General features: G+C 50.9%; 3 long non-coding RNA genes across 3 annotated transcripts; all 3 read right to left on the bottom strand.

Annotated features, from left to right (window-relative positions):
- Positions 1–10885: 10885 nt before the first annotated feature.
- LOC109492879 lies at positions 10886–14486 on the bottom strand. Its single transcript, XR_002146840.3, has 3 exons — positions 14043–14486; positions 12733–13005; positions 10886–11126 (listed from the first exon to the last, which is right to left on the bottom strand). It is a non-coding gene; the product is annotated as an uncharacterized LOC109492879 (long non-coding RNA).
- A 23496-nt stretch (positions 14487–37982) lies between these two features.
- Positions 37983–43190, bottom strand: LOC109492691. Its single transcript, XR_002146645.3, has 3 exons — positions 43054–43190; positions 42310–42467; positions 37983–38933 (listed from the first exon to the last, which is right to left on the bottom strand). It is a non-coding gene; the product is annotated as an uncharacterized LOC109492691 (long non-coding RNA).
- Positions 43191–43207: 17 nt separating this feature from the next.
- LOC123380913 lies at positions 43208–47601 on the bottom strand. The gene is made up of 3 exons (XR_006587311.1): positions 47357–47601; positions 46878–47088; positions 43208–43264 (listed from the first exon to the last, which is right to left on the bottom strand). It is a non-coding gene; the product is annotated as an uncharacterized LOC123380913 (long non-coding RNA).
- Between the last annotated feature and the right edge of the window lie 23297 nt (positions 47602–70898).

The following is a 70898-nucleotide window of genomic DNA, read 5'->3' on the forward strand; positions in this document are numbered from 1 at the left end:
TGGCACGGGGCTTGTTTACTACAAGTCGCACCCTGGCAGAGGCACAGCTGACCGGGAAGGGTGAATGAATCACCAGCACGTCCAGGAGACGCTGATGTGGGGGAGAGTCACAATCACGGCAGCCCAGCCCAGTCCCTCCTAACCCACTGCTCCCACCCTCAACACACACAAACAGTGCTGTCGGCTGAGTGATCACGCTTGGGCCGTGCCTGGAACAGGACAGGGAAAGACCGGCTGACACCACAAGGCCGGTGGGTGTGCGAGGCCTCGCCCACTTGCCCTTATGTGAGCACCTCTCTTTGCTGTCAGGGCTCTGACACAGCCGTCCTCCTTACAGATTACAGGGGGGGGCCTTTGTCCCTCCACCCCAAGCCAGTCCTGTAGGTCCATCCCACCCCAGTCTTCCCTGCCGGTTCCTGTCTTATTCCACCGAGGTGAAAGCCCCGGGGTTAAAATCAGACAATGCCACCCACTAGCTGTGTGGCCTTGGTGAAGTTATCCAACTTCTCTGAGCTCCAGATTCCTCAACCATAAAACGAGGATAGCAATAATGTCTACCTTATTGGGTTGTTGTGACGCTTAAATGAGACAATTTCCATCACGTACGTGGTGTAGTGAGTGGCACATTGGCAAGCATACAGGCTAAATGTTCTTATCTGGGGATGCCTGGGTGGCTTAGTTAAGCATCCGACTTCAACTCTGGTCATGATCTTGTGGTTCGTGAGTTCGAGCCCCGCATCAGGCTCGCCCTGACAGTGTGGCCCCTGCTTGGGATTCTTTCTTTCTCCCGCTCTCTCTGCCCCTCCCCCACTTGTGCACGTGCTCTCTCTCTCTCTCTCTAAGAAATAAACTTAAAAAAATAAATGCTCTTCTCTGATCACAGCAGTGATTATCATTTGCTTGTAGAGCATGGCACAAACCTCATTCTGCTACCGGATTGCACATTCCAATCCAGGGCTAAGCTAGCAAACACAATGTCAATTTCACCTGCTTTTCGGGGATTTCACGCCTATGACTTTCTGCTGAGGAATTTGCACTGATAGAAGCAACTCATTCATTCCGCAAATATGTACCGAGCACCCACTAGGAAGTGACGTGTTCTTGGCGGTCCCAAGAGCAGAACTGGGGGATGTGGACAAGAGGCAGCTGCCCAGACCCACATCATGAAAGTTCCTTTCATGCTTTGTTGAGGTGACAGCAGGTTCTTCGCCTGTGTCTCTGAATATAGGTCCCAACGTGGCCTGGAGCTGATGTCTAAGGAGATGAGGCAAGAGGGACCCATGCTCAGAGATTTGGACCGGCTTTGGTGTTGAGGTCCCTGCTCCACCTAACTCTCATGATCGTGGGAAAGTCAATTAGTCTCACAGAGCCTCAGTTTCTTCCTCTATTGAATGGGCATAACAAGGGGCACCTGGGTGGCTCTGTTGGTTGTGTCCAACTCTTGATTTTGGCTCAGGTCATGATCTCACGGTTCGTCAAATGGAGCCCCCTGTCGGGCTCTGCACAGAGTACGGAGCCTGCTTCGGATTCTCTCTCTCCCTCTCTCTGCCCCTCCCCCGCTCGTGCCTGCGCCCGCATGTGTGTGCACGCTCTCTCTCTCTCCCTCTCTCTCTCTCAAAATAAATAAAATAAACTTAAAAAAACCCAGGCATAACAATACCTAGCCTGTGACCTCACAGGGGGGCTGTCAGCTCATGTGTGCGGAAGCCTCTTAGTAACCATATTCTCCCTTCCTTCTTCACTCCCTCCACCCGTCATCCCTCCACTCACCCATCCAATCTTTCTGTTTTTAATTACCAACTCTCTTCCAGCCACTGTGGAGGAGCTAGGAGTAGAGGGGAACAGACTCAGGGAAGTACTGAGCACCAGGTTCAACAGAGAGGAGCGCCGGTCCATCATCCACCTCCACGCGCTGATGTTGGGACACCCGGACAAGCTCTTGGGGGGCTGACCCTTCTTCTGTCCAGCCCAGGTGACTGGTAGCCCCTCTGGGCCCAAACCTGGTCTAGGTGAGAAGCAGCCCATGCTCCTGGGCGGATGGCCAGGGTGGACCTCCCCTCGGCTTGGACCCCAGCCAGCCCTCCCCACTGGGCTCGTGACCCTCTGTTTCCTGTTGCTTGGCAGGAGATGAGCTCTGAAGGAAAAGGACTGGGTGGGCTCCAGACAGCACCCCCCCGCTTCAGACGGAAAGTAGGCAAAAGGGGAGGTCCCCGCCATGTCTACCCCCTTCCCTCAGAAAAGCAATGCTTTTAAACAAACGCCCCCAGCGGATTTCTGCTGAGTACTCGGGAAAGAACTGGAACATGGGGCCATTCCTGGCTTCAAGAAAGCCTGGGGAGAAAGGGAGCAGGATTATGATGATTGGTTTAGACCAGGGGTCGGCAACAATTTCTGCAAAGGGCCAGAGAGGAAATATTTTAGGCTTTGGGGGCCACATAATCGCCGCTACAACTACTCAGCTCGGCCTGGCGGCGTGAAAGCAGCAGGCACATGAGAGCGTGGGTGAGGCTGTCGCCCCAGCGCAACTTCACGGACGCTGACACTCGAAGCTCATGTAACTTTCAGGTGTCACAAAATATTTTTCTTTTGATTGTTCTCAACCACTTAACAGATATCAAAAACCATTGTAGCCTGTGGGCCATACGAAACCAGGGGGCAGTCAGATTTGGCCTTCGGGTCATAGGTTGCCCATCCTTGGCTCAGGCCAGTCGGAACCCATTGCCTGGGCTGGGCACACCGTCACTCCAGGGAAGGATGCGTGTGTTTGGTATGTGGTGTGTGTATGTGTGTTTACTGGCACCACTTGGGGATGATGGGAGTAGCAGCAAGTAATAGCATTATCCCCAGGCCATATTGTCGCTGCACAGGAAGAACAGTAGGATTTGAACCCAAACCATCCAAACTTGAGAGCCTACCCTCTTTGCCTCCGCGCTAACATTCTCTGCTCAGAGACCTCACCTCACAGGGAAGGTAAGGCTGGGGGAGGAGGCATGTGATCAGGCATCAGGATCAGGATGTTGCCAAGAAGGCTTCTGCAGGGACACAAGCCTATACACTCCCAAGGCTTTCCAGTGGCCTCTTGGGAGGACCCAGACAGGAGATCAGAGGAGCGCCCACCTCCCTCCCTCCCCCACGTGAATGCACATCCCCTGGTGGGGATGGGGTGGGGGCTTCCCTCCGGCCCTGGAGCAGGATTTCCGTTTCCCTTGACATTGACAGACCGGAAATTGGGTCTTATTCTCATGGTAGGATGCGAAGCCCTCCCCCCCCCCCCCGTCTCCCTGACTCCCTTTTTCTCAGAGTTTCCCTTCTGCCTGCCCCAGCATGGAGGAAATTCAGGGAAGTATCTAACCACTGAGGTGGCCTCAAAGACTATGTAAGCTCAGAGATGTCATCCTTTCAGCCATTAAAAATTCTCTTTTCAGCTCCCACTGGATGATTTATTTTTAAAAATCCATTCAGTTCTCGGGGCGCCTGGGTGGCTCAGTCAGTTGAGCATCCGACTTTGGCTTGGGTCATGATCTTGCTGTTCATGAGTTCGAGCCCTGCATTGGGCTCTGTGCTGACAGCTCAAAGCCTGGAACCTGCTTCAGATTCTGTGTCTCCCTCTCTCTCTGCAAACCCCTGCCTGCCTTGCTTGCCCTCTGTCTGTCTCTGTCTCTCAAAAATAAATAAACATTAAAAAAAATTTTTCTTCATTCAGTTCTCACTGAGCATGAGCTAGGCTCTCTCCCAGGGAGTTCTACATCCTGTAAAAGGATTCATGTAATCCTCCCAATAACCCTGTGAGGTAGGCATCATTAGACCCATTTCACAAAAGTGGCAACTGAGGCCCAGAGAGTTTATTTACATAATGGCAGAGCCAGGATTTAACCCAGGTTCGACCGACCCCAGAGCCCCTCTCTCTGCTGCCACACGCTGCCTCTGCCCCACAGGAGGCCCGGGAAAGAAGGAGGCACTGGAGAATCAGAGATCAGAGCTCAGGTGCTGGAGTCAAAGAGACTTGAATTGAAATTCTGGATGCAGATGTATACTAACTGCTTTTGGGGCAAGTCATTTACTATCTCTTAACCTCAGTTTCCCCTCCTGTGTGTGTGTGGGGATCTATTCTCTTTTCCTCCACTGCCATGATTTCTCCAAAACCACTGTTCTCCATTCTTCCCCATTCTTACGGTTCTCCTGGCAATGATCTCACTTGCCAGCGGCAGGAGTGAGCACAGCACAGGAAGAGTCTGCCTGAGAATAAAGCAAAAGCAAAAAAAAAAAAAAAAGAGGCAGAAATGAGAGACCCTCATAGGAGAAGATTGTCAAAGACTTCGCCTGAGCTCCTGGCTCCCACTCTGCCTAAGATCTACCCTGTGTTGTCCTAGTTATAGAAACCTACCGGTGTTTGTCTAGGCCAGTCTGAGATAGTTTTCTGACACTTGCAATCAACAGAACGAAAGCCTCAAGAAGGCAAGGATATTTGTCTGTTAAGTCAATGCTGTGTCTCCAGCTTTGGGCACCTAGAAGGTCCTCAATCAATCTTTGTTAAATAGACCCAAAGAGCTTCAGATACGACATCCCACTTCATGGGATGTTGTGAGGATAAAGTGGGGCTGGATGAATATGCAAGGCTTGGCCCCCATGCCTGGCATGGTGAGCCTCAGCGACCACGACTCTGAGCCAGAACCCTGGCCCTCCTGCAGCTTCCAGTCTGGTGGACTCTCCTCCCCACTGTCCGTAGGCGGGTGGGGGTAGGGCTAAGTCAGGAGCGATGATCGAAGACCACGAGTGGAAACTCAAGCTGTAAGGAACACAGAAAACACTGCAGACCTGGTCCCTACCCTCCAGGACTCAATTTGGCACCCTCCAGTCTCCGTGGCTCCCCGCCACGTGGCTCCCCACCACCCTGAGCTGGAACCACCACGCCGCTGTCGGTAAACAGCAGACCACAACCTCCATACCCTGTTTCCGGCCACCCCCACAGGCCTCCAAAGCCAGAAGTGGACATGACCTCCCCTGCCCCGTGTGCCCTGCCGCAGCCTGCTGGATGTGTCGCGTTTCTAGTGCCCCCTGATCTCTCTGGGCCCCCCAAAAGTCTCATTGCTGACCTGCCTCACTTGCACCTTATTTCCTGCTGAGCACTCCTTTGTACTGTGACCAGGGAGATTAGTCTAAAATCCAGGAAGCCCTTCAAAGGCTGCTGATGGCTCACCGGGACAGAGTTGCTAGGAGCCCTCCCGGATCTGTCCCTTGCCCTCTCCTCCAACACCATCACCTCCAGGGCCAGATGAGATGCCTAGGACATAACATCGAAGGGGGTGCTCACTCTCAGGCTTGTGCAAGTGCCCCGGTTGTCTCCCTTGCCTCCCCCCGTGTGCTGGCCCAGACGCCCCCCGGAGTCGCTCCAGCGGGGTCCTCAGAAGACCCCAGACTATCGCGGGTTGCCCTGCTTCTGTTCATGGGGATCTTTGGCCTGAAATGCCCCTTCCACCACCTTTGCTGCCTACCTTCCTTTCCTTTAAGCATCACCTCCTCCAAGAAGCCCTCCCTGAACACTCCTGGTCCAGTTTGGTCACCCTCAGCTCACCACACCTACTACACCACGTTGTCTGCCACTCAACTGTAGCCCCTTGAGAGCAGGATCCAAGTCGTAATTTGTATTTGTTGAGTGTCTCTCCCTTGAGTGTATTTGTTGAGTGTCTAGTCTAGGTCTCCCTTAAAATGCCCTGGGCTGCAAGGAACAGAAAACCTTCTTTAAGATGACTGCAGCCACATAGACGCTATTACCTCAGCTAACAAAAGGGTCTTGGGTACGGTGTTCCGTATTGGCTCATTCAGGAGCATAACTGAACACCCAGGTTCTTCAGGCTCTGCCATCCTCAGAATATCAGCCACATTCTCGAGGGGATCTCCTCATGGTGAAACAATGGCTGCCCAGTTCCAGGTTTTAAATCCTCACACCAAGATACAATACCTAGTAGAAGAGGGGGGCATCTCTTGTGTGTCTCATTTTGAGAACCAAAAAAACACCTTTTCCAGAACCTGCCCTTTCACTTTTTCCCACAACTCATCGGTCAAGATGGCATCACATGCCCACACCTACACCAATCTCTGTTACGAAAATTGGATGGCACCTGGTCCTAGGGCAGGTGCCCTAGGCAAGACTACCCATGCCCAAACAGGAAAGGGGAAGGGCCGTCTGGGGCAACCATATCGACTCTCAGTTGCTACTGGCTTCTGGACTTGGACAGACATGGTGACATAGCATAAAGAGCACTGGGTTGCGTGGGTTGATGAACAGCCTTCCTTCTACCACCGAGAACTTGAGGAAAGAAGGTCCAGGACTGGGTCCTACTTCTGAGTTTTGTGCTTGGGCTTCTCCAGTGACCACATTTTCTACTTCCTCTCACCCCCGAACCCTACTGCACCCCTACTGCAGAGCTGGGTCTACTGTGGGCTTGCTGGACGGCCAAGACATGCCCCCCAACGGCCTTCGGAAAGTACATATGTTCCCCATTCCCAAGAAGCACCCCGAGAAGTTACCCTCTGAATCCTGTTCTCCTTGTCATTTTCAATCTGGGTAATTAAACTCAACACCTCCAGGGTGATTAAAAATTAATTCTGCGTTCAACAGGCCCGGAAATGAAATGCAGTGGGAAACACACTTGGCGGTCCCAGCTAGATGTAATTAGAAAATCGTCCTGCCGGGGGGAAGGAGGGGAAGGAAGGCACTGTTGCAGCCACAGAAGGTGCTGCTTGCATGGTAACAAGCCTCTTCTCAGCCTCTAATTGACGAGGCTGTTGCTGACAGTTGCAGGGTACAGGCAGTTGGCTTACACCAGGGGTCTTCTAAATCGACAAGGGACTTAGAAGTGAGTACTGCTCCTGCCCAAGCCTGTTCGAGTCCCCACTGTCTGTGTGGCACCCCCACCCCACTGCCAACAGCCGCTGCCAGCCCTCGCTCCCCCTCAGCAGGGCCATCTGCAGCAGGCAAACCCTGGCACCGTCCCAGCATCTCCTCGCCTGCTGTCCCCCGATGCCCCATCCAGCCTGCTCTGGTCCTCTCCTCGACCCTCCCTTTGCTTCCAGCTACTCTCCCCCAGGGGTGGTCCCTCTGCAGGCCGGCGGCCCCTGGGAAGTCTCCAGTGCTCTTTGTCTCCCAGGTAACAGCCTGTTGCTTGGGATGCCAGCCATTCCGGGATGCCACAAAAGGGCATTTCCTTTCCCCATCCCAGAAGCCACTAGGGGCCTTCGCACCTCCCACACCATCCAACTTTCCCATCTGGTGCCTCTGAACACCGTGGGCAGCAGGAAATATCTATTTAACCCTCAAGGGCTAGAATGCCTTACTATTTTGAGGAGCTCAGTAGCCTATGGCAGAAACCGTGTTTTGTTCAAGATGATCCTGCCCCTAACTATGAACCATGTAACTGCAACAAGGCATGAGGAGAAGTTCTGGGTCTTTCTTGACCTTCTGGAAGGAAATAGGACAGTGCTGTCCAGCATGGTGGCCACCACCCACATGTGGCTATTAAATTTAAATTAAGTTATGGGACTCCTGGGTGGCTTAGCCGGTTAAGCGTCCAACTTCAGCTCGGGTCATGATCTCACAGTCCGAGAGTTGAAGTCCCACATCAGGCTCTGTGCTGACAGTTCAGAGCCTGGAGCCCGCTTTGGATTCTGTGTCTACCTCTCTCTGCCCCTGCCCCGCTCGTGCTCTGTCTCTCAAAAATATAATAAACATTTTTTTTTAATTTTTAGAAAAATTTTAATTAAGTTAAATAGAATAAGATTAAAAATTTGGTTCCTCATCTGCCTATGTGGCTTGTGGCTACCCCACTGAGTAGTGCAAAAAAGCATTCCATCATCACAGAAAGTTCTATTGGACAGCTCTGCCCTAGCACATACACTTCTGAGCATGGGCACAGAAGTTGGACAGACCCTTGGCCATTTACTCCATAACCCTGGGCAACACGCTTAATTTCCTGAAGCCTCCCCCTGTTTCTTCCCCTGTAACAGTAGCTATCTCAGAGGATCATGAGGTCCAAAAAAGAGAATCCAGGTACCTGCTCCAGCATAGCATCTGACAATAGGAAGAGTTGATACATAGAAGCTATTGACTCTTGGAGTAAGAGAGTAGAGCCTGGTGAAGCAGAAAGATTCGGGATGAAGGAGACTGAGTTCTAGCCCCAACTCCATCACTACCTGTAAGCCATACACAAAGGCTGTGACCCATACAGCCTAAATTAATTTTTTTTTAAATATTTATTTACTTTAGAGAGAGAGACAGAGTATGAGCAGGGTAGAGGCAGAGAGAGGGAGACACAGAATCTGAAGCAGGCTCCAGGCTCTGAGTTGTCTGTACAGAGCCCGATGCCGGGCTCGAACTCACAAACTGTGAGATCATGACCTGAGCCAAAGTTGGACACCTAACTGACTAAGCCACCTAGGCGCCCCATACGGCCTCAACTTAAAAGAATGGATCAGAAAAAGTCTAAATGAAATGGAAAATCCAGCACGGATTTTTCTATGGAGCCTAGGACCCAGCATCCAACTGCCTGCTGAGCAGCTCCAGGAAGATGCCTTACACGGGGTCCTTAGAATGAAGAATCCCAGATGGGATAGGGCGTCCTCCACCCCAAACCCACCTGCTCCTCCTGTACTCCCTAGTTCAGGAGTAGCATCTGGTGCTCCTCCTTTCCAGGAAGCTAGAAACTATACTTGCTCTGTCTCCTCAATTTATAATCCTATGATGTAAAATTATTACCACCATTTTACAGACAAGGAAACCAAGGTCTTGCTACATAGTGGTAGAATCAGGTTCCAGAGAGTCTGTGCTCTTTTCTTTCTTTCTTTTCTTTTAAGTAATGGGGAACTTCGAGTGCCCAATGAGGGACTCGAACTCATGACCCTATGATCAGGAGTCAGATGCTCTATCAACTGAGCCAGTCAGGAGTCCCCTAGAGTCTGTGCTCCTGAGCACACCAATAAAACGCTTTGACATTACGTCTTCAGATCTGGACCCATGGCCAGCACCCTATTCTGGAAACCAAGGCCTCCTACAGGGCTCAGAGATACAGTCCTCTCACTGGTCCTCAGTCCCCACCCCCCATGCCCAACTACAGTCCTGTATATAAGCTGAATATCTGGTGACATCATTTTCCTGATAAGAGTCCGTCATCATCTTGTTCACCAATGGGTCCCCAGAGTCTGGCGCTTAATGAATGTACCAATACTTGATTGAATGTATGAATCTTTTGAAACAGTCCAGTCTAAGAGACTATTGGGATTATGTGATTGAAATGGTTTTGAAGCACCCAGGACTCTGAACAGGGCAATCTGGGTGGGACCTCAGAGATGATGTGATGGACGAGTAATTATAACTCGGAAGGCACAATAAATTATACAGTATCCATTCTGAGAAAGAATGGGCCAAAGAGGATAAGAGAGAGGGACTGGTGTGCAGGGGGTAGAGGAAATGAATTCAAAGAACAGAAATGTGACACTGTGCCTCCTGGAAGGAAGGTGTGCCAAGCAGTCCCCAGGGAATGATGAAATTGACTCACTGGACTGTTTCATTGCCACTGCCATTGGTACAATGGACTCTAGACTTTGGTCTCCAGAATTTGGCTTAATGTCTGCCAGGGCCAGGGTGGCAGTCACCTCTGGGTGTCCTCAACAAACCTAGTTTCTGCTTCTGGGAACTGCGGAGCGGACCCTGACACATGGGATATGTTCAAGTGCTGTGTCCCTTTCCCACCCGCACTGCCTCCACGAGACCTTCCTAGGCAGCCAGCCTAACCCTCCCTGGCAGGCATTTCAAGTTTGTGAGTCCTCAGACAGGTCATTTCATTACTGTGGGTTCTCACAATCCTCTTTGGAAGATTGGGGTTGAACTAGATGCCTCCTAGAGGTCACGTCATCTCAGTGTTTGGGGCCTGGTGTCCACGGAGCATAGCCATGGCCCCTCGCGCACTCTATCCCATGGTGTTTCATTCCTACTCCTAGTCAGAAACAGATTCTTAGGCTGAGAACTTGCCAAGAAATACAGACCCTCGTCCAACGAAGGCTCAAGGACGAGCCCTTCTCAGCATTTGCTCAGACACGATCAGAGGCAGGGCCTGGGGTGGGCACTGAGCTGGGTGGGCATCAGGACGACCTGGGTTCGGGCCATCCTCAGCCCTGCCACTGACTTTCAGGGCATTTCAGGTATTTCTCTACACTCTACTGTCTTCACCCATAAAATGGACATTAAACACTTGGACACTAGGTCGGCGATTCCCAACCTAGGGTCCCCAGAGACTTCCAAAGGGGAACAAGATATTTAAATTGGAGAAATCTGGTGGACAGCACCACCTATGCAAACTCAGCACCAATAATGGACCAAACCGGCATTCTATGCCTTCTGATACGATGCAATGGGAATATCACGCATGCAGTATTCTTGCCCCCAGACATGTTTCATCCAGTTCTAACCATGAGACAGTCGGATCCAAATTAAAGGCTAGTCTCTAGAACAAGTGACAATGATTCCTCAAAAATATCACTGTCATGAGAGAAAGAAAAGGCAGAGGATAACTAGTCGACCTGATGTACGCCTCTTAAGATTCTAGATTAAAAAGGGGCGCCTGGGTGGCTCCGTCGGTTAAGTGGCCGACTTCAGCTCAGGTCATGATCTCGAGGTTTGCGGATTTGAGCCCCACGTCGGGCTCTGTGCTGGCAGCTGGAGCCTGGAGTCTGCTTTCGGACTGTGTGTCCCCCTCTCTCTCTGTCCCTCCCATGCTCATGCTCTGTCTCTGTCTCTCAATAATAAATAAACGTTAAAAAAAATTTTTTTTAAAAGATTCTAGATTAAAAAGAACACGGAGAGAGTTTAATATGGAATATATATTAGGCAATATTGCATCAATTTAAATTTATTGAGTGTGATAATAGTGATAATAGAGGAGACCGTCCTTGCTTTTGTGAGATAATAGCTCATCTGGTCAGAGGAAATCGTCAGCAAACTTGCAACTAACTTCCTGTAAGAGAGAGGGAAAGAAAGCAAATGTGGCAAAATGTCAATGGTTGACGAATCTAGGTGAAACGTTCATAGGTGCTCATTGTATTCCTCTTCTAATTTTTCAGTAGGTTGACATTTTCTGGAAAAAAAAAAAAAAAGGTGAGAGGGGAAAAAAGCTTAACAGAAATTGCACCCAGGATATGGTTGCTTTGAGTTGATCACTAAGAAGCAGAGCAAACATTTGAGCTTTTACCGCATGCCACACACTGTCAAGAGCTTTATGTGAATTATTTCACCTACTCCTCATATCATTCTTATGAGGAGGGACTATTAATAGAAAAGAAGATCCTAGGGCACAGAGGGGTGAAGTAATTTGCTCAAGGTCACACAGCGAGGAAGCAGCTGATCCAAGAAATAGTGGCTTTAGGCCTGTTCCCTTTTATTTATTTTTTAATGTTTATTTATTTATTTATTTCTGAGAGAGGGAGAGAGAGAGAAACACACAAGCGGAGGAGGGGAAGAAAGAGAGAGGGAGACACAGAATTCAAAGCAGGCTCCAGGCTCCGAACTGTCGGCACAGAGCCCAATGCAGGGCGCAGGGCTCCGACTCACAGACCGTGAGATCATGACCCAAGCCGAAGTCAGGCCCTTAACCGACGGAGCCACCCAGGCACCGCAGGCCTGTTCCCTTTACTACCTTCTCCTAAATTAAGTCTCTCAAAACATGGATTCTCCAGGATGAAAATAATAAAGTTCTGGGAGAAGAAAAAAGGATCAGTGATTGTCAGAGGTTAGTGGGGAGGCGGGAACGAATGGGCAGAGCACAAAGGATTTTTAGGGCAGTGAAAATACTCTGTGTGATAGATACTATATTAGTGGATACATGTCCTTATGCATTTGTCAAAACTCATAGAATGTGCACACTGAGAGTGAGCTCCGATGTGAGCTAGGGACTTCGGGTGACTGTGATGTGTCTGTGGGGGTGCATCAGTTGTAACGAGTGGACCTCTCTAGTGGGGGAAGCTGACAGTGGAAGAGGCTGTGCAGTGTGGGGCCAGGGACGGTACAGGAACGCTGTGCTTTCTGCTCAGCTTTGCTATGAATCTAAAACTGCTCTAAAAAATACTCTGTTTTAAAAACACAGCTACTGGGGCGCCTGGGTGGCTCAGTCGCTTGAGCGTCTGACCTCGGCTCAGGTCATGATCTCACACTCCGTGAGTTCAAGCCCCGCATCGGGCTCTGTGCTGACAGCTCAGAGCCTGGAGCCTGTTTCAGATTCTGTGTCTCCCTCTCTCTCTGGCCCTCCCCCTGTTCATGCTTTGTCTCTCTCTATCTCAAAAATAAATACACGTTTAAAAAAAACACACACACAACTACTAGGGCGCCTGGATGGCTGTCAGTTGAAGCATCTGACTTCAGCTCAGGTCATGATCTCACGGTTCATGAGTTCGAGCCCCGCGTCGGGCTCTGTGCTGACTGCTCAGAACCTGGAGCCTGCTTTGGATTCTGGGTCTCCCTCTCCCTCTGCCCCTCCCTTGCTTATGCTTTGTCTCTCGCTCGCTCTCAAAAATAAACATTAAAAATTTTTTTACATAAAAATAAAATAAATAAGTAAATCTACACTCTCTTAGATTCCAGACACAATTCAGGTCCGCCCACACAACTCACATGAGATTTGAAAGTGGAAGGATGGTGGGGGCTAAACGTCTAACTACCTCTCCTTTGGTTGGCAAGTCTGCTTTTACCTCAATGGTGTCAGCAAAACTCAAGGGTCCAGGTGCTGGCTTGGTGGGTGTTGAGAGGAAGGACGTGGGCACCCAGTGTGCCTGGATCATGTCAGGCACACCGTGCTTCTGGAGCTGCTGGAAGAGGGTTTCACGACTGGGGTGTCTTCTGAATGCAGAAGACACAGCTGCTCTCTTGGTCTCTTGCAGAAGATACAGAAGACACAGTCCTCAATGTGACTTACGGGGACGCTCCTAAAAGCTCAACCTAGAGCCTCGACTTTCGCAGTGATTCTGTAAGTCAGGTAATATCCAGTCAGAAAGCCCCTCCTCTTATTTATTTCTTTTTTTAATGTTTATTTATTTTGAGAGACAGAGACAGAGTGGAGCAGGGGAGGGGCAGACAGAGGCGGACACAGAATCTGAAGCAGGCTCCAGGCTCTGAGCTGTCAGCACAGAGCTCAAGGTGGGGCTCAGACCCACGAACCGTGGGGTCATGACCTGAGCCAAAGTCGGACGCTTAACTGACTAAGCCATGCGGGCACCCCTCACCCCCTCCTCTTTAAGATGGCTAGAAGGTTCTCTTCTCCTCAGGTCGATCCTGACTGATAGAACTAACACCATGCTAGATGCATCAAGTTCTGAATAAACATGTCAGTCAAATGAAAAGCATATCCTTGGCACCCATTCTTTTCCAGGGGCTTTAGCAAGCACTCAGGGTCACACAGAGGGCCCTTGGCCTCAAGGAATTTGCTGCCCAGCAGAGATGCCCAGCAGAAAAAAAAAAAAAAAAAAAGAATGCAGGAATTCAGAAAAGGGGAAAAGTAACAATAGCTAGAGGACGTCCGCAGTTTTGCCATCAGCATCCATTCACCTGTCTCCTGGTAAGCATGCCTCTGTTTCCCTCTAAAGGAGCATGGAGCCCATCCATCTGCATATCCAAAGATTCAAATGATTTAGGTCTAAGCTAAGCCATGGACTCTGGCCCTCTGGACATAAGACTGGCTCAGGAATGGGCACCTGACCCATGTCAAGCCGATCAGGGACAACGTGTCTCGATTTCAGGACTAAATTTGGGCTTTGGAGAAATTAAGACTCGTTCTTTCACCATGCCTGAAACTTGGAAGAATGTTAGAGCTGGAACTACCATGTGGTGCCTGACATTTCAACCTTCATAAAAGAAGGCAGAGCCAAGATTTAGACAAAAGGAAAATACTGACAGTTGAGCTATTAGTTAACCTTCCCGTAAATAAGATCACCTGGCCTTTTGGGTTATGAACCAAAACTTCCATTTTTTTTTTCATAAGCCTGTTTGGGATGGAATTTCTTACCACACGCAACCACAAGTGTCCTCACTGATTCGGAAGGTGTTCTGGAGGCAACAGAAGGAATGAGACCCTGAATGATCCAGAAAAGAGAAGAGGTGGGAGGACATTCCAGGCAGAGAAACCATCCACGGAAGCCCATGGAATGGGGTTCCCATTAGTTCTTGAAGACCCAGCATCAACTCCTGGCTCTACCGGCTGGTAGCCTTCTAACCCTTATTCTCTCTCCAAGCCACAGTGGCCTCTTGAATCAAATGAGCTTAAAGGCATCAACTTCCCAGGGCTGTGGAGATAAAGGTCACGGTGCCTGGTGCAAAGTAGACTCTCAGCACATGACTGCTGAACAAACTGATCATTTTGGCCAGAGAGGAGATTGGAAGAGAAAAGTCACATGTGATAAGGTGTGCAAGGGCAAGAAGGTTTGTCTATTGACCCCTGCTAGGAGCTCTGATACTTATCTCCAGTCCTCATGACAACCCCATAAGGCACTGCCATACTATTTCCAGATAAGGAAACAGCGTCTCTGAGAAGTAAGTTAGTTTGTCCAAAATCACATAGCTGACAAGCCCAGGAGCTATAATCCAGTCTGACTCCACACCCATGCCTTTCCCCCCATAGTAACTGCTGTCTGTGGACAGGGTCTGAGACCCCCAGGGGCCTCCAGTAACAGCCAAACAGAGTGGCCTTTCCTCGGCAAGTAAGAGCAAGCTGCCCAGCCTAGGCAAATATGGGAAAGAGTGTTTCCATCCAATAGTAGTTGATTCACAGGTGGACCAAAAGGCCAAGCGTGGCAGAGAGAAGACATTCCAACCAGCCAGCTCTCCAGGGGTGGTGTGGACACTAGCTTGGGAAGAGTATAGAGGGAACCCAGAACTTGGGGAAGGGATGATCTGAGCTACCCAGAGGCCTGGGTCCCTGCGACCAGCTGCATTCTGGGAATCATGCCATCCCCAGAGGGCCCTGCTGGCTGGCTTTAGGGAGAGGCCAGGAGGAAGTGCAGATTGGGGCCCAAGAGCACCCCCGCCCAGTGCCAGTGCCAAGAGGAAGATTTGCATCTGTCTGGGAGGAGGTTGTTTGTATTCTCTTTTCCCTCTCTCTCTAGCCCTCCCCTTCCCCTCAGCCAACAACTGGTAAAACCTGCAGGGCTGATGCCCAGCCTGGGTCCCTTCCTCTGACTCAGTGGCAGGGAAGGGGAGTGTCCCAGAGAGCCACCCACATCCCTAGCTGGCAGCCTGGCCCCCAGGGTCTCTGTGTCCACCAACTTCCCCCGGGGAACACTTGTTATTCTCGGCTTCCCCTCAAGATACAAAGGCCTCCAGGCACAAACGCACCCAATCGGCTCCCTCAGGCCTCCGGCAATCAGGATGGAGGGTGTTAGCAGGCCCTGACCGTCCTCAGCACTTTAGCTTTTGCCCATTTCATCTGCCCCGGCTCACCGGATTCCTACATCTACTCTTGAGGTTGGTAACACACCCATTTTACAGAGGAGTAAACTGAGGCCAAGAAAGGGAGAAGGATTTGCCTAAGGTCACAGAGCTAACAAATGGTGACCAGAATCCAAATCTTTTGACTCCCAGCCTAAAGGGTCATATCCAGCAAAGGTACACATACTGAGGATGCTGCCCTGCTCACCAATATGAAAGCTTGTATACTTGCCACCCCACCCCCACCGTCTCTGGAAGTTCCTTGGGTGTCAGGTAGGTGCCCACGGCCAGTCTGCCGGTGTTTCTTCTGCTGACCCCCTGGCTGATGTCTGCTGGGTACCGGGCAACTGAGGCAGGGACCTCATCTCTCTCACTGTCTGGGGTACCCCCACGAGATCCCTGCTTCTCTACGAAGGCTGTGATGCCTGGAGCTGGCCGAGGCGACAGGCCCTCAGTCCTCACCAGCACAAAACGGTTCTGTGCTCTGAGCCGAAATAGGCAGAAGGCCCCTCTCTCTGACTCATGTCCCAGTTTGCAGCCTGGACCCCAAAGAACCCTCTTAGCTGTTCCCCGCAGCCCTCTCTCTATGGAGAGTAAGGGGTCAGTGTTTCTTGTCAGCTTGTCCCCATTCACTCACTGACAGTAACAGCCCCTACTCAGGTTATGATTCCAGGACAACCACCTCCTTCGCCATCATGGCCACGCTCCCTGTGAAGATCCCGGTCCCACACACCCACATCCGGATCCCGAGGAGACTGTGTCCCACCCCCTCTTAGTATACTCCATCCCCCTGGCTGTCACCGGTTAAGGGATGGGTACACGACCAAAGTCAGACCAATCAGAGCCAGTGAAACTCAGTTCCAGCATTTTGAGCTCTCAGCAAAGCAGACTGGTTCTTTGCCCTGGGGGGAGAGGGCGTGAGGCTTAAAGCTTCTGCAGGCATCTTGCCCCCAAGGTGTGGAACCTGTCCTGGCTTGAGCTGTTACCTGGAGAAGAGCTGAGGCCAAAGACAACAGGGAACACCGGGTCTTGATGACATCATTTAGAGTTCCCGATGAAGCCTTATCTGAAGCCAGCCACACCACTTGGACTTCATTTCCAAGGCCAGCATTAAGCAAAAAATAGGATTTGCTTTTACTTCCAACCAAAATTCTCGTGATAACAGAAGGTCAGGCCTGTGCCCCTTTCTTCTCTCCCTGCCCCACCCCTACTACTCACCAAACTTCCTCCTCAGAGGCCTACCTACCTACCCCCATGCAAATAATGCACACAAATTGATACCCAGGATCACCGCTACTGGTCCATAAGTTCCTCTGTGCTATTTAGGACTGTTTGTGCCATATAGAAAAAGCTGTCCCATTAACAGTCCCCTGTTGGCTTGGTGAGGTGGGGACGAGTAGTGAGGAGAGTAGAGGGTAGAGAGAACAAGACGTGATGGCAAACACTGGCTCTGCCCAAGTGGATCTGGAACCCCAAGTCTGCCTGCCTTCTGGGGAATGGTACCCACAGCAGGACTCCGCCCAGGGCTCGGGAAAGGCATCCTGCCTGACCTGGCCAGTGGGGCCTCCTACCACCACTTCCATTGGGAAGGATGGCTCAGAAGAAAGCAGAGACCACTGATAGAGTTGTGTTTTTGAACGGGCCCTTCCCAGGATGATTTATCCCCGAGCTAAGAGGCCTTAAGCACCCTCGTTTTTCACTGCGTCCTCTGGCTTGGCTCCCTTCCAGCCACACCCCCAAGTAAATCCTTTCCTTCTGAGAGCAGAAGCCTGAGGATGAGTCAGAGCCTCATTCTCGTCATTCCTTCCTCAGTGGTCAGGACTCACCCCTTCTCCCTGCCAGCCCCTCCTCTGGGCAGCCATCTGCCCCGTGTACAGGGCTCGCTGTGTCCACAGAGCCGCTCAGAGGGCCCTCTGAGTGTGAGGCCAGGTGGGCAGGGCTGACCTCTCAGCTCCTGGAGTCTCTTAGGAGATCTGGGGCCTCCAGGGGTGGGCTACGGTGACTAGAGTCTGCCCCAGCCCCTCCAGGACCTTCCCTGGGGTCTCTGCCAACAGGCCCTGTCTTCCTCACCAGTGTCAAGTTCATGTCTGTGCCTGTCCCAAAGAAGAGGAACCAAAACCCCTTTAGAGGGTTCCTCCTGTGCCCAGGCCCTGCTGTGAACTCCGAGTTCTCATACCCACCCTCAGCACTGAGAGCGCTAGCCACACTTCTGAATGAGGAAACAAGGTTCTTGGGTGGCAGAGCTCACACCTGTGTCATCAGCACATCATCTCTGCTTGTTCAGGCTACACTGCACGCTCCCCTGGGGCTGCAGTTCCAGGCCCCTTCCATTCCCTCTCTGCCCTCACCTCCAGCAAGCTTCCTCCGGGCCTGAGGCTGGTAGGCCCCAAGCCCAGAGTGGATTCTTTCATACCCTTTGGTGTGAATCAAGCATGAGCAACCCCCAGGGGCCTTCCTGCCTTATGTGGAAGAAGGGTGAGAAACCAGATAAGAAATTGTGTACCAGCACGTCTCTTCTCATGGCCACACCACAGACACCATCATTGTCCTCACAGGGGGGGATCTATGCCCCAGAGGTCCTGGAACTGGGGTGTCAAACGAAGAGAATAAAACCGAGAGGCTGCCTTGCCTGCCTACAGGAGGGTGACGTTTGTGGGAAGAAGCAACTTCTCCCAGCACTTAAAGGAATGCTCTACTTTAAAACAAATAATTAAGGGGGACTTGGAAGCCATGGGGAGCCCCTGCAGGGGCCCTGGGAAAGTTATCTGGGGGGGGGATGGTCTGTGAGGAAGGGTCCGTTCAACCTGGGGTGAGTCTCTGAGCAAGGGTTTACCTCAGGCTCAGTTCAAGCCCTCCCTCCACAGTATTAAGTCACTGAAAGAACAGTTTAATAAGCACCAGGTAATCCTGATAGCTCAAAAGAGATATAGAAACACAGTCTGGGATGGGGCCCCTGGGTGGCTCAGTCATCTGAGCCTCCGACTTCAGCTCAGGTCATGATCTCATGACTCCTGAGTTCAAGCTCCCGCGTCAGGTTCCATAGTGTCAGTGCAGAACCCGCTTGGGATCCTCTGTCCCCATCTCTCTCTGCCTCTCCCCTGCTCATGGTCTCTCTCTCTCTCAAAAAGAAATAATTAAAAAAAAAAAAGAAAGAAAGAAAGAAAGAAAATCAGTCTGGGACCTTGTAGAATCTTCTAGAATTAGATCCAAGCCTGCTGCACATTAGAATCACCTGAGGAGCTTTTAAAGGTGATTTTTTTAAAGGAGCTTCCAGGTTTACTCTAGACCAACTGAGTTATAATCTCAGGATGGGGGCTGGGCAGCTATGTTTTTTCATCTCCTCAGGTTGACTCTACTGAGCTGTGTTTCTCAAATTTCTCTGATGAGAAAAATCATCCAGGGGGCACATAAAAAAAAAAAAAAAAAAAAAAAAAAAGATGGCCAGGCACCCAACCAACCAGTGAGGCCCAGGAATATGCATTTCTCACAGAGGCACCTGGGTTCCAGGGCAAACCCTTCGGCCCAGCCTCCCTCAGCCCATTGCCCCTTCTATCCTCTGTGCTTCACAGAGCGCTTCCCTGACAAGTGGGCTTCCCTGGGACTAAACATAGCACCCGTCTTCTTCCTAGTACTCACCACTCTTTGTGTGTCCGCGCCTTTCTGTGTGCGTTTCATGTCAGTCTCCCTCCAGACTGTAAACTCCACGAGGGCAAGAACCACGTCTGTTTGGGGCTAACAGTGCGGGATCTGAGGGCTGACCTGCCTGGCCTCCAACCCCAGCTCCACGACTCACCTGTTCTCCCATCTTGGTCAAGTTCCTTCTCTTTCTTGTGCTCTCATCTGTAGAGTGGAGATTCCGATGACAATGCCTGCCACACAAGGTTGATGTGAGAAATAAAGGAGACTACGAATGTAAAATGGGTTTTTTTTTTTAATTAAAATGTTTAAATGTTTATTTTTGAGAGAGAGAGAGAAAAGCGAGCAGGGGAGGGGCAGGGAGAGAGAGGGAGAGAGAAAGAGAATCCCAAGCAGGCCCCACACTGTTATCGGCACAGAGCCCCAGTCGGGACTCGAGCCCCAGAACCTTGAGATCCTGACCTGAGCCGAAATCTAGAGTCGGACATTTAACCAACTGGCCACCCAGGCGCCCCACAAATGTAAAATATTTAATGTAGTTGCTGGCGCATAGGCAGTGGTCAATAAACGTTAATTACATAGATTATCGTTGGCTACAGAAGAAACACTCCAAAACAGTGGCTGGAAACTATCGCCGTTGAACGGCTCACAATTCTCTGGATTGGCGACTTGGGCAAGGCCTGGCTGGGATGGCTCGGCTCCGCTACCAGTGGTTTGGGCTGGACCCATACCAGCATTTGCAGTCAGTGTGCAGCAAGTTCATGGCTTTTGATCAGTGAGTTTGGGGGAGGGGAGCAGGGACAACATCAGCTTGCCCAGGAGGAGTCAGGAAATGTATACTACGTTTCTGTCCCTGTCCACCAGCCTTCCTGTTGTCTGCAGGGGAAACCAAGGCCTCCAGGCCTCATGTCTTTTCTGCCCAGGAGCTTTCCTAGGGCTTGCTGAGTCACCCACCTGCTGCAGAGAAGGCACCTATTTTTAGCCTGAGGTAAATGAGCTCACAGTCACCCAGACCACATTCCCTTGTGTCTCTTTGTCACAGCTGTTGCGACTGGATGACTGGACGGGGACTGCGTCACAGGGGACCCCCCTCCCCCCCCCCCATCAAGGTACCTCCATCTCCTTCCTTTCCTTCCTCCGAGATACCTCACTGCACGGCAGTCTCTCCCGTCACCGAGTGTGGCACCAAGGGGGACGTAGCCAGAGCGGCCTGCTCCTGGGTGGAGGGAGTATCTCATCACTGGCACCGTTAAGAATTCCTGTGCATCACTGTCAGTGGGTTTTATTATCGTTTTTAACTCTTCTGTGCACAATACACCCCCTTCTTGTGCCCACGCGGCCACTCCCACGACCCCACCCTCGGAGCTGCCACTGCGTGGAAGCTAGGACTGTGGGGCCTGGAGGCCAGCGGACTGATGAAGCTCCACCCCGCCAGCTGTCCGACCCGAGGAGGACCCACAACCACTCCGACCCCTGACCTCTCCCAGGTCACCCAGGCCGGCAATCAGTCACAGGATGTCAGAACAGAAAGGGCACCGAGATGTCATCAAGTGCAGCCTCCCTCTTTACCGACAGGAAAAGGGAAGTGAAGGAGCGGCGGCTTGCCTGTGTGCCAGGTGCCAGAGACCCCTCTCCGACCTCGTTCAACCACAGCCACCTCATGGATAAAAAGCCAGTAAAAAGTCAGTGCTTCTGAGAAGGCCACTGCCGGTCAGAAATATTAGCTCCTGAGCCCAGAAGCCCAGCACCTGGAATGGGGTGCAAAGTAGAGTATTTCTCTGTGGGTCACCCGAGACACCTGAGTGCTTATCAAAAGTGCAGGTCCCTGGGCTCCACTCCGGATTGGGGTTTGAGTCCTAGCACTCCTGCTCATTTGCCGCAGCACTTGGAGGATGTAAACCATCTCTGCCTCAGTTTCCTCACCTGTAAAATGAGGCTAGCTCTCCTCATGTAGATGTGAGAGACAATGCACTCACGTGGGGGGGTGCGGGCAGCACAGTGCCCGGCATATTGGACCTGTGCCCTGGAGTTATTAGCATTTATTTCTCTGACCCCAGGCCTGGGGGCCTGAGCCATGGCTCTAGGCAGCGCTTGGGAAGTTCTGTTCCCCCCACCAGGGCACTGAAAGCAGGCCCTACCTCTTCCAGATCAGCCTAGCTGGGAGCTAGCAACTCCCAGAACTGACTGCAAACATCTGCCGATCTGTGGCACTGCTCTGACTAGGGTCTCAAGACCGGTCCACAATCGATTGGCTGAGGAGCCCCCCAACCTGTCCCCCAACAGGGGCTAGACGCAGATGGCATTCCGCAGGAAAGCACTCCTTTGATCTCCTCTCCTCCTGTCCCCCTCTGGTGACAGAGCCTGAGGTCTGTCAGACCTTTTTAGGACCAAAACTCTTTTCCCAGACAAAACCCGACAGCCCACAGGTCCCCAGGCAATTGACAAAATCTGCTCTCCATGAGTTGAAGTTGATTTTCTAAGTTCGAACTGCCGACATATTACTGTGCTAATGAAACCGGTGTGAACGCATGTGGGCTCTGATGTGTGACAATCATGTATCACTTCTAAATCTATGTGTTGATGCCTATTACAAAGATTCGAGTCGTTTAAAATACACTTTGGAAATTATATTTGAATTGAGCATTGGCAAAAGCCACGAAGGTCCCTGAAAAAATGCCAGGGTTTTGGTTAGCACACTTTGCAGCCCTGGAAGATTCCAAAGGCCTTTTATTGGTCAGGAGACTGAGGCCCAGGTGGGAAAAGGGACGTGCTCTGTAGGTGGCCACAGCAATGAGAACCCAGGTCCACCGAGTGCCAGGCCACTGCTCCGTGGCCACACCACATTCCCAGCCTAAGTAGCGGGGTGGGCTGCCCACAGCTTAGGAAGCTGGCATGGGTGGCTTTAGCTATTGGCCAAATTGTCTTAAGTGACAAAGGCTCTCTATGACTCAGTATCTGTGGCTGATAGGGGCTCATGGGGACAAAGCCTGGGGTGAGGAAGGTGGTAGGTGTGTGGGGGCCCCACCGGGGAGGAGGAGGGATGATACAAAAAGGGTCTACATTGCCTCCCCTTTGTGGCTAAACCTTTGGTCCAGCCAAATTCTCACTCGGCAAACAATACCTGAGGTTTGCAGGGCTTTGAGATGCTGGATCCTTAAAGGCTCCAAAGAAATGTAAATTATTTCCATCAGCGATGACAATTTCCTCCCTGACCTGCACGCAGCCCTCTGTGCTGGAGGAGACAAAGGATTTCCAGGCCCAGGGAGTCCTGCCTGACCTGGGACCAGCCAGGGACTCAGCTGCCTTTTCCACCACCCCGCCCACCATGCAGAATATGGCTTCTTCCTGCGGGAGAGCCGCTGCCAGAGTGCCCAGTCACCATGCTCCCCGCCCTGAGAAGAGTGTTCTGGGAGGGTACGGCAAAGCACCTCGTGCAAACAGGCCTGTGGTGACCTGCCCTGGGTGGGTGGGTGAGGAGGCTATATCCAGGAAGGAGAGGTGCATGGCCAGCGGGGGGGATCTCTCCCCAACACTCAGCCTCTGCTCCCTATGGAGAACGTCTCCTGGGGCCTCAGTGCACAGGATCCTTGTTGGAAGGCAAGGACGGAAGGAGGCACAAAGTGCTTGAGAGTCCTCCCACTTACTTAATAGCTGTGGGCTCTGGATGGTACTTCCATTTTGTTTTGTCTGTTGTCCTTCGCTTTTTCAAAGGCACATGCAAACAGTTTTTTAAAAGCAAACAAAAACAACACTCACAACTCCTCTGATCCTTTTACCCAGTTCTCCAAGGCTCCTGTTTCCCTTCCCTGAAGGGACCGCTGTTACCAGTTTGGGGACATCCTTCTAATACTCTCTGTATATATAAGTGTGTGTGTGCGTGTGTGTGTGTGTGTGTGAATCTATCCTTTTATTTTTTACATAAATGTGAACACACTACATACATTTTTCTGGAAATTTTATCTTATTTTTCATTTAAGGACAAATTTTGGAAATGAGTTCATAATGGCAGCTGGAATCTATGTATGTCCTTCCTAATGGCTACCAACAAGGCCCTCAACCTACCATAAACTATCTAACCAGCTCCCCTCTCTGTCCCTCCCCACCCACCATAGACATTTAATGAGTCCTCAATGTTTTGCTCCTTTGATGAACACTCTTGTGACTGTGTCTATTTTAACTCTGCTCCTCCTACATTTCTAGGGGGTCTGGAACATTCTGGGCATTGGGTAGGGGGCTACAGGGGACAAGGGGGATCACACCGCAGGAGAGACCCCCTGGCTCTGACCTTTAGGGAGCCCTCAGGTGAACAAAGAAACAAAAGAGGTTTAAAGAGGAAAGAGGAAGTGGGCAGGCTGGATGAATAAGATTCTTTTTTTGAAATTATTTTAACAAGTTCTTTTCTGATTACACAGTAAAACATACTCACTATAGGAAATTTGGAAAACATTGAACAAATGTAAAAATAAAAGTCACGAGGTGACACAGCTAAGAGCCAGGATGGTACCTGGCACACAGAAAGCACCTAATAATTGTTGAGTACAGAATGAGAGCAACAAAAGAGATAAGGTTAAAACTGTGGCAGAGGATGCAGGGAGAAAGGGAAGCCATTAAAGTTTCCAAAAGAGAACATTCTTCTGGACAGGAAGACAGTGGCGCTCCCCACCCCTGTCCCCAGAGCAAAGCAGGGCCTCAAGGGTTTTATGAGGAAGCCTTGGGGTCAATACCAAACACTGCCTGGGGCCCAGGAAGGGCTCAGGGCCCAAAGGTCCCCGGTGAGTGACAACCTCACAGCAGTTGCTATGGTGATGCGGGTGGAAGGCAGAGGCTGAGAGGTCAGGAGGCGGCAGGAGAAGAGGAAGTCCAGAGGGTGAGTTTACAAGTCTTTCAAGAAGTTTAGCAGCAAAAGGAACGAGAGGAGTCCCAGCTCAGGGAGAAGGTTGTAGGGAAGAGGGAAAGAAAGGTTTTGTTTTGTTTGGGTTGGGTTGGAAGGTATTTCAACACATTTATAGGCTGAGGAGAAGAAATCAACAGAAGTGATCAAAGAGAGGAAGTGATGAAAGATGTGCTCCACTTCTGTAGACTTCAGCTTCCTCATTTGAAAAATCAGAATGTGGATAAGGGATCTCTGAGGCCCTGCTTGCTTTTCAGTTCCCTGATTCATCCATCCATCCATCTGTCCATCCATCTTCCTTTAACACACATTGTAGACCTTCCCTGGGCTTGGTGGGGGGAGGGGCAGAGGACGGGTGCAGGGAGGCCCTGGAGGGAAGCAGAAGCAAGGTCCCTCTCTCCAGGGTCCTGTGGTTGAATGGGAAGAACAGAGAAGACAATCAGGCAATGTAACTATATCACAAAGCAACTTCAAAACCCACACCCTTATAGTCCTTTGAATCATTCTAGCACTCACCAAACCCCTGCCTCCCCCATCCCTGGTGTGCCTGCCCATCCCTCCGCCTTTGAGACCCTGCCATCCACTTACTGTTTCACTGAGTATCCCCCATACCCAGCAGTGTGCGGATCCATGTAAGCAACTGGTGAACTGGTATTTTCACGTCCACTTATTTAGTTACGTTCACTGATCCTGTGCCGTGTGCCAGACATGAGGAGACAATAGTGAGCAAAAGAGATCCCTGATCTCCTTGAATTGGTTGGGGACCAAGACCATCAAATAGTTACACATGAACTTATAATTCCAGCTGTGATGGGAGAGAACAGGGCTTTTCCATGGGTAGGAAGATCAGAAAAGGCCTCTCTGAAGACGTAACTCGGGATCTGAAAGAACAGGTAGGTGTTCACTAGGTGAATCGCCTTCCAGGTGGGGACAAGGTCAGGACACAGCCTGCTGCAAAGGTAGTAAAGCATAGAGAGGGGGAGGGAAGGAGGGAAACAGAGAGGAGGGGAAGGGGTGGGGGAGGACAAGGGTCTGACAGAAAGGCAGTGTGGCTGGGTGTCCCTAGACCAGACAGGAAAGACAGCAGGGCCTGTATGTAGCCAAGGGAGGGAATGTTCTTTATCTGGGAGCAGTGGGAAGCCGTGCCGTGGTTTCAGCATGGAGACAACATGACGGGTTTGGGTTTCAAAGAATTGTCCTGGAAGAAGTTGCCAGTGAGAACACTTAGTCTGAGCCCATCACACATACTCTCTATTGGGGTGGGGATGGGGGCTGGCTTTCACCCTGTACTTTAAACCAGTCCGTAATATTTTTTAATAATGAGCCTGTTCTGCTTTGGTTATCAGGGAAAAAAAAATATTGAAACCGTAGAACAGCTTGGGGAAGGAGTGGATGCCTCAAGGCCACTGAGAAGGCCCTGCCACCCCAGGATGGGGTGAATTGTACCTGGACCAGACAGGCGGGGTGGGGAGGGGCTGGGCTTTGTTGCTGGCGTCGGCTGGCCTTGGTATCCACCGGACCGGACCGGCTTCTGCTCAGAGAGCTCATCCAGAGTGCTTGGGGAAACAGGCCCAAAGGGGGCTCAGTCTCTGCCTGGGGTGCCCGCCCTCCCAAGAGGTGTGAGGGGAGGAAGGAGGTGTATAGAGCTGAGGAGGAGACCGCATCTCCTGAAGACCAGTCCCAACACCAAGGCAGCGGGAGCTGGCTCCAGCTAGCCCCGCCTCTCCGTCTGAACTAGCCTTGGAAATGGGGCTGCTCCCCAGAGACCCTTGTTCTCAACCTCCAGCAAGGACTCGGCCTACAGGGAGTGTTTTGTTGATGGTGCCCAGCAACCAGGGCTGCTGTTTCAGCGGGAGGTTGGAGCCCCAGGGAGGAATGCCCTGCCCAAGGAGTGCCCAGCTTCCATGGAGCAGAGGGCAAGCTGACAGAGCCCAGGTGGGGGTTCCCTTTGCTCCCTGCCCTTCATGCAGAATCCTTGAGGGCAGGCTGACCTGCTGAACAAGGTCAAGGGAAGGGGAAGGAGGAAATGAGAATTCTTCCCACCAGTTGGATCCTACTTTGCTATGTGATGTTTGAGAAGTCACCAGGAGCGCTCACCAAGTGCTGGGGAAGCGAGGGACCCCTGTGAGCGGTGGGGGGCAGTCAGGCTGCCCCGAGACAGTTTCACTGGCTGTGTGTGAAGGGGAGATGAGGCTTCCAGCAGCCTGGCTGGGACACTACGGGTTCATCCCCTCCTGGGAAGAGAGTAGGTGTCTTACTAAAGCCAAACTCTGTGGGGAGGAACACCTAGAAGGGCTGTTGGTTATCTCCAACCTGAAAGCTGCAGCCCAGATCTCAGACCGTGGAGGCTGAGGGAAGAAGAAGGACAGGGGAGGTTCTGTCGTCGGACAGATCTAGTTTGACACCCTAATCTGCCTCGGTTTCCTCACCTGGGAAAAGGGAATGACAACTGCCTCCATCTCATGGCATGGTGACCGGGGCTGACCAGGATAGCTTGGTAAGGGGCCTGGCACACAGCTCCCCTCCCCGCCTCCATACTTGCACCTGCATTCTCCCGTGTGTCCTCAGACCCAGGTTATGACCTGGTGGCCAGGGGGAGGCCTTGCACAGGCCACTTCCTCTCTAAGTTTCAGTTTCTTCAGTTTATGAAACTGGGAGCTCTGTGGAAAGACCAAAGACAGGACGGGTCGTCCTTTCTGACCTGCAAGTCGTTTTTGCCTCATTGGAGGTACAGGGACAATACGGGCTCAGGCGTGGGCTGTGTCCAGATGCCCCCTAAATCCAAATGGCTGATGCCCGTTTGTTTTCCACAAGAACTGATAGCAAAGGAGGATTTGATGATTTCAGCCACACAGGAGACACTCCAATTGTCTCAGCCTAGCTCAGATTAGACGTTCTCTGGAAAAGTGGTGGGTTGGTGGAGGGAGGTGAGGTGGGAGATAAGGAAGCTGGAGAGAGTCATCGCGCAGGTGGGTAAGGAAATCACCAATGAATCATTCCTGAACTGTTTTCATCTGCACTCTGTAGAAACCTACCTTGTAGGACTCTGGTCTAAAAATACTAGCACAAGGGGCGTCTTTGTGGCTCAGTCGGTTAAGCATCCAACTCTTGGTTTCAGTCATGATCTCATGGTTTCGTGAGTTTGATCCCCACATCAGGCTTTGTACTGACCTCACAGAGCCTACTTGGGATTCTCTCCCTCCCCCTCTCTCTCTGTCCCTCCCCTGTTCACACTGTCTCTGTGTGTCTCAAAAAGTAATTAATTAATTAATTAAAAAAGCACAAATACTAGCACAAATACAGAAAGATATACCTAAGAGCATGTTCATTACAAGATTGCTTGTCTTGGTAAAAATGGGAAGCAGCCTCCCCCTGCCCTTGCCAAAAATACACAGCATTCTGGCAAAGCTACGTAGATCAGCCTGGAAAGTGTTCCATGATACGGTATTATGTGAAAAAGCAAGTAACAGAATTGAATTATGGCGGGATCTCAATTTTATTACTGTACAGGTCTTGTAATATATACACGAGTATAGTTTATGAACCAATTCTACACACACACACACAGACACACACACACACACACACACACACACACATTTTAAAGAACAGAAAAGAAAATCCTAGAGTACACAGTAAACTGTTAACAGCAGCCACCCCCAGAGTGGAAAAAAGATATTTAATTTTTATGTGATACACTTTTCCACAGCACTGTTTGAATCTCTTCAAATTAGCACGTATTAGATCTAACACCGTCCCCTCAATGAACAAGAAAGGAACCGGAGAGGGTCAGATGGCCAAATTTCTCCTAGGAGCGAGCAGAGGAATGAGACTACAGGAGTGAGGCCCACGTTGCGGAGTGCTGCTCCAACAGTGAAGTGGGGTCCATGAAAACAGGGCGGTGGGGGGGAGAGACAATTCCTCTCTCTGGTGACCAGGTATCCTACACCTCTCTCCCCCAGCACCTGGCTAGGGCCCCACGTAACACTCAGGGACTGTACTCCTTGGAGAAGCCCCTCAGCTCTCCAGGGAGACAAGGTGCATGACCATTAACCATTCTGCAAGTCCTGGGGAGAACCGAAGCATGCTGTTTCTTCATTCTCGGATCCCCACTAAAGGAGCCCCTGCTAATAACCAACCTGGTAGCAATAATAATGCTCACCATTTGGTAGGCTTTCCATGTGCTCAGTAGCTGTATGGCAAGTATCGTCTCGTTTTATCCCAGTCAGGTTCCTTTAAAGTGGGCAGTTCCAACTTTTATTTCCATTTTATGAATAAAGAGACTGAAACTCAGAGGGCAGGTATGACTTACTGAAGGTCTCATAGCCATAGAGGGCAAATGCTGAGTCCAAAGTGGGTTTGGGCTCTGACTCGGAAACGTACTTCAAAGCTACCATTCAGTGATTTCTTAGTGATGCGCAAGGCAAGTAAGTAGACCCCGGTGGTTTTTTGGGACCATGCCTTCTTCATAAAGTCACCATTATCTTGACTGCAGATGAGTCACAAGAATCTGGGGTTGGATTGGTGATTGATGTCAGTGGCTGGGGTCAGCTGAGGCAAATTATCCCTAGGCTGTGATGCCTGACACTGCCCATGAGCTGGTTATGACCCAAATTTAAAGAAAAGGTAGGAGAAAAAGAATCTTTGTCCACTCCATGGCTCAGCTAGCCATTGTGTTTACATGGTTATAAAAGGTCAACTATGAATAATGACATAAACCAAAATTGCCGTTTATTACTCTATTGGGAAGACAGAGGTAAGAGAGAGGAGATGATGCATGAAGGAGATGAAAGAACTCGTCTCCCCAGGCAAGAAATCAAAAAATTTTCCCCAAGCCCCAAAAGTCAGGAAGAAACTATATGAGGTGTTATTGAGAGACAGAAAAACAGATGACCCACAGAATTAGTTTTAAGCATTGAAGGTGGCTAATGCCAGAGATGGATCAAAGCTGCAGTTTTTCATGACTGTGTAGAAACCTTTGACTCTCATTATATTCTTGGGTCACTTTGATTCTTAAAAATAATAATAATAATAATAATAATAATAATAATGTTAATGAGGAGAAAAAGAAAAAAGAAATTAAATAAAATCCAAGGGAGAAGCCAGAAGGACAATTCTGGCCCCAGATGGGGTGGGACAGAGAGGAATGGGCTTGGGTCAGAAAACAGGGGTCTGGGAGACAGGGTCTCCCTTGTCAATGGAGCAAAGGAAAGGTGAGGGAATGAATGGCACTGGCAGGGAGTTTGTGAGAATGGATGCTTCACGTGGAACAGGTAAAGATTTGGGAAGGCAAGAGGGTTAAAAAAAAGAAGAAGAAGAACCAAGGAAACGAAGAAAAGAAAGTCTGGTCATTCCACAGACAAAGTCATGCACCTCTGAACTCTCCTGCCCTTTGCTGGGAGGGAAATGACCAAATGGGCCTTTTGGTCACCCAAATGTAAAACACACCAGTGGTCTTCCCCCCAAACAGGGACGTTTCCACCATGAAGCCAGTGTGTCATTGAGCGATATGAATATGAATTGTTGGACTCAGGCATCAATGGTTAGGCCCACACATTGGACTCTGAGGATGTTGCAGCCTGAGGCACTGAGGATGTGAATGTGGCCTCAGGCGATTCTGAGAACAAGGGGACTATATACGTAGGTATCAAAGGTGTCGGGATAGTGTGTGCTCTTCCAGACTCCTGAGGACTGAACACCCACAGACCCAGAAGAAATCCAGGTAGGAGGAATCAACAGGCCTCGGTCAGGGCTGTGTCCCTCTGGAAAGACAGCTCCCCTGCCCCTGAGGGAACCAGGCAAGCCCAGAGCTTGCGCCCAGAGAGGCCAAGGCCTCCAGACTGGCCCACCAGGTCCCTCCTCCAGAATTGTACTTCCTTCTCCAGGAAGCATTTTCTGATGAGCTCACTAACTCACACTTTGCCCTGACGTAACTGACTTCTTAGTGTTCTCACCTCCAGATGTGGGGTGTGCAGAGAACAGCTCAGCCCGTTTCTAAGAGGTTAGGTGCATGAAACAGTGGGAGAAAGCCCAGCCCTTAGCATCTGAGACCTAGGTTTGAGTCCTAGCTTTCCCACATTTCCACATGCTGGCTGTGTGGACTTCCTGATGTTATATTTTCCCTGGGAAAATTAAGATTGACAAACTCACTTCCTGGAGTTGTGAGGCTTCAAGCTCCTGACATGGGTTGAGCAATGGCCCCGAGTGGAGCTGGGAAAATGACTGAGACCCAGGGGCTGAGAAGGGTTGGAGTGAGGTGGGTGTGGGTAGCCCCCTCGGGGAACGCTGCAGGAGTGATTCCTGCCAAGGCAAGGAGTTGGACCGGACGTCCTCAGATGTCCAGGTCAAGCTCACGTCACTCTTGCCTCAGGGACTCCGAGCGCCTCTGGCTGCAGTGTCTCCCACAATCCTCTCCATGCTGGAGAAGAGCCTGGTGCTGGTCCAGACTTCCATGAGAGGCTGGGTCCAGGCAGCTGCCCCTGCAGCTCTCTAGAAAACAAAATTCTGACCATTGGGTTCTCTCCGGATGGAGAAACAGGACTGTTGGCAGTCCTGTTTCAGATGAGCCTTTGAACTCTTTCTCTCCCTGTCTGTGTCTGTGTCTCTGTCTCTCCCTCCCTCTTTCTCTCTGTGGATTCAGATGGCACATGCTTCCTCCTATGCATGTTCTGTATCTTCTTTGGATGTCCCTGTGTCTTGTGGCTATGCCACTGGGGTCTCCAGCCAAAGTATATCATTGTACACATGGCTCCCACCCTCTGATTCTGACTTCCTCTATCCCAACGGTCTCACCAACACCCTTTCCCGTCTTCCATTTTCTTCCATCTTCACAACAAGCCTGAGACAAATGTCAGGGAAGGACAATTATTCCCATTTCCACTGGCCATTTCCCAGTGCTCATCAAGTAAAGAGGCCTTGGTGGACCTTTCCTGTGTCATCTTTCCCTCATGCACCTTACACTGGGACCCAACAGACCACCCACTGTGCCACATAGTAATGTGTTTCCCGACCTCAGTGATTTCACTCGCGTTGTATTCTCCGCCTGGTATTTCCCCCTCTTTCTTTGAATATCAGAATTGAATTCATCTACCAAGATCCAGCTCTAAGGCCACCACCGCCTTTGGGGCCTCTGCCCAGCACTCCCCAGTGGGCTTCAACTGCTTCTTTCTCTGCACGTGCTAAGCACTTTGTATTTACCTCCCTTGGCACGCTGATTTCATTCTGCTTGGAGCTGCTGGTGGTTTGTACAAGTTAGTCTCTCCCAGGGTCTGTGAGCAACCTGAGAGTCAGAACTCCAATTTAGTTCTCGTTGCTCTGTGACCTTGAAAAGTCCCTTGACCTTTTATGGTCTGTAAATTAGGGATGACACCAGCTTATCCTGGTGGGGGTGAGGATTAATCAAGTCGTGCAGCCCGGTGCCCCCAGGGCCCGCTTGGAGAATGTTGGGGTATGGTAATGCAAGTTAGTCAGAGCCAGGTGGGGCCGGGCCCCCAGCCACTATTCACCTACTTCCTTCCCCAAAATGCATCAACCAACCTGGGGTGGGGGTGGGGGTAAGATTGCCGTGGTGCTTAAAGGCAGCTGCACATTGAAATCCCCAGTGACCTGTTCCATTAGAATCCCTTGGGGAGCCTGCTGGAAATGCAGAGCACGGGGCCTCACCCCAGACCTTCTGATCAGATTTCTAGAGCTGGAGCCCAGGAACCTGTGTTTTTAACAAGCTTCCCAGGAGCCTCAGACGCAACCGTTCTAGTCACGCTGGGCCATAGTAAACATGGAGGGCAGCAGGGGTGAGGACATGATGCCCACACCTTTCTCTTTGCTCAGGTGATAGTGGAAGTGGATTTGGAGACTAAGGTGCCAACAGCTAGAGCCCCCACCCAGGGCCGGATATGGTGGTGGTGATCCTCAGTCAGACGCGGTTACCGGATTCACCTCTGTCTCCCCAGCCAGTCAGCAAAGTACCTGGCCCAGCCTGGGAGCTCGGCAAATATTTGTTGAACCAACTGAACTTCCCGGGAGCCAGCTCTGGCAGGAGACGGAGGTCCTGGTCTCCCGGGCTCGACCCCAGCCCCTGTGCTTCCCCGGGGCCTGGCTGTCTCCCCATAAATCCAATGGCAGGCTGCCGACTGGCTCCACTGGGGAGGGCGTCTATGGGGTGGGCAGACGGGGGTGGGCAGAGGGGGAAACTTTGGTCCTCGGCCCAGTTTGCCATTCCTCAAGGAAGGGAATATGAGGGTAGAGAGGTAAATGTCTGGGGACACGCTTCCCCCTCCCACCCCCCGCCCCCAGCAAAGAGTAGTGGGAATGGAAACCAGACAGCAAGAATTTACTGAGGTGAGACCTTGCCCTTGGATTTAGAGCTCACCCAGGGCCTCTAGGTTCCAGCTGCACATGAGAATATCTGAAGAAGCTTAACAAAATAGGTTTAATGTTTATTTATTTTTGAGAGAGAGAGAGAAAACAAGCAGGGGAGGGGCAGAGAGAGAGGGAGACGTGGAATCTGAAGCAGGCTCCAGGCTCTGAGCTGGCAGCACAGAGCCCAACCTGGGGTTTGAACTCACGAGCTGTGAGATCATGACCTGAGCTGAAGTCGGAGGCTTAACTGACTGAGCCACCCAGGTGCCCCAGAACATCTGAAGAAGTTTAAAACTACCCATATGCGTGGTCTCACCTGGGATCCAAAGAATCAAAATCTCTGGAGTGGTGCCTGGGCATCAATATTTCTGTAAAGCAATTCTGTTGTGTGGCTGGAAGTGAAAGACTGCTGGGCTGACCCGTCCTTTCCTCTCTTTTCTCCTCCCAGCACTTGCATCTGGCATGACCCAGACATTTGTAATAATGGCTGCAAATCATAATTAGTGAGCCCCTTGTGTGTGCCAGGCACCACAGTGGTTACTGTATATCTAGCAGGGATCGTGCTAGACTTGCCCCCTGCCCTCATAGGGCCTCAGCCTCTGAAGATTGGCAGGGGTGAAGGGAGGCTTTCTGAAGGACATGGAGGCTATACAAAGGTCTGATGGACGATAGGACAGGTAGGGGTTAGCAAGGGAGGGCAGGGTGGCAGGAGGGAGGCGGCCAGGGGGGACAGCACATCCAAAGCCCTGAAGCAAGAAAGAGCTTGGCTCATGGGAGGAGTGAAGGAAGTTCAGGTCCACTGGACGGTGGATGGAGGGATTCCCATGGGAGGAAGTAGAAGCGGGAGAGGCAGACAGGCCTAGATCGTAAAGAAGTTTGTAAGCCATGTTAAGGAAGCCAATTTTGATCCTAAAAATAAGAAGCCAGTGACAGATCTGTAAGATGGGAGGGTAGAGGTTGATATGCACAGATTCATGTTTTGTGTGCTGCTGGGGCAGAATGCACTGGAGATGGAGGCCATGAGGCAGGGCGGCCAACGAGCAGCTGACGTGGGCGCTGGGAGGGAGATGACAGCTGCCTGGATGTGGGCAGTGGTAGCCATGGAAGGAGGTGAGCAAAGTCAAGAGCTACAGAGGAGGTGGCATGAACAGGGCTTAGTGATTGATGGGACAAGGGCAAGAAGGAGTGCCCGGGATGGTGCTTAGGTTTCTGGTTTACCAGCTGGGTGGATGGGCTACCATGTCTTGAGCTGTAGAACCGGGTAGAATTGCAGGTTAGAGAGGGGAGATGATGGGTCTAGTTTGAAGCCTGCTGAGTTTGAGGATCAAAATTGTTCTGGCAACAACCGTTCCTCTCCCAACAGGCAGAGGAAGGTAACCAGGTAGGCATGGAGGGATAGGACTGAGATGTCCAGAGACCATGGTCTAGGTTTCCCTTCAGCACGACTCCCCTTGTGACATTGGACAACCCCTCGCCTTCTCGGGGGCCCTCTTGTAATAGAAGGGATTGGTCTTCCGTGTTTGGCACCACTGGGGCCTTAGAGGCCCCTCCCCGCCAGCAGTGCTTCTGGGATTGCGTGTCAACACCTCTCGGGGGAAAGGGCTGTTGTTCTTGGTCCTCACATCCAGGATGTTCACCAGGAAGGGGGCCTGTGCCCGAGGGAGCTGGTGAAGTGCAAACAACTCGGAGTTGGCCGCAGCGCCCCGTTCCTCCAGCAGAGCCTCCCTCCGGGAGGGCGGCTCCAGCAGATCCCCAGGCAACCTCACCTGAGCCCCAGGAGGCCCGGAGTGGAGCCCAGGTGCCAGGGCTGCTAAGTGCAGGGCCCAGCCAAGTCCTGTTCCTGCTCCTTCAAACACTCAGGCCTTCCCTCCCCCTCATTTCACCCTCCCGCATGCCCCAGAGTTTCAACTGCCAGACTTAGGGGGTAAAAAAGGGACACCCATCTAAATTTGAATTTCAGACAAATACAAATACTTTTTTAATAGAAGTATGCCTAGGCGTGCCTGGATGGCTCCGTTGGCTAAACATCCGACTTTGGCTCACGCCATGATCTCGCGGTCTGTGAGTTCAAGTCCCGAGTCAGGCTCTGTGCGAACAGCTCAAGCCTGGAGACTGCTTCGGATTCTGTGTCTCCCTCTGTCCCTCCGCCGCCCACACTCTGTCTCTCTCTCAAAAATAAACATTAGGGGCGCCTGGGTGGCGCAGTCAGTTAGGCGTCCGACTTCAGCCAGGTCACGATCTCGCGGTCCGGGAGTTCGAGCCCCGTGTCAGGCTCTGGGCTGATGGCTCAGAGCCTGGAGCCTGTTTCCGATTCTGTGTCTCCCTCTCTCTCTGGCCCTCCCCCGTTCATGCTCTGTCTCTCTCTGTCCCAAAAATAAATAAACGTTGAAAAAAAAATTTTTAAATAAATAAACATTAAAAAAAATTTTTTTAAAGGAGAGCCTGGGTGGCTCACTTGGTTAAGCACCAGACTTTAGCTTGGGTCATGATCTCACATTTTGTGAGTTCGAGCCCGGCATCGGGCTCTGTGCTAACAGCTCAAGCCTGGAGCCTGCTTCTTGTTCTGTGTCTCCCTCTCTCTCTGCCCCTCCCCTGCTTGCACTCTGTCTCTCTCTCAAAAGTAAATAAACGTTAAAAAAATTTTTTTAATTAAAAAATAGAAGTATGCCTGGGCAATATTTGGGACTTTTTTATATTAAGATATAAATTTGGTATTTATGTAAAATTCAAATTTAACTGGGTATCTGTATTTTACTTTTTTTATATTGAGATATAAATTTGGTATTTATGTAAAATTCAAATTTAACTGGGCATCTGTATTTTACCTGGGAATCCTACCCAAAGACTCCAGGAGCCAGCCCATAATCCCTAAAGAGGAAGAAACAGTTCCCCCAGTCCCTGCAGTCCCTCCCCCCACCCTGCCTTACTTGCTCTCACTAGAGGCCCGTGAGAACTTGTCATTCCCCAGATCCTTGGCCCCACCAGATGTTAGGTCCTGGCTTTGGAGCCAGGGGTATCTTTAGAAAGGTGTCGCATCTAATTAACCTAATAAGTAGGTTGTAAGCTCTGACCGGAACTGGCGGAGGATTCACCGTGACAGATGGGGAGGAGTGGGTCGTGCCTGCTGCAGGCGTGCTGGCTGTGGCCTGCGGAAGGGCTAATAGGAGGCCTTGACTTCACATCAGATACAGGGCAAGCAGCAGTCACACCAACACCATATTAACAGTGATAATAACTGCTATTTATGGAGTCCTTACTGTGTGCCAAGCTCTGAGCAAGCATTATCTCACCGAATTCTCACATCAACTCAGAAGGCAAAAACTATTATTATCCCCATTTAACAGACAACAACATGACAAAACTGAGGCCCTCAGAGGTTGAGTAAGCTGTTCTGGTTCACACAGCTAGAAAAGGGTAGGGATGAAGGTTTGAACCCAGCCATTTGGACTCTGGAGCCCCCACTGGTTCCTTTCCCCCGCACCTCCCGCCCCGCCTCCTAATTTCTAAGCCATTTGGTGGATGACATGTATACAGTGAGATGGAAGGAAATTCATTCATTCATTCTACCAACTGTGAATCATTTACTGAGTTTGAGACGTACCTCCCTCCACTGGCCTCAGGGAAGTGGCAGTCTGGTGGGAGAAACAGATGTCAGTAAGTGATTGTCAAATAAATGAAACAAAAAATATTCAATGAAATAGCATAATTGCTTTGATATGATGTTGCTGTCAGGGAAGGCAGTGGGAGAAGGGCAGTCAAAAGCCTGGGCCCCAGAGCCAGGCTGCTTGAGCGCAAAGCCTCCCGTCACTGGGTGTGTGTGCCTTTTTGGGTAGGTTATTTTGCTTCTCCGTGCTTCAGTTTCCCTGTATGCAAAATGGAAATAATGCCACCCATCTCACAACGTTGTAAAGAGTCAGTGAATTGATATTTGAAAAGTACTTAGATAGGGCTTAGCACATAGCAAGCACTTTATTCAACAAACACCTACTGTGTGCCTGCAATGTGCCAAACACTGGTCTAGGCTATCGGGACACATGGGTGAGCAAAATAGATAAAGATACCTGTCTTTGTAGTTTATATCGTTGCTTACATTCTAATGGCAGGTATTATCATTTTTAAGTGAACTATTATTGTGTAAATAATGTTAACTGTTAGTGGTTTTAAGTTGATATTTTTAAATGATCTGTTAAATCATTACTTTGAAAACTTTTTAAAAAACATTTATTTATTTTTGAGAGACAGAGACAAAGAGAGGGAGATACAGAATCTGAAGTAGGGTCCAAGGCTCTGAGCTGTCAGCACAGAGCTCAATGCGGGGCTCAAACCCACAAACCATGAGATCATGACCTGAGCTAAAGTTGGACGCTTCACTGAGCCACCCAGGTGGACCCTGATATATTTTTTCAGCTTATTTTGAGAGAGACGGAGAGAGAGCACAAGTCAGGGAGGAGCAGGGGGGGCGGTTACAGAGGATCTGAAGCGGGCTCCGTGCTGCCTGCATGCGGGGCTCAAACGCTCAAACCACAAGATCATGACCTGAGCCGAAGTCAGACGCTTAACCGACTGAGCCACCCAGGCGTCCCAAACCAGGTAGAAATTTAGTTCTCTGAGTTGGTACAGACATTTCATATGGTTTCAGAGATGGATGGGTGACTTTATTTCAAACCCCCACTGGGTCTGGGGTTGAGGCTACTGATAACCTGCCAGCCTCAAGGCAGACAGGTTGAAAAGCTGGAGATCAGCTGGGCCTGCCAGCCCCTAAGTCTGCCGGCAGCTGCTGGGTGGGCAGAAAAGCAGGGGGCTGGAGGGGAGGGGTGGTCCGTCCCACTGGGGCTGCAGGATGAGAACTGGGCTTTTTCTGAGAATCTCTTGTGATACTCTGGTCTGAGAAGAAAGCCTGGCCCCAAGTAGGTGGCTAAGTTCATAAAAGCTAATGGGTAAGGTGAACGTGGCATTGAGGCGGGGGGGGGGGGGGGGGGGGGGGGGGGGGGGCAGGGGGGTGGAATCAGCCACTGCTCCTGGCAGTTCTGACTGATTGCTAAAAACAGGGTTCTGGACACGGACCCATGACACTCCAGGGCCCCACTGCCTTCTAGGAACTCCCACCCCAAGCGTGGCCTCCTGCCCTGCCCCCTAGGCCTGGTACACACCTGCTCAGGAGAATGACTTGTGATTTGTCACCTGTCCGGCCGCCTGCCTGCTCCAGGAGGTGGGGAGGGCGCCGGAAGCCCTGTGGGAAAGGTGAAGCTGTCGGGAGGATTCCAAGGGGGCAGAGGGGGAGAGGCAGGTGTGCCCAGGGAGCGCCAAGAACAGGTGCTGCCTTCTCACGTTCTCATTGTTCCAAGAGAAGCAGCCTCTGGCTGAGAGCACAGTGTCACATGTGCAGCCCGTGACCACCTCCCCCAGCCCATGTGCAGGGTGTGGGGGCTTGGGGCACTGCAGGGTGTTTGGTTTGCAGCCAGTGAGGGCCAGGGAGGCCCCTAGGACTATTTTTGTTTGGAAACACACAATTTATTTTTTTATTTTTTATTTTTTTTCAACGTTTATTTATTTTTGGGACAGAGAGAGACAGAACATGAACGGGGGAGGGGCAGAGAGAGAGGGAGACACAGAATCGGAAACAGGCTCCAGGCTCTGAGCCATCAGCCCAGAGCCCGACGCGGGGCTCGAACTCCCGGACCGCGAGATCGTGACCTGGCTGAAGTCGGACGCTTAACCGACTGCACCACCCAGGCGCCCCTGGAAACACACAATTTAAACTTAGGCTAATGGAAGGCTTCTGGTTTAGGAGGACAAGGGGGCCTTCTGGCCACTGGTAGCTGGTGATTGTACACGTGTAGATATGGTCATGCGCCCGCACCCAGGGGGCCACATCTGCTTTATGCGTCAGGGTGTCCGTGTCTGTGCCCCCATCTCTGGGTGGATCTGCCTGTGCGTGTCTGGGTGCCTGCCGTATGTGAGTCCACGTACATACACGAGAACGGCTTGTATGTTGACTTGCGGTGGGCAGGAAGGAACTCTACCAAGCAAGTCAGAAAACGTGAATTCTCTGGCGTCTCCTCCCAGCTGGGCCTCCCTCGGAGCGGGCCCTTGGGGTCTGTCCCTTTGGTCAAGCTACATTGGCCGGTGCCGGTGACCCTGGGAGTGTTGGAGTCCCGGTGCCATGGCCTGCAGTGGGAGAGGATCTGGGGCTCAGGGAGCCTCTGAGCATTGGCAGCAGGGTCATGGGATTCACCCCATGACTGGCTAATTGGTCCCTTAGCACCAAGCTCAGGCATCATCATCCTGGCACTTCTGCCCCTGCTGCTGCCACACCCTCTCTGCCAGACTGCACTGGGGACAGGAAGAGAAGCTCTGTCAGCCCAGGGACCCACCCAACCACCAGCCAAGCCAAGGAATAAATCAGTATTCAGTGCTCAGCCTGGCCCCGTGGCCTTGGCCTGCTCTGGCCACTTCCTGTTGGAGGCAGCCCTCGTGCTCCCTGATCTCACAGTGAGAACATGTTGTTTCTGGAGAAGCTGCCCAGCATGGCTATTAGCAGGAAGTCAAAGGTGGTGGCCATCCTTGAATCTGGTCAGCAAACAGTGCCTGCAAAACAAACATAAAACTCCATGCCACCCTCCCATCTCTGCTCAGACTTCCTTGTTCTTCATCCCTCCCTCTCCTTCCCACTGGTCATCCTTTTGTGGAAACCCTAGTGCAATGCTGTCCAGTGGAACTTTCTGCATCGAGGCAAATATTTTCTATCTGTGCTCTCCAATATGGTAGCTACCAGCCACACATGGCTATTGAGTGCTTGAAATGGGGCTAGTGTGATTCAGGAACTGGGTTTTTAATTTTATTTACTTTGGGATGGCACAGCTCTAGGGAACCAATTCCAACCGAAGGGGCTAAAAATGACATCCTCCAGATGCACGCTCGATGCTATGCTAGTGGTAAAGTTCTTCCATGTCCTTGGATCCCCATGAACCTCACAGCAACTCTGCCAGGCCAGGGCAGGAACTGCTAGCCCCACTGCACAGAGGGTCAAGTGACATGCCCAAGGTCTCCCAGCCAGCAGGCAGAGGGGCGGGCTGGAGCCCAGGTCTCCTAATTCTGAAAGGGAGGCTTGCTCCATCACTGGCCTCATCCCAGCAGACCTGCAACATGGCACTGACAGTTCAGCCACAAACAATGACTTATGCTGGAATCGCAGACCCAGCCTTGACCTGTGGAGAAGAGGCTGAAGGGGTGGTGTATGGAGGGGTCATTGGAACCTAAAATTTCTCCCTTCATTTGTAGATAAAGAGAGAGGAATATGGATATGTATGGGGGCCACTTATATGCCAGGCTCTGTGTAAGGCTCTTTACAAATGCTATCTCATTTACTTTCACAAGGTCAGGTGTTATTCTCCCCATTTTACAGATAAGGAGACAGAGGCTCAGAGGCGTGGCTTGACTTGTCCAAGATCATACAACAAACAAGTGGCAGAGCTGGGTTTTGAACCAGGCACTTGGGCTCTAAAGGTTTCTCTTCTGCCAGGCCCTGGCTCAGGATGAAGGCCTGACATAGAAGAAGCTGCTGGTGGGAACCAGACAGCTCTCTGAACTGCACCCTCACTATTTGCAGAACTCTTGCAGGTGGTGGGGGGGTGGCGGGAAGGGGATGGGGCTGGGGGTGGGGTGGGGGCGGGGGAGAACCACAGGGAATCCCTTGGCCCTGGCCCCAGGGAACCTGCTGCCAGGGCTCAGGAAACCTACATAAGTGAGTCAATTACAAAGACTGAACAAAGAAGGGTGACTGGGATGGCCTGGGTGAGCCACTCCAATCCACGGGGACGAGGAGAAAAACATCTTTGTTGGTGATTCACACACATTTGATGCTTTCGTTCAGCACTTCCAAGGCCAGGTGCCTGACCAATTTGTTTCAAATATCTGTTGTAAGTCACAAAGCACCCCAGACTTCATGGCTTATGACACCAGTCACTGATTTGTTCATGATGCTGCAGCCTGGGCAGGGCCTGGTGGAGACACCTTATCTCTGTTCTGCTAGGGTGTCAGCTGGGCCACGTCTTCTACTCATCCTGACAGGGATCCTACGTGTGGTCCCATCCGGCCGGCTGGGGAGCCAGCCGAGGCCTGGGACGGACACCGGGATGACTGTGCTTCTCTCCCTTGCCATCAGGCTCACCTCCTCTCCACGCAGCCTCTCCAGCAGGAGCTGGGCTTCTTACCTGGAAGCTCAGGGCTCGTAGGAAGCTGCCAGGCCTCACTGATGAAGGCCCGGTCTCACGGGGTGTTGTGAGGGCGTGGGGGCAGAGCGTGTGTGCCCCACATATCCTGGGGTCTGGCTACCATGACCACTGGCTAGCCCTGAGGCTGCAGTGCCCAGAACCTGTCTCAGCCTCCACACCTGGACGAGTGGTGGAGCCCTAATGCTCTGTGTGGGCACCTTCTAGTTTTATCTTTCAAAGCTCATGCCCTTTACGCCCCGCTCTCTACCTAACTGAACTGTCCTCTACCACATACCACGTGCCTCAGGGCCTCTCCAAGCTCTGCTCTCGGCCCAGAGGACCATTCCTTCCGTCGTCCATCTGGCCAATTCTCCACCAGCTCTCCTCCTCCCCAGGGCCCTTCTGGACCATCCCCACCCCCAGCGCTGGCTTTCTCTGTTTCTCCCCCAGTTGCTCAGAGGTGACCACGGCTCACCTGGATGGTAGAGGCAGGTGCGGCCCAGATGCTTATGGAGTGCTTCTTAGAGGCTGGAGAAAGCAGCCCCGTGGGGAAGTCTTCTCAGAGGCCTAGCCTTGACCCTGACAGTGGGTCCTGGTGATCAGACACAAGGGAGGCCAAACCCAACTCTGGAGCCGGCTCTGAAGCTCAAATCCCACTTACAGCCTAATTTTTCCGCGCCTCTGTTTTCTCGGCGGCACAATTAAGATACAATAGTACTTAGCCCCTAAGTGTTTGTAAAGGAGGAAATTACACGAAAGGCCCCTGTGTCCCATGCGTGGTGAACGCTCCTCAATTTCTGCTCTTACTGTTAATATGTGTTCCTTGTAGGCCAGACTGTGGGCGTCTGACTCCCTTGTGAGCTGGGACGGCACCTCAGCAGGACAGAACCAAGGCTGATTCCCCTGTGACCTTCAGCCCACTCTGGCCTCCCTCTCCCAGCCCTGGGAGGCCAGCTGGAGCCAGTGTGACCTGACACGCTCTTGCTAAGCACCCCATCCCCACCCCTCTCGTCAGTGCCTCTCTGCCTGGACCCCAGTCTGGGGATGTCAGCAGGAGGCCATGGTCCTCCAGCAGCCTGGGCTTTGGTACCCCACAGCCCTCACTGCATGTCACAGAGAAGGAAGGGTCTGACACTGAAGGCAAAGAGGCTACTGAAGAGAGTAGGGATCGCGCCCCTTTCCAAAATCTGGCTGGTGGCTCAGTGTTAAGCTCACACCATTTGTCACAGAGCCCCGAGACAAGTTTAGGGAGCATCAGTCTTGGAGTACTGGGGCTTCATCTAGTTAGAGAACCAGCCATTTTTGGTGTCCATTCTTTTCTTTATTACACAGAGATTTCCTGAGCACGTACTATGTGCCAGGCGCTGTTCGAGACACTGAGGACACTGAGAGAACAGGACTAATAAAAGCAGACCCCGAGAGAAGGATGCCTATGCTTGTGAGTGGGCAGCCCTTTTGTGGCCTTGAGTTCTGAGGGCCCTGTTTGGTCCCCACCCATGCCTGGCATAGGGGCCGAACAGAAACTCTGAACTCCACAATCAGACTCCAGTCCTGGCTCTGCCTCTTACTCACTGAACAGCAAATTGGCTCAACTCCCTGAGCCTCAGTTGCTCATCTGCAAAGTGGGAGTGCATTTGGGAGAGCCAAGGAAGCAACACCTGCCAAGGACCAGCCCTGTGGCAGATGCTTCTTAGCACAGGACAAATGGCCTCCATCCACCCTCTGCCATCCTCAGCCCACCCACAGCCCACCTGCTTGGGCTGGAATCTTGCCCTTCCTTCTGATTTCCCGGGGCAGCACGCGGTTTTGCTGACAATAGCCAAGTCACCTTCTGGACCTCGGAGGACGCTAAAGACCTTTCTTGTGAGCCATTTGCCCTCTGAGGCCGGGGTCACGGAGGTCTTACAACCTGAGATCAGAGAAAGAAGAGGGGGAGGTGACAGGGGCCATATATCAGGGGCCTGTCCCAGCTGTTAGCAGGGATTCCTTCCCAACCCAGGACAGATGGGTCCAGCCTTCCAGAGTCGGATCGATTGAGCACCTGGGGTGGGAGCCAACACTGAGGGTGAGGAATTCGTGTGACCCCGTCATCTCCTGTCAGGAGACTCCCACGCTCCTCTTCCTGCAGCCGGGAAACGAAGTGACAGGTCATTCTGAGAGGCAACTGCTGACAGGCCCTTCTGTAACATTTATTTAGAACTGGCGCCCCTGCCTCCTTCCGAAAGGGGCTGAGGGAATGCTCTGACTTTTGTGGAACGCCTACCAGCTAACCAGGCCTTGCTGCAGTCACATTATCATTGCACCCCCACCAGAATCCCTGCTTTTACGATGAGGAAATCGAGGCCCAGAGAGGTGAAATAACCTGCTGCTGTCACCCAGCTGGTGTAAGGCCGGGGAGCACAAGAAACCTGGTTCCTCTATTTTGTAAATGCAGATATGACAGGACAGGGGGAAAAACATAGACATCAAAGGGCAGAGAGAGCAACTTTTCTTACCTTCTGGGAGAACCTTCTAAGAATAGGATATACAGGGGTGCCTGGGTGGCTCAGTCGGTTAAGTGTCTGACTTCAGCTTAGGTCATAATCTTGCAGTTTGTGGGTTTGAGACCCAAGCGGGGTTCTGTGCCGAAGGCTCGGAGCCTGGAGCCTGCTTCGGATTCTGTGTCTCCCTCTCGCTCTGCACCTTCCCCGCTTGCACTCTGTCTCTCTCAAAAAAAAAAAAAAAAAAAAAATTAAATGTTTAAAAAAGAATAAGATATATAGAATGCATTTATAATGCTGATAAATGCGTTAAACCTTTTCTGGAGACATGGTTACAGAACCCTTAACAGCACAAACCTTTAGGAAGAGAAACTGGTTAATGGGGGAGGGAGGAATGAGAGAGTTTTACTTCTTGTTCTGTGTCTTTCTATAGCATTTAAACTCTTTGCTGTATTCATTTAAGAAGAAACAAGGGTCATCTGAGTAGCAAGGGTATGGGTCATTGAAAATTTTCTTCTTGATTCTTTCCTGAAATAAAGAAGAAATAGGGGCACCTGGATGGCTCAGTCGGTTAAGCATCTGACCTTGGCTCAAGTCATGATCTCACGGTTCATGAGTTCGAGACCCGTGTCAGGGTCAGGCTCTGTGCTGACAGCTCAGAGCCTGGAGCCTCCTGCTTCAGGTTCTGTGTCTCCCTCTCTCTCTCCCCCTCTCCCACTTGCACTCTGTCTCTCTCAAAAATAAATAAACATTAAAAAAATTTTAAATAAAAATAAATAAAATCTTGTTTTTTAGGTTTATTTATTTGGAGAGAGAGCCAGTGTGAGTGGGGGAGGGGCAGAGAGAGAGGGAGAGAGAATCCCAAGCAGGCTCTGTACTGACAGTGCAGAGCCTGACATGGGGTTTAAACTCACGAACCGTGAGATCATGACCTAAGCCGAAAGCAAGGGTTGAATGCTTAACCTACTCAGCCAGCCGGGTGCCCCAAAAATAAAATCTTAAAAAAAAAAAAAAAAAGAAAAGAACTCTTTGTAGGGAGGATCGGAGGGAATAATTATAGTTAAAAGCCAGGTCAAACCAAGATTTTCATGACTGAGAGCAGGAAGCAGCTCTCTGATATCTGTATTGAAGCTGCTGTCATCAATAATTAAAAATGGAAAAACAAAAACCTAGGCTAATGTGGTTTCTGGAACCAAGCATTTCATTTTACTTTGGCCTTATAAGAGGCCTTGAACACAGTAATAGATGCTCAAAAAAAAAAAAAAAAATCCATTGGTAAATGGATAATTTGCTTGTTGTGTTCACTGGGTCCTGAGCAGGTACCCCGTCAATACTCGTTCATGGAAACCAGTAATAAAATACCGTGGATCGCAAGCAGTATTCCTAGACCCCAGATACAACTCTAAATTAGGTGGGGGCAGGGGATGAGTGGTCAGCGTTGGGCTGGGTTGCGAGACTGAGCTCCCCTCCTCGACAAAGGGCCTGGGTAACCGGGGGGACTGACCCCATCACCATCCAGTGTCTGGGAGTGGTGAGCACAGTCAAGGTCTTCCTGCCCCGACTGCCATTTCAATGTAGTGCACAGAAGATGTGCACACTTCCCTAACCACCTACCCTCCAGCCTGAGGTCAGCCACACCTCCCCTTACTTCCCCTCAGCCCTCACCCACGTGCTCTTGTCCACAGACTGGATTGCCACACCTCTTGCGGAGTCCAAAAAGATGCTATCTTCTCAGTTCCTCGAGGGCAAAGGGCGAACATGTTGCAATTCTCACATACCTCTCATTCTAGCTGGGGAAACTGGCGAGACTGCACCAGTGAGGCAGGGAGGGTTTGGGGGCTTCCTGGAGGAGGTGGACAGGCCTAGACCCCTGGGGCCTTGCAAGTGGAGAAGGGAGGGCCCTAAGGACTGGCCCCTGCCTGCCCCTCCGGCTTCGTGATCTCCCCGTAGCCCTTCTCCCAAAGGCACACTGGCCTCCTCCTTCCTGTCCTAGAGGGTGTGAGACCTCAGCTGATGGTCATTTTGCCACCCTGTGGGATGAAGAGCAGGGCCAGCCAGCATCGAGTGTGTGTTGAGCCGAAAACCTGATGGTGCCATCGAAATGACGGGTTCGGCCGTGTCTGACACCAGCTCAGTTCAGTCTGTCACCGGTCACAGCGGTTCCAATAAGAGTTTTCTGTCACTTGGAACCAGAAGAGTTCTGAGTGGGATGTCACCGTCCCATCTGCCCCAGCGGTACCTCAGAGCATCATGTGCTCCGGATGGAGGCAACAGAGAGACGCCTCCCGGCGTCCCGGATGACCCGGAACCAGGATGACCCGGATGGCCAGGAACACCGGGCACCATCAACAGTCAGAGAGAAGTCTGGAGAGATGGTGGGCTTGCCCACGGTGGGCTGAGCTCTGGCAGGATGCCCAGATGGACATGCCCAGGAGACAGGGGAAGCAGTGTGGGTACATCTCTGAAGGGCATGGGAGCCTCTGATCCAGATACGGGAGGTGTGGCACGACCCGAGATCGTGCAGGGGTGGGCGTGGGGACAGGGTTGGAAAGAGGATAGAGGAGACAAAGGAGGCCAGAACCTGGAGACCAGGAATCTTAACTGCAGGGAAAGGAACAGTTAGGAACGAAGGGCAGTCAAGGCATGGATAGGGGTGGGGGGAGGGGAACTGCTGAGTCACTCTCTCCCTCAGTTTCTTTTTCTGTTAAATGGGTTCACAGTCTCTCTGTGTTGTGCTATGATGAGGATGGAGAAGGCATGGCAAGCCCTTCTCTGAGAGCCAGAGCTCAAGGAACATGAGCTGGCATCAGTCAAATGGGAGAATAGAGACAGAGCTCACAGTGCGGATATGGAAGGAGAGACTTTCCGCAGACATGGCTCTCACAGCCTGTTGTGCTGGGCTGCCTGTGGCCACCTCTCTCTGTCCACACCGCTGGGAACCCCTGCAGTAGGAGCCAAGACTCGTTCCCTTTGCACCCAGAGCCCGGCACAGTGCAGGCCAGAGCGAGCATGGGGTGAGTGGTAGGGGAGTGAACGGACGGCTGGCCTGGGCTGACCTCTGCAGAGGAGGAGGGGGAACAGAGGAGCCGTTGAATTGGTCTCCTGAGAAGTCACTATTGGCTGTTGGGCCTTACAACGTTGACCTCGCATCGGCAGCTGCTCCGTGTGTCCCTGTCCCTCCACAGGTCACTACCCACAATCACCTGCCCACCAGCAGGTGCAAGGAAATGGGAGGCGGGGCATATGAGGCTGCACCCCTCACTCAGTCTCCCGAGGGGCAGACCCGACGGCCGTTTCTGCGGCCCAGCTGGCAGGCAGCCGAGGCCTCTGCCTTTCTACTTGGTAGGGGCGCTTATCTCTGCCTCTGCCGGGATTTGGCACCGGGGCAGCCCAGCAGACAAACACTCCAAACAACAGCTGAGCTCATCTCCAGGAGCTCCTCTCACACACAGGGCCCCCTCGGGGGGGACACCAAGGACACTTCCCACAAAGCAGGTCTCCGGGGAAACTGCACCTTGATCACTCCCCCTGAGGCCTGAAGAGATTCCAGAGGGCTAATCTGATGTGGACTGGGGTGGAGAGGCCTTCAGGAACCCACTGCTCCAGAATCATGACCTTGTACAACAACACCAGCCCTGAGGCCCCAAATTCCATCCTTGGGGTTTAATTCACTGGGGTGGGTGGTGTGTCCTCCCTTAAACTGAATATACCCCCAGGGTGGGATACACTCACAGTAGAGAAAAAAAAACAAAAAAAACCCACAGCTGCTCCCACAGACAGAGGGAGAACTGGGAATTGCCAGAGGGCAGGATGCAGAAAGGGAAGGAGTGGAAAAGTACCTTAAAGAACCTTCTCCTCCTTCTAGCTGTGGGTCCAGCCTGGGGGTTGGGGCTGAGCTCCCACCTGTCTGTCCTTCCCTGCACATTCACAGGGCGCTGACTCCGTGCCAGTTGCTGGGCCGGGTGCCAGGGACACGGATTCGGTCAATCAAGTTCCTTGACGGGAGGGTGGGGTAAGACCCTCTCTCTCAATATGCGAGAACCTCAGAGCCTGGAAGAGAGTAAAGGGAAGCTCAGAGCTCTCTTACCTTTCGCTCCTCCTGCCCTTGCCTTTGCAGTCCTACTTTCTGTCTCAGGGCAGAGGAGAGGCACCGGCTGATGGGAGAAGCAGGGCTCTGGGCGAGATGGTCTCTTCTACAGACAATGACGTCTTCCAGTGCAAGCACCTTAGCCCCAACCCCTAAGAGCAGAAAACTCCTCCCCCCCCCCCCCGTCCCTGCCCCCAAGCGATTCCCAGGGATACTGTCCTTTCTCCTCACCTCCACACAGGAGAGGGGACAAGCCTTTGTTCCCCACTGGAGCCCCGTTCAGATTCCAGGTGAACCCTAAAAGGCACAAGTAATGCCCTTTACGTAGAGCAGTGGTTCTCAAAGTCTAGCAGGAGGATCCATCATATCAAATTACCTGGACACTCGTTAGAAAAGGAAATCTCAGGGATGCCTGGGTGGCTCAGTCGGTGAAGTGTCCAAATTTGGCTCAGGTCATGATCTCACTGTTCCTGAGTTCAAGCCCTGCATCAGGCTCTGTGCTGAAAGCTCAGAGCCCGGACCCTGTTTCAGATTCTGCGTGTGTCTCTCTCTGCCCTTCCCCGCTTGCACGCCCTCTCTCTCTCTCTCTCAAAAATAAATAAACATTAAAAAAAAAAAAAGAAAAGAAAAGAAAACTCAGACCCCACTTTAGGTGCAAGGTTGCTCCAGCAATCCACCTTAACAAGCCCCTTAGGTGAGTCTGATGCCACCAGTTTGAGAACCACTGACCCAGAGGACAGTTAGGCTGGAATTTACTGGGGGCTGGGTATGCGTTGGGGAGAGGGGCAAAGCAAATCACAGTGGCCCAGATGGAAAAGGAGGTGGGCTTCTGTGAGGGAAGGAGCGAGATCAGCTTCAGGGATCTAGTTCTCCCTCCAGCTGGGGATTCTTCTAGCAGGCAGGGGCGCAGGTGGGGAGCAGGTCCATGGTTTTCAGAAGCTTTTCAAAGGGGTCTGAAACCCCAACATATCAAGAGCCTTTCTTTGAAAAGCGGTTACCTTATTTAATACACAATCAGCACATTGTTACTGAAAAAAGTCAAACCATACTAAAACATGGGGAGCACCAAAGACCCCTGCCCAGAAGCAGCCGTTGTTTTCTGTTTACCCTTTGGGAGCTCCCTGTACAGGTACGTTCATACGCCTAAGTACACAGTTGGGTGTTTTTACGTCAACAGGATAATGGTGGGTGTGTAATGCTTCAACTCCCCACCCCCTCCCGTTTCATAACACATCTTAGCCACCCCAGGTCTGGGCCTCTTGGCAACGGCATCTCCAGTGTGGTGGCTACTGGGGCAGGAGGAAAAATACATGTTCACACCACATCAGGCATCCTGCTTTTCCTGCGCCCTCCACGTCCCCCCAGTCATGCCTAGCCCCCCGCCCCAGCATGCAAGGCATGTGCACGTGCACGTGTGTGCATACACGCACACACTGATACTGATCCAGTTTGAGGAAGCCCAGTGTGATAACCCCTGAACTCCCAAGCTTTAGGGTGCTGAGGAGTTGGGGCCTCCGTGGGCTCCGGGGAAGGCATTCTTCAGCCCTGAGAAGGCCCTCCCTGGAACCTGTGGGCAGACAGGCATCGGAAGGCTGTGTCACCACCGAAAGAGGGGTGTTTGTACACACATTTATCCTGGGGCGGGAGTCCAAAGCTTTCCCCCCAGATTCCCCAAAGCCTCGGAAACCCCGAAAAGGATCAAAAGTCACAACTGTAAGTTGGTTGTCTCTTGATGGGGAAGGACCTATTAGTAAAAATAATTCCTGCCTCTCTAGACTACTTTCTCTCTAAGTAGTGACTTAGAAGTAGTGACTGACCCCAGGGTCAGGTCTGGGAAAGCAGCAGCCTTCCCCTCTCTGCCAGCTTGGGCCTGGGCACAGGGAAGTGGCAAAGTGAGAGGGAGGAAAAGTTAAAGATGTGGGGGTGAGTGGGGGAGCACCCCTCGTGTGCTGGGTTGAACAGTGAGTGTCCTCCCTGGAACCCCAGGATGTGGCTTTATGTGGTCCTAAATAGGGTCATTACGGATGCAGTTAAGTTGAGGTCACCCAGGAGTAGGGTGGGCCCTTAATCCAATAACTGGTGTCCTTACAGAAGAGGACGAACACAGGGGCCAAGGAGGGGAGGACACCGAGTGAGCATGGAGGTGGGGGATTGCATGATGTATCTACAAGCCAGGAACCCCCAGGAGCCAGGAGAGAGGCGTGGAACAACGTTTCCCTTGGACATCAACCCTGCCCACCCTTCATTTGGGACTCCCCGGCCTCCAGAACTGTGAGAGAGTACATCTCTGTTGTTTGTGGTGCTTTGTTCTGACGGCCTTGGGAAACTACTACAGCAAAGATAGAGGTGGCAGAAAGCAGAACTCAACGACGGCTTCGGGGGAGACCCTGAAGCTCCCTCCCCAGACTGTCCAGCTCTCAACAACTAGAAGCGCCCAGCGTCTTTGGGTCAACGAGTCTGCACTGTATTCCACACCGGCTGAGGCCGTGCTCCCTCAGGTGTGCAGGCAGTTCTCAGCCTGGAGAGACCGCCCCTCATAAACAGCCAAACCAAACACATGTTCCCCTCCAGGCCCCCGAGTCACCTGCCACTTGGCAATGAGAGGACGTCAGCCCAGTTCTTGGCTGGCGGCACTGACAGGCGCCCATCTGCTCCGGAAGCGCCAGCCTGGATAAACACAGCCGGGCTCTGCCTCCCACGGGTGGACCAGCCGGGCCAGGCCGGCAGTGCGGAAGCCCTGGGTCTCAGGCCCCAGGCCCCCGGGGTCACTTTCCACCCCTACCTGGCCAGGCTGGCTGCCCCCAGGAGCAACAGCATCCCTGGAAAATGGGAGGAAAAGACACACAGGAAAGGAAGCTCATCGCAGGACTCAGCCCACCTCCCGGGTCACTTCCTCGAATCCCTCCCTGCTGGGCCCAGGGTCACTGCCCCCTCCCATCCGCCCTCCCCTCACTCACGCCCACATCAAGCCATCTGCCACCCTGGCCCCCCCTGGCAGGCACCACAGCCTTGTGACTCAGCGCCCAGCCCTGAGGCTGCTCTGTGGGTGGCCACTCCGGAACCTTGGTGGGGAGGGAGGTAACTGGGAAGGGGGCCTGCGCTAGGGGTGGGGGTGGGGAGGGAGAAGACACGTGCAGACCCCAGGCGGCCCTTCCCAGAGCACCAAACCCTGACAGCACTGCCTTCATCCGGTTTTTAAAGCAGACCAACTCTCCAGCGGAGGTGTTGCCCAAAATGTAGCGGTCTCATTAGAAAGCACCTAATTCAGTTCCTGTTTTGCCTCCAGGGTCCACCACCTGTTCTACTGGCCCTGACCCCAGGCCAGATTGGGACCCGTTTCTCTGGTGTATTCCCCCTTGACCCCTTCATGGACCACTCCCAATCCCTTCCTGCTCCTGAACAGCATATTGGTTCCCGCACACTCCTGAGTGGATACATTCCCAAGAAGGTATGAGACATTTCACATCCGCTTCCTGCAGACTTTGAGCAAAAGGGTTTGACCTCAAGTGCTTATCCCAAAGGACTAGCAGTAATGGCGAGATTGCAGGTGTCCTTCTGGGGAAAGGAGCGAGTCAGGGTGGAGGATGTTACCCCTACAGTGTGGCAGGACAAGGGGCCGGCCCTCGCCCTGCACATCTTGGGAAGGTGGTTCCAAGTGTGGTTCTCAGTCAGGCTTGGCCCCTAGGACTCGGCTCTGGAGGCAAAACCCACGGGCTGGGCCTGTCCCATGGCCGGAAGGTTGTGATTTGAGGCCCGGCCCCACCCCCAGAGGGTCAGGATTGGGCTGGAGAAGCGAGGCCCAGAAGGCCTGTGGGAGCCTGTTTGAGGCACTGCTCTGCTCACTCGGCCGAGCCCCTTCCCAGGGTCCGGCTTCCTCCAAGGCCCTTGTAAGCCGCGTGGAGATTTGCCGCCTCACCTCAAAGCTTGAAGGGAGGTCCTCGGGGTTTGGCCCCGGTTCTCTCCCTCACCTAGCGGCTCCTGGGGTCCACCTCGGGATCGTTCTGCAGAGCCAGGCACTGGGGCTCCCTCTTCTTCCAAGCCCCGTTCCCTCCGAAACAAGCCGATAGCCCCCTTCATTTCAGAGTGGCAGTTCTCCTGCTGGTAACTGCAAGGAAACAGATCATCCCAGCAAAAGCAGAGAAGGCTGGGAAGTTCCAAGAAACTTCAAGATCATAGCAGGAAGAGTCTGCATGGGTTTGATCCTGGCTCTGCAGCAAGACTCCTTCTCTGCCTCAGTTTCCTCGACTCCAAGCAGGCCTAACAAGAGTACCTGCCCCAAAGGCTGTTGAGAAGGTGAGATGAGGCAGAGAAGTGTGCAAACGCGGTCTGTCTGCTTCCTTCCTTCGTGGAAGTGCTTGCGGCCTCGTAACAGTAATAATGTATAATAGTCACGTTCCTCTTCTTTCTGCGTCGACACAGGGTGTATCAGACACCGTCTGCGGGTTCAGCCCACACCACCTCCCTTACGTCTGAGTTCCTTTACCCCAGTCTTTCTTCCCACACTCTTTTCCAAGAGACAGTTCAACACCCCCAGAGATGCCTCTCCCCTTCCCCTGGGCATTGGGATATTTTCCAGGCCAACCCTCCCTCCCCCTCGGGACAGTCTTGCAGGCCCATGTGCTGCTTCCCAGAGCAGGAAGGTGGGCAGAAAACGGCCCCAGCTGGAAAATCAGAGGCTGTGTTTCTGTGCAACTTCTTTAGAATAATAGACTCGGAGATGAAACCAGAAAGCTCCATTCAGAGGGGTTCTCTGTTTGCCTGGGTAATCCCAGCCTGCCTCATTTCACAGCTGCAGAGGCTGTGATTTTCCCAAGGCCACACAGCAAGTGAGCAGAGAGATTCCATCGACACTGAGCACCTGCAGTGTGCCAGGTACTGCATCCATCCACTTAGTAAACACTCAGGGCAGCCCCACAGTGCTCCAGGCACTGGTTGGAGCACTGGGGACGTACAGGCAGGAAATGGCATTGAAATTCTATGGAGAAAGATCAGGCCCCAAACAAGTCAAAAAGATCACTCCAGACACTGATAGATACTACACGAAAATAAATCTGGGTATGGGATGGAGCGGTATGTGGATTTAGGGGAGGGGGTGCCTCTTTACCTAGAATAGCAGAAAAGTGACACCAAGCAGAGAACTAAACTGTAAGACACGAGTATGCAAAGAGATAAAGGGGTGTCCAGTTAGAGAGAACAGTATATGCAAATGCCCTGGGGCAGAAAATATCCTTGGGGTCTTCAAGGAACAGGAAGAAGGCCAGTGTGGCTGGAGCAGGGAGAGTGAGGGGCAGTGGGAGAGGCAAGGAAAAGAGAGAGGCAAGGGCCAGGTCATGCTGGGCCTCATGGCCATGGTAACATGTCTGGACCGTATTCTAATGGCAAGAGGAAGCCACAGGAAGGTTTTTAAGCACAGCAAAAACTGTTATGACATTGTTTAGAAAGATCACTCAGGCAGCTGTGTGAAGGATGGATGGAAGCAGTGTGAGCAGCTGAGGAAGCTGCGGAAGCCTGGATCACCACGCCAGCTGTGGGGATGGGGGCAAGTAGAAGACAAACGCCTTGATACTAAAGCACTGAGCTCGAGGCCTGGCATCCACCACGTGACAGTCAACATAGGGTTGGGAGCCTGAGAAGTGGGTGCTGGCGGCCAGGTGAGTGGCCAGGGTCAGGAGACAAGGTGGGCTCAATGCCACAGGAGACCAGCAGCCACGGGGTGGCAGTGGCCAAGGGCAAACTTCGGGGATCCCACATCCTTCTTTCGGTTCCCTCACGTGTATAATGTCCTTCTATTCTCAAAAGATCGTTAGCAGAACCACTATCTGTGCCATATAAGTGTTCCAGAAATAAAAACCTGAGAGTAATTAGAGTAAAAATAGCTTAGGGGCACCTGGGTGGCTCAGTCGGTTCAGCATCTGACTTCCACTCGGGTCATGATCTCGCGGTCCGTGAGTTCGAGCCCCGCGTCGGGCTCTGTGCTGACAGCTCAGAGCCTAGAGCCCGCTTCAGAGTCTGTGTCTCCTCCTCTCTCTGCCCCTCCCATGCTCATGTTCCGTCTCTCTCTGTCTCTTAATAATAAATAAATGTTAAAAAATTTTTTTTAATTTAGAACAAAAATAGCTTATATTCATTTTTATATTTCAAAATTTTGTTTCACTTACACATGCACATGGCAAAAATTTCAGAGCACAAGAGCACACAGCAAGGAATAACTCCTCCTCCATCCCATTCCATCCCTAGAAAATATATTCTGTTATCTGTTCATTTTTAATTTGTCTAGAAATGTTGTCAGCATATACAGACATATATTCCATATCCTATTTTTAAACATGGAAATCGGATGGTATACAATTTTGTACCCTTTCATCAAACAGTATTTCACAAAGATCATTTAATAGAAGTCCATCCATGAATACTGTTTCATGCTTTCTTACTGGCTGCATAGTATAGGATTGCACAGCTAGATCCTATAGAAAAATAAGTATTCAGGGGCGCCTGGGTGGCTCAGTCAATTGAGTGTCTGAATTTGGCTCAGGTCATGACCTCACAGTTCATGAGTTTTGAGCCCCACATCGGGCTGTCTGTCAGCACAGAGCCCGCTTCAGATCCTCTGTTCCCCCTCTGCCTCTCCCCTGCTGGTGCACTCTCTCTCCCTCTCTCTCTCTCGAAAACAAATAAACATTTACAAAAAGAAAGAAAAATAGGTGTTTAGATTATCTCCAGGTTTGGGCTAATATAAACATGTCACAACAAACGCTTTCATATATAGGTCTTTGGTATTTCCATCAGATAAAATCCTAGAAGTGAAATTTCTAGCTCAAAAGACAGATACATATTTTTTTTTTAGATTTTTTTTTTTCTGTTTAGAATAATATTGACAAGTTGCTTTTTGGAGCAGTGGGACCAATTCACTCCCCAGTCACACCCCTAGCTGACCCTGATAGCACCCTCTTCACAATGTCAACACAAGGCATTGTCCAAATGATTCTTCACCAATTTCATGACACCTGACAATTTGTACGCGTTAAGTGTAAGCCCACCTTCACTGGCCTAATGGATGTTTTCACTTGCATTCTGTCGATCAGAGAGCTCAGTTCACTGGCCTCAGGACAAAGCCAGTGTTCCTGTACTGCTTTGAACCACAGAGAGGCCAGAGACCGTAGCCAGGAATAGTATAGGCAGAGCCAGCAGCGAGGAAGCAGGGGCCAGGTAAAGCTGTTGTTGCCTCCACAGACACTCAGGCTCTGGCAATCAAGATCGGGGAAGGAAACACACAAGTCAGAAGCCAAGAGACCAGTCAATGGTCAGGTCTATAAACCCACGGCTTCTTCTGCACTCCTGCCTGGGCCAGCCTGAGGCCCGGATGTGGGTGTCACTGAGCCATATTAGGGCCATGGGAAGTAGGTCACTTGCTGGAGGAGTAGGGAATTTAGGGGCAGAGATAAGAGTGGATGTTGACATGTGGGACTAAAGTGCCAAGTTTCCTTTGTTCCCACTATGAACAGATTGGTGGCTGTAAAGCAGGAAAATGCAGACTCCATTAAAATTGAGAGAGAGAGAGAGAGAGAGAGAAAGAGAGAGAGAGTGTGCTCTTTGTCAATAAACCGCAGTAGCCAAATGAACCTAAGTTTAGCATCTCTCAGCCTGTTTAGGAGCCTCTTGACTGCCAACTCTTCTAATGGGCTCCACTTCCGTGAACTCAAAGGTAATGGAACCAGCTTCAGCAAAAACAATGCGCTAAATAAAGAAATGCAATCAGAGCTGCTGACCTTCAACAGAAAACTCTTTTGGCAGGTCTTAGACTTGAAATGAGGAATGGATGTTTGGAGAGGGCATGTGTGTGTACACGCTCACACGTGTGTGTGAAGATTAAGCATTTCAGGTGTGGTTGAAAACGAGGAGAAAGTTCTACCATATTCCTAACACTTGCCTATGGAAAAAAAAAGTTTTTAAGAAAAAAGAGTAAGGAGGGCAAGGAAAACTGACTGCTGTGAAATGGACATTAGGGCCCATCTGGATGTAGGGGGTATTTATTATTCATAGATAGACTCCCCAAGGGGGTGGGTTTTCAAAGTCCTCTCCCAGGCTCATGGCACATGCCTGCACAGGCATATGAAAAGCTCCCTCTGGAATGCTCCAAGGTGCTTATGCCAGGCATGAGTTTCCCCAGAGCAGGCCCATACTAGAAGTTTGTGTCTAGAAAGAGCTTGAGCACTGATGGTCAGAATCAGACAATCATGAAGGCCTCTGAGAAGGTCCCAGCGCCCGGAGAAGCCCAGAGTGCAATCTGTGCTCAGCACCGACCATCTGAGATACCGGGGTTGCCAGTTTTTCACCTTTCTGGATGAAGATGGTCTCTACGTCTCCAACCTTCTGATAGTCCGTCTTTCAGGGCACCTACCCATCCACTCTACTGCCTCAGGCAACAAGCAAATGAACCATTTTTGATCCTACAAATCTGAAACCCTTGTAGGTACCATGGGGGATACAGAAGTAGGGCACCAAGGTGGTGGGGTGTTGGCAGTGGGACCTCTTACACAGGTGTTGGGGAGGAAAAGTAGGTACAGTTACTTTAGAAAATAATTTGGAACTACCTTGTATGGTTGAACTCGCACACACCAATAACCTAGCGATGAATTCCTCTCCTAGGTACATACCCTGAGAACTCTTGCACCTGTGTGAAAGACATGTGCAAAGATGTTCAAAGAAGCATTGTTTAGGGGCACCTGGGTGGCTCAGACGGTTAAGGGTCCGATCGCGGCTCAGGTCACGAACTCACAGTTTGTGGGTCGAGCCCCGTGTTGGGCTCCGTGTTGACAGCTCAGAGCCTGGAGCCTGCTTCGGATTCTGTGTCTCCCTCTCTCTCTCTCTGCCCCTCTCCGACTTGTGCTTTGTCTCTCTCTGTCTCTCAAAAATAAATAAACGTTAAAAAAAGTTTAAAAAAAAAAAGAGGCATTGTTTTAATAGTAAACTTATGAAAAAGCCAGATATCCATTTCCAGGAGAAGGAAAAAATTTGTGAATTATGGTCCACTCCCACAATGTACTATTACACAGCAGTGAAAAGAAATGAGCTATAGTTACGTGCAAGAAGATGGATGAATCTTAGAAAGAAATGGTGTGTAAAAAAAGCGAGTTGCAGAAGACTACGTACACTAAACCATTTCTTCTAAGGTAGAAAATTAATCAAAGCTAAATAACTTTTCTAAGGAGATCATACAAACGTGTCTTAAAATTGTTTTTAGAGCAAGAGAATACTAAGCACAAAATTTAGGGTAGTTGCTACCCCTGGGGGCAGACAGGTTACAGATGGGGAGCAGCCCACAGCCAGGGTCACATCTCAGTCATGTTCTAGTTCTTAGACCACATAGCAGGTTGCAAGTGCTCATTTTATTATCATGCTTTATTTGTTACATATGTTCTTTAAAAAAATTTGTTTTTATTTGAAAGAGAGATTGTGCATGTGATGGGAAGAGAGGGGCAGAGGGAGAGAGAAAGAGAATCTTAAGCAGACTCCACACTCAGCACAGAGCCCTACCTGGGGCTCCGTCCCACAACCCAGGGGTCATGACCTGAGCCGAAACCAAGAGGTGGACTCTCGACCAACTGCGCCATCCAGGCACCCCGCATAGTCCTTTTTTATCAAAAATACACAATAAACATTTTTAAAGAAAGAAATAACACCTGCTCTGAAGGAGATTACCATCTACATGAGAAGACAGAAGCATAGACCCCAAAAAAGGCATTTTGTATGTGATAGTATCAGGCCTTATGAATGACCGTACTTGTTTGGACTTTTGGTTGCAAGGGCCAGAAACCAAATTCAACCCAGTTCAAGCAAAAGTAAGTAGTAAGTAAATAATAAGCAAATAAGCAAATAAGTAAATTAAATGAGGTGGGGCCAGTTCCAGGAACTCTAAAAATAATGAGCAACTCATATCTTCACTCTCTCTGCTTCTCTCTGTGTGTTGGCCTCGTTTTCTCCCACTACAGACAGGTAACTTCCATCTTGTAAGGGGAGAAGGGAGGCACGTAGATAATACCAGCATGGCTTGCATTATGCCAGTTTAGCAAACCCAAAGGAAAGAGAGACGTTTTTCTCCCCATGTTCCTTGTACAAAAATCCCAGGCAAGGATTCTGATTGGCCTGGTTTGGGTCACATGTCCATCCCTGGGCCAATCTCCATGGCCAGGAGAAAGGCCATTATGTGTGTAGAAGCCTACGCATCTAATCTCAGGGAGTGGTGGAGGGGTGGCTCCCTAGAGAAGAGGGAGTGCTGTCATCAGAGGAAGGAGCAGAAAAGATGACAGACAGACAAACACCACAGATGTCCAGTCCCAGGGCTCGGACAGCAAGGAGAATAGGAGCTCAGGAAGTGGAGACAGCAGTGAGGCTCTTTGGAAGAGAAGGTCCTAATGGTGGAGGCTGAAGAAGGAGGAGAACTGGAGACCTTGGGTCGGGAGGCAAGGAAGCTCCTGCCAGACCCAGGAGACAGATTGTGTAATGAAGGAATGGCTCCAGGTCACCCTGGGGGAGCCATTTTAATTGTTCTGTGACTGGTCAGCCCCAGGGTGTAAAAACAAACCCTAATGGGAGGGATTCCCTGGAAATGGAAAATAGGTACGCAGAAAGCAGAACACAGGATGTTGCAGAAGCCCAGCGGACGCCCCCACACAGGCCTCAGGCTGACTCAAGCGGACGTCTGGGGCCGTGGAGGGGGCAGGCTGGGAAGAGAACACAGCTCTGGGCCAGGAACTCTTCCTTCTAGAAGGAGTTGCCTAGAAGGATCGTTTCCAGCCAGCTGATCTGGCTTACCACCCCCAGACCATAGCCCTCAGCTAGTTATGTGCCAGAGGGGCAGCTCTCAATATGGGGACCAGTGCCCAGAAGGCCCTGGGGACCATTTTAATGGCCTAAGGAGAGGCAGGGACCACTAGACCCAAGAGTTCCTGCTTTAGAGAGGGGGTGGAGTGAGGTACCAAATTACATCAAATCAACAACGCCACACGTCCATTATGAGTCCAGGGCTATAGAGTTTGTCCGGGATTCGAATCCCCATTCTTCCACTTGACAAGGAAGTGACCTGAACAACTTGCTTTGGAGTCTGAGTCTCAAATAGGTAAAATGCCCAAAATACAGTAGTTGTTTATACCTCCCTGAGGAGATTGCGAGGCTCAGATGAGAAACCCCTGGCATGAGGGGTTTATGCCTGGCATGAGGGTCCCCATCAGTGTTTGCCATAGGTACGGCCATGACTTAATAACTTAAGAGATGGGAGTTGTGAGCCCTTGGACAGTACAGACAGCCATTCAGAGGCCAAATGACCCCTTGTTGAGGACACTGTAGAGGACACTGTGTGTTACATTTGAAGTACTTTCCCAGCTCAGGGCCTTTGCACTTGCTGTATCCTACACTTGAATATGCTTCCCTTGGACTCTGCATGGCTGGCTCCCCATCACCTAGGCTTAGGGTAAATGTCACCTCTTCAGAGAAGCCTTCTCTGATCGTCCTATCTAAAAAAGCCCTCTGTGCTATTACTCTCTTTTATGGTCTTCCTACCATTATTACCCTCTGATTTTAATTTATATATTTTACTTGCTTATTATCTAATTCCCCTCCAGAATATAACTTCACCAAGGACAGACACTTGTTTCACCCCATGTCTCTAGCCTAGCATGGCAGATGATAGGGGCGTAAATATTTACAAAATGAATAAATGAAGAATCCCCTGGTAACACTCAGACCCTGCATTTCAACCGAGGCTCAGAGAGGTTCACGCACATCTCCGTGGACTTATTTGCATCTGGCTTCCCAAGGTTCCCGGCTGTGAGGTCCTGGTTCAAGTCAAGCAATGGAGACACCAGAGCTGGGCTCCTACCTCCTAGACCCCCATACCAACCTGGCCCTCCCTGGAGTTCATGTGGTACATCCAGAACCTCTGTGTGGGGTTTAGGCTAGCCAGCTGGGGCTTAGCTGGAAAATCCATTCATGCACATTTTGCAAAGTGCCTCAGTATCTGCCCTTGGGGAGTGTCCTAGGCTGATCTGGGGAGACAAGGCCTGTTGGATATCCTCCTTGGCCACTGTCCTGAAGCTGTCTGCATAGCACCTACTGGGTGGTATTATGTCTAAATGTCTAACTCTGAATGACAATTTACGATTTGACACTGATAAATGTCACTGTGGTGCAGACCTGACACTCCAGTTTGCTAATCGGCTTGACCTTATTTCCCTGCAAGCCACTGTTGTTGTTGTCGTTTAAGTTTATTTATTTATTTTGAGGGAGAAAGAGAAAGAGAGAATGAACACGAGAGGGGCAGAAAGAGAGGGAGAGAGAGAGAGAGTCCCAAGAAGGCTCTGTGCTGGCAGCGGGGCTTGATCTCATGACCTGGAGATCATGACCTGAGCCAAAATCAAGAGTCAGACACTCAACCTACCAGGCACCCCAAAGCCACTGCTCTTTAAGGCATAGTCCATGGGCCATCTACAATAAATCCTGAGATGTTTGTAGAAAACAAAACAAAACAAAACAAAACAAAACAAAACACACAGATTCTTGACCAGTCTGGACCTGCTAGATCAGAATCTCTGCAGTGGGTTTTAAAAGCTGCATTTTTCTCAAGATTAAATAACTGGGCAAGATCACGCAACTGGCGAGTGGTAGAGGAGGATTCACGCTCAAACAGTTGGGCTCTAGAGCCCGTGCTCCTAACTTCTGCCCAGTGGTGGTTCTCCACTCCCTGCAGCCACCTGCTCCACAACAAGTGTGTCCCTAACTTTCACCCGCACCCTTCCCCTTCCAACAAGCAGGTCCAGTCCCCCTGCTCATGGCCACCTTCCCTCTCTGGTTGCATGCAGTGAAACCTATTGGGAGTCTGTGGGTCTGTCTGTTTCCCCTGTAGACTCAGAGGGCACTATGGGTCACTTCTGCGTCCCTGGAAGCCAGGACAGCGTCTGGTCTGGACCAACTCCGGGGTCTGTGGGTGGCTAGAAGGATATAGTCACCCAACCAGTATTCTTCTGTCTACCATGTGCCAGGCCCTTTTTAGGCACTTAGGATTCAGCAGTATAAAACCAAATACAAATCTCTTTCCCTCAAGGAGCTTACATGCTATGGGTGAAATGTACCTGGGAAATGACACTGGCTTCTGCAAAGCCTGCTGAGAAGTAAACGAAATGAACTGTAGGGGCGCCTGGGTGGCTTAGTAAATTAAGTGTCCAACTTCAGCTCAGGTCATGATCTCATGGTCAGTGAGTTTGAGCCTCACGTTGGGCTCTGTGCTGATAGCTCGGAGCCTGGAGTCTGCTTTGGATTCTGTGTCTGCCCCTCCTCCACTCAAGCTCTGTGTCTCTCCCTCTCTCTCTCTCAAAAATGAATAAATGTTAAAAAAAAATTTTTTTTTAATGAACTGTAAGTGTGGAGAGAAAGGTAGAGCTCTGTGGGCTGAAGAAATCCAGGAGGACTTCTTGCAAGAGGCTTCACTGGCACCACTTTCCTTGCTGTTGAAATCACCTAAGACAAGCTCTCTCGAAGACTTCGGTTTTCTCCCTAGACCCTCACTCCCAGGGGCCAATGCTAAGGCCCAGGTATATCAGGCACTGTTCCTATAGTTCACAGCACCTTGCCCAGGGTCTGCAGGAAAGGTGTAGCATACACGGGTAGAGGGGCAGAGGGACAGTTGTCAGTGATAATGTTACTTCAAGTTAAATCATTTTTGGAATCCAAACCTGACCTGCTCCTCTTGGGTCGTTTTAGGATTAAATGCCTAACTCAGGCAAAGGAGGAGAGTCAATTAATGGAAAGCATATTGTTGCTGTCTTGGGTAGAAACTAGTCTCTAATAGTCTCAGGTCATCTCTTACCTTAGTAGCCAAGAGAGAGAGGTAGGAGATAATCTGGGAGCCTCCCGGATTATGCGGGACCTTGCAAACCACACAGTGAGAAGACTGGATTTAATTGTGAGATGGAAAGCATTGGAGGGTTTTAAGCAGGGTGACGGTGAAAGATCACTGGCTGCTGTGAGAATGGACTGTAGGGAGGATAGAGCAGAAGCAGAGATCAGTTAGAAGGTCAGGTCCAGATGGGGTACGGTGGTAGCTTGGACCAACAGCGGGAGAGGAAGCTGAGAGAAGCAGACAGACACGACTTTTGGATGCACTGGATATGTCAGGGGTGGGACACAAGGGAAGGAGGAATCAAGGAAGTCCCTCGGGTTTGGGTAGATAAAGGCAGGTGCCGTGTTCTGAGATAGGGAAGGTAGAGGAAGAGCGGGTTTAGGGGACAAAATCAAGAGTCCCGTTGTGCTCACATGGGTGGTGGTAAGCTGAATAATGCCCCTCTAAAGATGGAGCCTGGAAACATGGAATTAATGGCAAAAGGAATTTTGCAGATGTGATTAAGTCAAGAATTTTGAGATGAGGAGATTATCCTAAATCCAATGCCAACACAAGGAGCCTTATAAGTGAAAGAGGAAGGCCAGAGTCAGAGCTATTCAGTGGAAGAAGGACTCAGCCCCCCATTGCTGGCTTTGAAGATGGAGGAAGGAAGCCATGAATCAAGGAAGGCAGACAGACTCTAGGAGCTGGAGAAGGTGAGGAAATGGCTTCTCCCCTAGAGCTTCCAGAAGGAACACAGCCCTGCTGACAATTTACTTTTAGCCCAGTAAGACAAAACCCATTTTGAACTTCCAGACGAGTTCTGTTCTGCCTCTCTCTCTTGCCCACGGATCTCCAGCCATAGCAGCAACAGTGAATACTCACTCAAACAGGCCGCATCAGTCCTGGCCTTCGGACCTGGAGTGTTCACGCCCTGATTCATGCATGGCCAGCTCATTTGATCATTCCATCATCAGCTCAAATGATGGCTCCTCAGAAAGGTCCGTTTGGCTTCTGCTTTGATTGCTCTCCCTTCTCCCTAACCCCTGCCACAGAGGCTGGCTCTGCTGAGTTTGTGTATCGCCTATATTCCCTACTACAGGAAGGTCCATGACAGCAGGGAACTCATTTATCTTGTTTACTAATGAATTCCTAGTACCTGAGCCAGTGCCTAGAATATGGTAGGTGCTCTATAAATTAAGCAAAAACAAATGTGATTTAGTGGCACCTGGGTGGCTCAGTCAGTTAAGCATCTGACTCTTGGTTTCAGCTCAGGTCATGATCTCACAGTTCGTGAGATCGAGCCCTGCATTGGGCTCTGCGGTGACTGTGTGGAGCCCTCTCTCTCTCTACCTCTCCCCTCCCTCTCTCTCTCAAAATAAATAGATAAACTTAAAAAAAAAAGTGATTTAAAGAAGAAGAAGGGGCACCTGGCTGGTTCAGTAGGTAGAACATGTAACTCTTAACCTTGGGATTGTGAGTTTGAGTCCCACGTTGGGTGTAGAGATTACATATAAATAAAATCTTTAAAAAATATAATAAAAATGAAGAAGGAGGAGGTAGAGGAGAAGAGGGAGAGGGGAGAGGAAGGGGAGAAGGGGAAGGGGGAGAAGAGGAGGAGGAGTAGGAAAGACAGTCCTTGGTTTATGTCTCCAGAAATCTAGAATCTGAATGCTTTCAATCAGCTCCCCTTGAATTCCCTGAGCCTACTCTGTGCTGCTGTTTCTGGGAAAGATGGGCAGAAGCCGGCCTCGCTACTTCCAGGAGCTCACAGCCCAGGAGGAACACGTCACAAGGAAAGGAAGACTGAGAACTCAGATCCTAGACCCTTCTGACAAGTGCTGCAGAGCAGAGGAGCTCAGGCCTGGGAGCCCAGAGAGGGCTGACTCCGCCTGGGAAGAGAAAGGAGGAGATGCTATTTGAGGAGGCTTGAGGCCCGCGGGCTGGGAGGAAGGTCCAGAGAAAGCTCTCTTAGCTCCTTCCGAAATACTTGGTAATTTAAGAAAATTCTGAGGAATACAAGCAGCCTAAGATCCAACTTTTGCCCTAAGTAGTTTGCAACCTAGCTGTGGAGCCAGGGCAACAGAAGCGTCCCAGCAGAGCATAGGGAGGGAGGAGGTGCAGGGGACTTGAGAGCTCGGGTTTGGGCTCGGGCATGTCTCCGTGACATCCTTTCCCACTTCGTCTCTGACTGCTGTGCCTCTGTTTCTTATGAGAATTTTACCTCCTTCACTGGGTTCTCATAAGACTTGGAGGAAGATAATAAATGTAAAGTGCCCAGCACAGAGCCCTGCACTTCGAAAGTACTCAATAAAAGGCCATCGCTGTTATTAAAAGTACATGGGACACTGTGTGGGACTCTCTTCATGTTTTTGAGATTCAGGGGTAAGAGAGGAGGGCTAGGGCAGCCGAGAGATGAATGTCTGGGTTTCAGATACTGTGCTGGCCTTCGTATCTCGAGGTGGGGACCACTCTAAGAGACTGAGGCAAAGGGTCTGTGACAGGATCCAGAACCCCGTGCCCCCCCACCCATCATTGACGCTTAGGCTGCTTGCGGCTGGGGACCCTTGCCCTCAATGTAGCCACGCTCAGCAGGCCAGACGCTTCTGGTTTTGCCCTTCAAAGCAGCAGCAATTGGATGCCTTTCTCTTGGAGGTCGGATACCTTAACTCTGCCTTTCAAAGTGCAGTCATGGGAGAAACACCTGATTCACAGCTCCCTGGGCGCTGTGTAAAACGCTTGCTGTGGGATCTGAGCCTCAGGAGACCCGAATAAGAATCTTCAAGGATGAGCCCCAGAAATCTGCACAGAACTGGGTTCCTGAAAACACTGGCTCACCCTGCCCTCTGCTTGGGGTGCCTGTCCCCCATAATTCCTCCTCCTGGGCTCCTTGGTCTTCCAAGGCCTAAACGCCACCTGTCCTGTGCCACTCACACACATCCAAGGTTGAGCCCAGTCCTCCGGCCAGTGCCCACGCTCACCTGTGACTGTTGCAGGGTGCGGGTACATCATCCTCTGGCCCAAACTCCCTCCCCCCCACCACATGGGCTCCTTCACCCCCCTCATTTCTGCTCCCTGCAAGCGGTGAGCACTCAGCAGGGCCTTCATGAATCTTCCAGGTGTCAACCGCGGGGTTAATCTTTCTCCCTTCCCCCCATACCTCAGCACATGAAAAATTTTAGAAGGTAGGTTTACATCCCAACAGCGGCCTTGCACACTAGCCACAGGAAGCCTCACTTCCTTCTCAGGGTTCCTAGCAACTAAGGCTGGACTATTCTCTTATAATCAAGATTAACAACTTCCTAGCAAAACCAGGTTTTTACATGCTGATCAAGTCTCGCTTAATGACAGGAGATTACCTGTCTTCCGCTTTCTAGCCCCTGAGGTGTGGCCACACGGAGGAAGCCAAAGGGAACAGGCACCTGGAACCAAGATCAACGACCACTGGCTACACGTTGTCTTTATGTTTAAGCCACAACCAATGGCTTCCCATCTGGCTTAGTCAAGTCTTTATATGCCTGTAGGGCTCTAGGTGATCTCCATCCCCACCACCATCCTCTGATCCTTTGCTTCTTATTTCTCGGACAGGATCTCCTGCAACTTGTCTAGACCAGCATTTCTAATAGTTGGCACCAGCGATGTTGGGGTTGGATAATTCTTGGCGGGGGGGGGGGGGGGGGGCGGCAGGGGAGGCTGTTGCCTGCATTGTAGGATGCCGGACAGCATCCGGGGACACTAGTAGTGCCCAAACACAAGCTGTGACAATAAATAACATCCTCAGAACTGCCAATTGTCCCCTGGGGGCAACTTGGGGAGGGGGGGCAAAAATTCCCCACCCCCTTGAGGCCCACCAGTCTCAGCTATTGCATTCCAGCCCCATAACCCTCCTTGCTGTTCTCCTGGGTCCCAGCTCAAGGTCTTTGAATTTGCTCTTCTCTGCCTGGATAGTTTCAGGGCTCTCTCTTGCACTTCCTGATCTTGACTCAAAATTCATCTGCTCATCTGAGATCTTCTCTATCTAAAATTGCAACCATCCCAATAAACCCTAAAGCCCTTCTTTGCTAAATTTTTTCCATGGCATTTATCACTATCCCACATACCACAGGTCTTACTTATTTTGCTTAGTTATCTACCACCGACCTCCAGGAGAATGCAGCCCTCAGATTATGAGATTTCCTTTGTTTGCTGTTGTGTTTGGGTCTTCTCTGGCCACTGTTGTATCCTTGGTGTTAGGGCTGTGACTGTCACATAGCAAGCACCCACTAAAATAGCCATTGCATGAATGAATGAATTGGACAGCTCTGATTCCTTCCTGTCCCAGAAGCTCCTAGGTCAAGAAGACAGGACAAACCTGGGTCACTTGTCCAGCTCTCTCACCATCTAACCCCCGGGCCAATGTTAGGATGGGGGTGGGCTCTGCGCTGGGCCTGTTAACATTTTACCTTCTCCCACATCAGCGTTTCCTTTAACTGCCCTACTTTTGAAGATACAGAAGATCACATGGGACAAGGGCTTTCAGAGCTGGCTGTTAACAAGCAGACATTCCCTTTTCTTTTCTCACTTCCGTTTTTATGGCTGTATATGTCACAGGAATGCATGTGCAGCCTCACAGCACCCCTGCCCTTGGGCCCAAGCCATACCATATATAGATAAATATTTACGGTACATACATAGGATACACATACACACACGTTATCCAAGTAATAATAACAGCCAACCTTTTCTGAGTGCTTCCTGAATGCCAGGCATCACGCCAGGCATATGCATCTCCTTGTTTAACCCTCTGAACATCTCTGTGAGTCGGTTTTGTGATTCTTGTCATCCTGCTTTTACAGATGAACCGAACTGAGTATGAAGCCAAACAAGACGGTCTGACTCCAGTGTCCCCTCATTTCTAACCGCTACAACAACTGCCTCTCTCAAGAGATGCGCTCATTGTCAGAAAGGCAGACACTAAGCAGGGAGAGCCCGCTGCATTCCCCAGAAGGAACTGCTCTTAGCTGATAACTTCTGTTAGCTGATAATCTTTTGTACCAGCACAATGTACAGAAGTATATAAAAAGGTCTATAGTATATAAACACACACACCAGTCTCGGTAAGTGGGTTTTTCCTTTTCCTACAGTATTAGTGCCAGACTTTTTGTTCCACTTAGTTTTTTTACTCTCTAATAAAACATTTCAGACCAGACCTTTATTTTTTTTCAGTTATTTATTTATGAGGGCGAGAGAGAGAGAGGGAGACCACAGCGGGGGGAGGGCAGAGAGAGAAGGAGACACAGAATCCGAAGCAGGCTCCAGGCCCTGAGCTGTCACACAGAGCCCGACATAGGGCTCCAACTCACGGACCGTGAGATCGTGACCTGAGCCGAAGTCGGATGCTTAATCGACCGAGCCACCCAGGCACCTGGGACCAGATCTTTAAACCTCTCCTCTCATGAGCTTTAGGTTGATGTGCTAGCTGCTAGGCTAAGGATGAAGTGATGTAGTGAAGCCAACTCAAAGACGAAGGAAGAGGCGGTATATTAATAAGTGCTCGCCGGACAGCATCTATAGGGGCTTGGACTCTTAACTAGTTTCAGAGATGCCTTTAGAAACGGTTTGGTTGTTATTGCTCTTGCTCTCAGCTTAAGTGGCTCAGGGTACCACCACATTCGCCGAGGAATGACGAGGCTTCCCTGCCTGGACCAGAGGTTCTCAAAGACCAGTTCTCCTAAGCAGCCCCAGGTAACCCCCTGGGGTCGGGGCTAAAGGGTGCCAAGGGTTTCTTCCATCCTTCAGACCCTTAAGGATTAGAAGCATGACTCACTGCTCCGCTGCCAGGCATAGCTACTGTGCTTGCTAGGTGCCAAACACATGGCAGTTAGTTCATTTAATCTGCACGATCCTATTGGGTAGGTCTCGCCACCGCCATCTTAAAGATGAGAAACTAACGCTCAGAGAAGCTAATAATTCACCCAGGAACACACAGCTAGTAGGATGCAGTACTGTGTCTGTACTGCAGACACAGGCCTCAAAGAATCACAGCAGAACGCTGGAGTTGTTTGAAATCTCCGAACTCCAGCCCCCGGTTCCTTAATGAAGGAATGAAGCACACAGCCCGGGGCCCTGACAAAGCCGGCTGCAGGCTCCACAGCCAGTATAAGGAATTGGCTAAGGTTTCCGTTTTTTAAACTGCATTTGCTGTAAAAACCCTCCAGGGAAGTTGGTGGAATTGAATGAAAGAATCAGTTCTGCATCCTGGTGGCCCACAGGCACTGGAATAACTGACTTCCTAAAGAGGATTTGCCCAAAGCTAAACAGAATTACCTTCCTGTCAATATGAATCAAGGGTGGGGGGTGGGGGTGGGGATCCTAATCTGTAACTTCCCCCAAAGGGAAAAGCCCTGCACCTGCCAAGGAGGGTCAGCTGATAGAGCTGCCCCTGCGGGAGCGTGGGGTGTAGGGATATTATTTCCGGAAACTTAAGACTCCAGAGAAACTGATCCTTCAAATATACCCACTCACTCCAGCAGGCCACTTACCAACAAGGACAGTCCTTGAATCTGGATCAGTAACGCCAATCTGCCAAAACCACACATGTAGCCACTTGGACATACTTCTTTTTTTCAACCCATTCTTCTCTGTTACAAACAAATGCAACCCTCGTACAAAGGGCTGCAGGGAAAGATGTCCTTCACTAGGAGACCCAGGTAAATAAACCATGCTAAATCTGTACTGTGAAATCATCTGAGCCCACCCCTCGCCCCCACCAAAGAATAAAGGACAAAATGACAAGATCATGACTTGTAAAATGGGGGAAATGACTGGCAAATGGGGGGAAAAATGAATTGCAGAATCATGAGCAGAATAAATATCTGAAAATTAGGAAGAGATACAAAAAGAGTATCACAACGTCGCAAGGAATAATTTGGAAAACACAAAAGTAGAGGCCATCACCCCTCCCCTGCCTCTCACCCTGAAAAAGAACAGTTGTAACGTTTGATAAATTTCTCCCCGGTCTCCTTGCCAGATGTGGTTGCATCATACAAGGTGGTGGTCAGCAGACACTGGAGTGGGACCAGGGCTCGGATCCCAGAGCTTCCACCCCCTACCTGGGTGAGCCTCAGTCTCCAAATCTATTCCAAGGGAGTAACCCCACCCACTCAGGGTTGTTGTACTGATTAAATGAGGCTGAATAGGAAAGCACCTAGGAACTAGCTTTAGGAAATAGCACTCAATAAAGGCAGCTATTGTTATTATGTGTCACCTGCCATTTCCCTTAACATTTAAACATAATTGATTCTGAATGTTATTCAGAGGCTTTGAAAACATCACATTTAATGGCTGCTGGATATACCAATTTCTTCGCCATTCTCATGAGAGATGTTTTGGCTGCTTCCATTTTTACCTTCTTATAAATAGCTCCGCGATGAACACTGTTGTGAATATAGCTTTACCTCCCCCGGATTTTGGAGATTTTCCTTAAGATCATTTCCCAGAAGAGGCATTACTAGGTCAAAGGGTAATAAACACTTCAGACTCTACATACATAATGCCCGATTGCTCGAAGCAGGTGTTATTTCCTAGACCTGACCTCCCCCACCTTCTCTCGGGTCCCACCCAGAACCTCCCTGGCCCCCACGGGGGTGATCTCTCTGGAGATCTCTGCCTCCTTATCCCACTCCTGTGCTGCCTCCAATTCTGTCTCCCTCAGCCACAGAGCCTTTCTCCCCTCTGCCTGAGTAAATCCTCCCCGGTTTTCCCTTCTTACACCTTTCCTTGGCCTGCTCTGACTGCTTGGGCCCTTGACCATCTCCCCTCCCTCTGATTTCACCTGCCCCTTGAATCTATAACCAAGCCCAGCCTGACTTGTGGACTGTCTTTCTCTTTCATGGGTCAGGTCCATAACAACTGACGTCAGTAAGCTCCTAACTTCAGGAATGAAGTCTTTTTTTTTTTTTTTTTAATTTATTTATTTTTTCAACGTTTATTTATTTTTGGGACAGAGAGAGACAGAGCATGAACAGGGGAGGGGCAGAGAGAGAGGGAGACACAGAATCGGAAACAGGCTCCAGGCTCCGAGCCATCAGCCCAGAGCCCGACGCGGGGCTCGAACTCACGGACCGCGAGATCGTGACCTGGCTGAAGTCGGACGCTTAACCGACTGCGCCACCCAGGTGCCCCCAGGAATGAAGTCTTGAGCTTCTCCTACCTTCCCCACTCAGCAGTAGGGTGCTAGGACCATACCTCATTTCACGTATTCATTGGGCAAAGTGTCCTGCTAGGGTTGGCTGAGGAACAGACTAGGGACTATGGCCACAAGGGCCTTAGGGGCTGACTCCTTCTTGGTCAGAGGGAGAGAGAGACCTAAATAATCAAGTGTAACCATGAAGGACAGGGGCTCTGATGCAAGTTTGTAACAGAGGAAAGAGAAGGGAGGGGTCAGCTCAACCTGATGAGCTTTGCTCAGGGGATGATACTTGAATGTCTTGCTGGGTAACCTTAAACAAGTGATTTACCCTCTCTGAACCAGGGTGCTCCTATCTGTACTCTCCTTCACTAGGATGTAATGCACAGGTTAAATAAGTTATTCGGGTGAACTTGCCTAGCCAGAGGCATGCAGCAGATGCTCAATAGATGTTTTCTCAGAGCGAGGTCTCAGCACAGATTGTGGGCTGTCTGGGGCAACACTGGCAAGGTGCTTGAGGCCATGGATTCATGCATGTTGGCTGGCCTGTTCTCACTAGGGGACTAGGTTGCTGGGTGCCCATTTCTTCCACCAAGAAGCAAGTTTCTTGCCGGGTCTAGCTGCCTGGGTCTCAAGTCCAGAGTCTGGAGGGACATTTGTAAGGGCTGGCATCTGCCAGGTGCGATATATGTTTACAAGGAGTTTGGCCGTGAATCATCTTTGCCTCTAGTGCGGTGAAGCAGTGGGATAAAATGTCAAAAATGCCTCCTTTTACATCCTTTTTCTGGGCACACAGCAAACTCGCTCCCACTTAGGCTGCAAATCATTCCGCCCTAATAGAACTTCAGACGAGCCAGCTGAGGAATGGAGGTTTCCGGGGGGTGATGTCACCCAAGGCTCGAGGAACGCCAAGGGCACCAGGCTTAGCTCTTTAGTTGTTCATCTTCCTTGTAATCAAGGCAAGCTCAGAGCAGGCCCATCCCTGCCACACAGGCAGCTCAAGGTTGTGGCCAAGGTCAGGCCTGTTAGCAGTGTCTTTTGGTGGTGGGGTAGAGCAGGGATTACTGGTCTCACATTTTGATTGAAAGCTAAGAGAATCCTTAGACACCATCTAATTCAACTCCCCTTCCCTTTTGTGGAGGGGAAAACAAAGGCTCAGAAAGGTCAAGAGATTTGCCAAAACTCACACAGCTATGGCAGGAGTTATAAGCTAGGACTCGAACCTGGGTCTCCTGACTCCTGGTACCTTGCTCTTTCCAAACCCCACAGATGCAAGAAGTCTCATCATTCTCTGCTCTATCTGGGGTTGCCTCTCAACCCACCCCACCCCCCATATATACTAATCACTATAATATTGACAATAGCTATTGGAGAAGTTCTATCTATTGGAGAAGTTCCTGAAGTAAGCACCAGGCTAAATGGTTAGGATGTATTGTCTAATTTAAGCCGTTCAACACCTCTAAGGGGTAAGTACTATAGCGCTTTACTACTCAAAGTGTGGTCTGTGGACCAGTAGCACCAGCATCCCCTGGGAGCTGGTTGGAAATGCAGAATCTCAGGCCCTACAATGATAATTTGCATTTCAACAGACTCTTGTGTTTTTATGCACTTTAGGTTTGAGAAGAGCTGCCAAAACTAATCCCACTTTGGAGGCCAGGAAACAGATGCACAGAGAGGGAAAGTGGCTCTCTCAGTGTCCCACAGTAGGTCAGGTGGCAGAGCTCAGGTAGAACCTT

The sequence above is a fragment of the Felis catus genome, chromosome D2 (assembly GCF_018350175.1).
Source record: "Felis catus isolate Fca126 chromosome D2, F.catus_Fca126_mat1.0, whole genome shotgun sequence".
NCBI lineage: Eukaryota > Metazoa > Chordata > Mammalia > Carnivora > Felidae > Felis > Felis catus.